The sequence below is a fragment of the Dermacentor silvarum genome, chromosome 1 (genome assembly GCF_013339745.2).
Source record: "Dermacentor silvarum isolate Dsil-2018 chromosome 1, BIME_Dsil_1.4, whole genome shotgun sequence".
Classification (NCBI taxonomy): Eukaryota; Metazoa; Arthropoda; class Arachnida; order Ixodida; family Ixodidae; genus Dermacentor; species Dermacentor silvarum.
The window spans coordinates 252,231,463-252,303,551 of NC_051154.1; the positions used below are offsets into that span (position 1 = coordinate 252,231,463).

The 72,089-nt window shown below is 46.5% G+C and overlaps 2 protein-coding genes across 3 annotated transcripts in view; both read left to right on the forward strand.

Moving 5' to 3' along the window:
• The first annotated feature begins 10,188 nt into the window (after positions 1 to 10,188).
• LOC119437048 (bolA-like protein 1) lies at positions 10,189 to 46,787 on the forward strand. 2 transcript variants are annotated; one of them, XM_037704117.2, is made up of 6 exons: positions 10,191 to 10,574; positions 25,611 to 25,661; positions 29,975 to 30,026; positions 31,336 to 31,400; positions 40,880 to 40,948; positions 46,549 to 46,787. In XM_037704117.2, exons 1-6 carry the CDS (start codon positions 10,497 to 10,499, stop codon positions 46,636 to 46,638), a joined length of 405 nt encoding a protein of 134 aa, XP_037560045.1. In that variant the 5' UTR covers positions 10,191 to 10,496; the 3' UTR covers positions 46,639 to 46,787. The 2 variants fall into 2 exon arrangements, with proteins under 2 accessions (XP_037560046.1, XP_037560045.1); XM_037704118.2 differs by lacking the exon at positions 40,880 to 40,948 and having other exon boundaries at positions 10,189 to 10,574.
• A 21,070-nt stretch (positions 46,788 to 67,857) lies between these two features.
• The window catches only part of LOC119439255 (uncharacterized), a 4,951-nt gene continuing 719 nt past the window's right edge, over positions 67,858 to 72,089 (forward strand). Inside the window, exons 1-2 of the mRNA XM_037704831.1 lie at positions 67,858 to 67,965; positions 71,834 to 72,089. The exon at positions 71,834 to 72,089 is cut by the window's right edge and continues 719 nt beyond it. Of these exons, the coding sequence (XP_037560759.1) occupies positions 67,858 to 67,965; positions 71,834 to 72,089 (364 nt within the window). The remainder of the gene's footprint in view (positions 67,966 to 71,833) is intronic.

Genomic DNA, 72,089 nt, shown 5'->3' on the forward strand with positions numbered 1-72,089 from the left:
CTGAGGTGGCCGTGCTCGGCTGCCACTGGACATAGCAACCGCTGCTGACACACTCGGAAATTTCCTTATTCTGATGCAATACGCTATGTTACCGCAAAATAAGCATCTCAAAAATTTCTCCGCGTGTAAGAATTAACGAGAATCTGAGGAATGTAGCCGTCACCCGGCGAGTATTTCCAGTGCATTTCACAACACGACAGCAAAAGCAGGTTTATCGAAGTGAGAGCACTACATTTCGAATATTACTCTAGGTGTCGTTAGCTTGGTGCACAAGAAAATGCGCATTTATGTAAACGCTGGCGTATGAGTATATTGATACGATGAATTAATATGATACTCTTCTTGAGCATGTAAACGTAGCCTAGTGGTTGAATGCCGATTTATTTGTGAGAAGCGGGGAAAATGGTCACTGAAGTTGCATGTGTAATCTGCAGAAACAACGCACGTTTCTTCAGCGTTTCAAGAGCATGAAATTGTTTGCGTTTACTCAGTTCTCCAGTATTCAACTTCTCCGAAGGAATTCTAATAAAGGGCATGCTTACTCCCCCAAATTGTCTTAAAGATTGCCTTTTTACAAAAGAGTTGGCCCTCAGCGCTCCTCCTGTATTGCAGTACATTTAGGTGCACTACATGGTCATTGAGATCTATTACGTCAGAATATTAGGATCAGAACTTTCTGACGAACGTTTAAGAAGCATTATCGCATTAACGCACCTGCACCAAGAGAAGGTTTGAAATATGTAGGATGAAGGTCGAGCAATAGAACTGTGCTGTTACTTTGGTTTGAATGCTCCTGCTTTTGTCCTGCGCAAAAGCCTAGTTTGCTATTTACGTTAAAGCTGTGTTTCGAAGAATTCAAACCTCTGCCACATTGTAGAAAATACATTATGCAATGAACTCTTCGGAAATGTTTTTTGTTACCTAAGGACTGCAGACACATAAAAAGGGAACCAATGCAACAGAGCTGGCAATCACAATATACAGTTGTGAAACTCAAATTACACGTTTCGCAATAAATACGCGCCCACATACCAATAACATACAAACATATACCAATGTTACACAAATGAACGTAACTGTAAAGAAGATCAAAACCAAAACAAAAAAAGAAATAAGGATAAGTCTCCATATACACTTGAGCTAGTACTAAAGCAACAATATTGTCACGGGGATTCACAAGTACACCGGAGAGACAATATATACAGGCTGCTGCTACCAAGAATGGCTGACAGCATCTCACAAGCTTGTCCCGTCTTCTTCCTGTTCGCCATAGCTTAGCGGTCCTTTAATGGCAGGCTCATACACAATGCCGCGTAACAATATTGTTGTTCCATAATTGTGTGAAATGACAAAAGGCATCAAAACTCCCGTGTTCTCCCTTCGGTGCCCTCTAGCGTGAGCTCCACCAGCCATAGACGCTGTGCTTGAGGAGTCTTTTCATAGAGGTGAGCACACTAGCCCCTTCACTGAGTAAAAGACTTCCGTTGCGCTCTTTTTTTTTTACATTCAACTTTACTTTCCCATGACGGTGAGAGCAGCCGGCACCATTCGCTCCTTCCCTCTCACATACATTAGCTGCAGACAAAGATTTTATCTCGTTTTGCCATGATACTCCAGCAAAACTTTGGACCTGCCCACGCGTTTTAGTCCTTAGTGCTCGACTGCGTTTTCGCTTCTTTTACGGCGCTGCCTTCAAACTCCTAAGAGGCGCTGCTTCCTTTACCTTTCGGCAGAAAAGTTGAGCAAAAATACGATACGCGGATATTGCACTCATATTGAAAGACGCGGCTCGTGCCATGCCGAATAGTTAAGCCCTTCGATCGATCGTTTTGCTAAAGGCACGAAGCATCTCTCTCCAGCGAAAGGCAGGAGCACTCTTGCCTGCCTGTAAGCACTTCATGCTGTTTTTCTTTTCTAGCATATTTGAGAAAACAGTCGCTTTTTAACTCTCGTGCCATGCTTACCGAGAGCGCGGCTTATCCTCCCTCGAAGAGTGGGTATTCATGCACCCCCTCTGCACCAGCCCCCGCCCCCCCCCCCCCCCCAGCCGCATCCCATGCAATATCCATTACTCTGTGTTTGCAGTGTTGGATAGAAAGGAGCAAAGAGGTGAAGTAAAAAAGAGAGAGAGTGAGAATACACAACGAAGAATTTGTGCAATTTGCACACAAGACACTGGGGTAATGAAGCCGTATGAGGAATCGTGGGTCTCTGTGTTCGGATAAAGCGTTGTTCGTGGCATACGTGACAAAATGAGGAAAGTAGTGAGCCAAGGAGTAGTGTGACAGAAAAAAAAAAATGCATGACCGCTAGCGTCGGCGGAGGGGGCACAAAATTTCAAACGGCGTCTTTTTACAGCGTAAGCTGTTACGGGCTCATTTCAATAGCCGTTTCGGGTCGCGATGATGCCACCGCCAGCGGCCGCGTAACCGATATCGCCGGAAATGTAAGAAAAGTACCCGATTCTCGCCGGGATTGAACTCGCGCCCGCTGCGTGGGAGCCAAATACTCTACCACTGAGCCACGCAAGCGCTTGCTATCGGGCCGCGGAAAATACCCTAAGGCAAGCGCAGGGTGAGACGACTCAAGCCTCCGCCAGTATAGTGGTGTCATCTAGTTAAGATGCCTGCAAACGCAGCGTCCGCAGGCGCAGACGACAATATGCGATTCAGACGAGGCGCGCAATCAACGCGCTCCCGAGCTGCCAAGCCTCCGCCAGTATGGTGGCGCCATCTAGTTAAGGTGCCTGTAAACGCGGCGCGCCCGACATGTAAGTTGTAGTTGTAAGGACTTGATCGGGCTCAGCAGACTGCAGTGGAGAGAGCATTACAAGCCGCAGATCGCCGTCGACGCCGGGCGAACAGTTCAGATCGTTCTCAACAAAACGAGGCGAACAGACTGCCGCGATGACCTTGTAGTGCGTGGTGCCCAAATTGGGGCTACTCTTGAGCCGCTCCCCCAGCTTACGCTGTGACTGTGCTGCGTGTGCCGCGCAGGCCTGTGACTTTTTTACGTTTAATACTTGACACAGTGTTAGATGTCAAAAACATGGTGTAAGTGAATATTATAGCAAGAAGCTGCGTTACAGGAGGCGCCGTTCTCGCCAGTCCCCCCCTCCCCCCCAAAAAAAGAGAATGCACCCATCCGCATTGTTCAGGATTTATAGGTGTATACCAACCTTGTAATGAGGCGAATGCAAGTTAATTTGTTAATTAAAGGAACCAGACGGCTTGAGAACACTATTAATTTTAAGTCTTACCGTAAGGTAAGAAGTACGCCTGTGACTTAATGAAGAAAAAGTTGCTGTAGACAGATTGAGATGTACAACACGTTTCCCTATAAGAAAAAAAAAATGTCCTCTAACAACAGTTTCTTTTATGGGATAACTTCAACTGTTCCCTCACAATGATGAAGGCAGGTGGACAGGCGACGCTTTACTGCGGCCACGCGGTTCCGCCGGTATGGAAGGCTCCGGGGGGAGGGGAGGGGGTGCGTCTTGTGCGCTGCGAGCGCCCGCCCGCGCGGCTGTATCTTGAAAGCCATCTGCGGCGGGAGTAGAGTCAACCCTCCTTGTCTTTTCGCGGCTAAGATCGCGTTGATGCGAGCGCCGCCACGAAGCTCAATTCGCTCGCTGTTGCTGCCGCGCTGGCTCAGTCCAGTGTTTCGACAGGTAGTTTCTGCGGTTATCGAATGAGTTGTGTTCACTTTGCCTGCGCGCCTTGTCATGCTTGTTAATTTAGTTAGTGTGCCTAAGTTGACAAACTTATAGGAATGATAAAACTACTATCCTTACTTTGTATAGTTGTCCACTAATATGCCATCGCAATCGATGATTGGCTTTTCCGGCGAAACTGTGACTTGTTTCATCATTATATTTTGTCCCCTGTACTAAGTTTCCTGTGCAGTCTAGCCTGGCCAGAGAATACTAGCTCAGGCTGACCTCTCTTTTTTTATAATAAAATATATCCTCTCTCTATGAAATATCCGAGTGTGTCATAGTACCTGAGCGCCATAACCAAGCTTGTCTCGTGGTAAAAATAAAAAATAAATCTGCTGATAATGTTCACGGTACCATCCAGACACCTTGTGACAGGCATCCAAGTGACACTTCGAGATGGTGCTTTAAATATGATCATCAGCATCATTGTCAATATTTATTTCGCCGTTAGAGCCCTGTTGCGGTATACATAAGGGGGTACCAGCAGTAAAACGCATCTGGTTTCACAACCCCCCCCCTCCCCCCTCGGCCATATAATACTGGAAACCAAGTTGTCCCTTGACATTTAAAGCAGGCCGCTGGTTATTAAAAAGAACAACACAGAAGAAAAAATACGCAAGAAAGTGGAAGAGATATCCTTGAGAAATGTCTTATTTAGAGCCCTCAATGTAGAAAAAGCAAACAGAAAACATAAAGGTAAATACAAAATTGTCCTTCACATTGGAATAATGCAGCTGCCCATTCAAAACAGCAAGAAAGAAAGCATTACGCGAGAAAGGGGAATGAAGTTTGATAAATCTGCTGCTAATCAAGACCACAAAAAATTCCCGCCGAAACTGCTCTTGGAGTTGTCTAAGGATGCATAAGTTTGTGCCACTTACTCATCTCCACGCAGCCGGTGTCATTATCAATCTCGTCAAACTTGATCCGCCCAATATAAACGCTTATCAACCCTTGTCAGTCGTTATCAACATTATCGGAATAGATACAACCTTCATCAACCCTTATCGGTTGTTATCAACTTTATCAGACTCGACCCAAGCCTTATGAACCCTTATTCGTCACTATCTACGTCATCGCAATCGATCCAATCCTTATCAACCCTTAACTTTTTTATCAACATTTACGGACACGATCCGACTCTTATGAACCCTTAGCGGTTCATATAAACCTTGTCGGCGACCCTTATAAACCCTTATCAGTATTTGTTAACATTACCAGAATTGCTCTGACCATTATAAGCTCTTATCGTTATTTAGCACCTTATGCATACGCATTCTAGAATCTGTAAAGGAGTACTTTATCTAGGTCAATTACTGACAGGGGACTCTGATCATGAGAAAGAAATTTACAGAAGAATAAAATTGGGTTGGAATGCATACGGCAGGCACTGTCAAATCCTGACTGGGAGCTTACCACTGTCGTTGAAAAGAAAAGTGTACAATCATTGCATTCTACCGGTGCTAACATATGGGGCAGAAACTTAGAGGTTAAGAAAGAAGGTCGAGAACAAGTTAGGGACCGCACAAAGAGCGATGGAACAAAAAAAGATAGGCCTAACGTTAAGAGACAGGAAGAGACAGACAGGCAAAGAACTTTATTTGTGGTCCTGAGGAACCGCTTTAGGGTACCTCCCTTTTCAGGGAGTCCCCGTAGCCGTCGCGGGCCGCACCCACGTCGGGGTAGGAAGATTGGGGTGTTCCGCCCTGTCGCAGGCCCTCTGGACAGCCCGTAGTTGCTCTGAGAGGTCGCCGCTCTGAAGGGCTGCCTCCCAGTCCGTTAGAGTGGTAAGCGATGAGCTGCGTAACGCAGGGCATTGCCAGAGCATATGAGATAAAGAGCAGTACGCCTCCCCACAGTCTGGACAGTGGGGATCTACATTAGGCGCGAAGTGACTGAATCGGCCCCTGGAGGGGAACGACCCCGTTTGGAGCATGCGAAAGGCCGACGATCGTGGTCTAGTGAGTTTAGGATGTGGTAGCGGAAAGGCCCGCCGAGCAAGTTGATAATGTGCCAAGATTTCATGGAAGGTGAGGAGCGAATCCCTGTACAGTCCTAAGTCGCCGCCCGTGAGTCTACCGGAACCACCGCGGTGTGTTATACCTCGCGCGCAGTCATGGGCTAACTCATTGGCGTTAACAACCTCAGAGTGCACATTGATTCCCATATGGGCCGGGAACCATTTTATGATATGAAAACCAGCAGCCCCCTCGGTGCCGAGGATGGCCGCCGCCTCCTTTGAGATCGAGCCGGAGGCGAACGCTCGGGCTGCAGACCTAGAGTCTGTAAAGATATTGGGACGTAGAGGGTCCTTCAGTGCTATAGCTACAGCAACCTGCTCGGCTACTGTTGCAGAAACCTTCCGCACGGATGCTGAGTTAATGAGAGTGCCATTGGAATCAACCGAAACTAGCGACATAGTGATCAGAACGCCCGTACTGGGCGGCGTCAACGAAACATGCAAGATTCGGATTGGCCGCAGCCACTTTTAATAGGGAACGAGCCCGGGCTACTCGGCGCCCTACATTGTATTGAGGGTGGACGTTACGTGGAAGGGGATCTACCTTGAACGTATCTCGGACCATGGGTGATAGGGTCGCGTTGCGCTCCATGATTTCCTGGTGACCGCATCCAACGGATTCTAGGATACGTCTCCCCGCTCGCGATGATGAGAGTCGTATTATTTGGGCCACTCGTTGGGCCTCGATCACCTCTGACAGGGTGTTGTGCATGCCTAGTTGCATGAGACGCTCGGTGCTGGTAGTGAGTGGTAAACCCAGCACGCGCTTGATGCTTTTGCGCATGAGGGCGTCGATTTTGGCCTCTTCCCGTTTAGACCAGCGCAACGCGGAAGCTACATAGTTAACGTGGCTCATAAGAAACGCGTGGTAGAGCCTGAGGAGATTGCTTTCACTTAAACCCCCCCGGCGGTTCGAGACCCTGAGGATAAGCCTAAGCATGTTCTCCGTCTTGGTGGTGATGCGGGCTATAGTCTGTGAGTTGCCCCCGAGTGATTCCAGCAAGAGTCCGAGGACCCGGATGGTATCCACTCTGGGGATTTGTTCTCCGTCCCTCGTATAGAGGGCTATGGGAACTTGATCTAAGGGTGTGGAGCACCTAACCCCCCGTCTGGTGGGCCTATACAATAGAAGTTCGGACTTGGTTGGTGACAGACTCAGGCCCGTGTCTAGTAGGAAGTGTTCTGTGATGTCGAGCGCCTCTTGGAGCGCACTCTCAACTGCAGCGTCAGACCCTCCCATGCACCACACGGTAATATCATCCGCGTAGAGGGCGTGACCAGTTCCTCTTACTGTGGCCAGTCTTTCCGAGAGGCCCTTCATGGCGATGTTAAACAGTAGGGGAGAGATGACCGCCCCTTGCGGAGTGCCTCTCGCTCCCAATGTAAATTCCTTGGATTTGACCTGCCCTATTTTGACAGTGGCCTTGCGATCCCTGAGGAAGGAGCTAACATACGCATGGAATCGTGACCCCAGGCCCAGGTCCGAGATCGCGTCTAGCACGAACCGGTGCGAGATGTTATCAAAAGCCTTGGACAAGTCTAGAGCCAGGATGCCCCTAGTGTCTCTAGTGTCATCATCAAGGATTTGCCTCTTTATAAGCAGCATGACGTCCTGTGTGGAGAGTGCCGGCCGAAAGCCGACCATGTTGTGAGGGAATAACTCATTAGTTTCTATGTGCTTAGATATACGGTTATGAATGGCATGTTCGGCCACCTTGCCTACGCAGGACGTAAGTGAGATGGGCCGCATGTTCTCCGGCGCAAGAGGTTTGCCTGGCTTCGGGATGAGCACCACTGAGGCTGTCTTCCAGGAGTCGGGGACGAGGCCCGTTTCCCAGATTTTATTGACTTCCTCGGTGAGCAACGCTACTGAATGTCCGTCCAAGTTTCGGAGGAGCTTATTGGAGATTCCATCCGGGCCCGGTGCAGAGCGACCGTTGAGCGTTTGGAGCACCTCCCAGATTTCGGATTCTGTGAAGGAGGCGTCGAGCTCCCCCACTGCGCCCCCCCGGTAACGAGGATAATCCCCGTCACAGGAGGGGCCCAGCGGGAGATACTTTTCGGCCAACTCTTGCAGGAGGACGTGTTCAAATACGCCCGCCGCCTTTTGATTGTGAACTATGCGATCAATGGCTAGTCTTGATTGCTTTTGCTTTGCGAATCGTCGAGTAAGTGCTTGAGGAGGTTCCATTTTCCCCCGGTTCTCATCTGCCCATCAACCGAGGAACACACTTCGTTCCATTGTTGTTTGGACAGTTCGATTGAATGAGCTTCGATTGCACGATTGAGCTCCGCAATTTTCTTGCGCAGTCGGCGATGGAGTCTGTGCGTTCTCCAGCGGGCCAGGATGGAGTTTTTGGCTTCTAGGAGGTGCGCAAGGCGCGCGTCCATCCGATCAACTTTTAGGTCGGTCATAACCACCTTGGTCGCAGCTTGTACGTCCTTCTGTAGTCTTGTGAACAGACTATCGAGATTATCGTAGTCGGTCTGGTCCGCTTCCCGCAATTTCCGGAAGGCATCCCAGTCCGTCACTTTAAATTCCCTGGTAGGGGCTGCGCTAATTGTTAGGGTAATCTCCACAATGAAGTGGTCGCTACCCAGATTCTCTTGCAAATTTCGCCATCCTGCTCCGGGGGCGTTCTTGACGAACGCCAGGTCCGGAGTGGTATCTCGGACTACCGACGTGCCGATTCGCGTCGGATATTGAGGATCCGTAATCAATTCCAGTGAGCAGTCAGAAACTGCCTGGACTAGGAGATTGCCCTTAGTGGAGTTGCGGGGATATCCCCAGGAATCGTGGGGTGCATTGAAGTCACCCGCTATCACTATGGGGGCCCCCTTGGTAAGGGCCACCGCCTTTGTCATGATCGTGGCGAATGCCTGCCGTTGATCCGACGGCGAGCTGTATATGTTTAAAAGGAAAACACTGCTCTTAAGCCAATTGTTTGGGATAATTTCGACCATAATGATCTCCACCCTGGTTTTGCCAAGTGGTAATTTGTGTACTTGGAAGGAGCACTTCCGTGCGACCAAGGTTGCTAAGCCCCGCTTTCCCTCCTCCCGTATCGATACGACCCGGTATCCCGGCAAAGTAGGCGTGTCATCGAGAGTTTCTTGTAAAAGAATTACGTGCGGTTTGACCGCCTGTGCCGAAACGAATTGCTGCAGCGGAGCTTTGCGCCGTTGGAAACTAGCGCAGTTCCACTGCCACACAACCAGCTTATTTGAATTGACCGCCATGGTGATTGCCTTGGATTGTCCATTCCACCGTATTGTTGACGGGGGAGGCGCTTGCGGGTAAAGGTGCCCGACTGGGCTCTCTCGAAGGCTGCCTAGCCGTAGCTAACGCGGCCTGTCCGCTTTCCAGGGACGCCATCCTTTTAAGGAGGGCGGTCACGCTTTCAGTGAGCTGCTGGATTGCGCGCTGCATGCTTTCTAGGCCTTTGTTATTCGACTCGGTTTCCATAGAGTCAGCGTCCCCCTCTGGGGGCGTGGCCCTACGTTTACTCGAGCGCGCCTGTGGCTCCCCTGTTGGGGGCACCTGTTGCTTCTCGGCTTGCGAGGGGTAAGAATTACGGAGCGACTCAAAGTCGGCCCTCATCTGCTTCATTTCTGCTTTGAGTCTAGCGTTCTCTTGCATGAGTTGAGCGACTCTGGGATCTACTTTATGCTCCGGCAATGCTACCTGCGTTACCTTTGGAGCCGGCGTCGTCTGCTTCGGCTTGACACGATCGGCCCAGGTGGGCGTTTCCCGGATCCGCACCCGGGAGGTAGAGCGCCCTCGGGAACGAGAGCGCCCTCTGGAGAGGCTGCGTTGTCTACCAGTTGGCGTGACGGAGCGCTCCCTCCTGGGGGCTCCCGCCGCGAGCGAGGCCTTTCACCTGTTGAACTTCGAGTTTACACTTCTTACCAATCCTACGTATTTCTCGCAAGGTAAAGAAGTCCCCTAGGTGTGTACCGGAACACATTGGTGTGATATTTTTGAGGAAACTGGCGCGAATTCTCGCTGTTTCCCAGCAGCAACAGCTGGCCAAGCAGAACCGGTAAACAGCGAGAATTCGCGCCAGTTTCCTCAAAAATATCACACCAATGTGTTCCGGTACACACCTAGGGGACTTCTTTACCTTGCGAGAAATACGTAGGATTGGTAAGAAGTGTAAACTCGAAGTTCAACAGGTGAAAGGCCTCGCTCATTCAAATTTACATCTGCATTTGTCCTCGGATTGCCGCCTTTTTTTGGCAGCCAGGCAAAAGTGCGAGCAAACCGCTGTAGATACCGAAACCAAAACCACTTCTTACGTGACACTGCAACGCTGAGTATTTATTTTTGCTTTAATTATTAAAACAATAAGCAAAATATTTTTTTGTTTTATTGCACGCGGTCTACTTTTGTTATACAAACCGAGATAATGGTGTATCAAGTGGTTAAGTGCGTTCTTTCATCGGTTCCACTATTGTCACCGTCATCGTAGTATGGCAGCCTGCTGAATCAAAATTTTTGTCGCACGCTGTCTGGTTCAAACTAGTTAGAACTGCCGTTTCTAATGTTTACCGTTGCGAATCGTAGTCAACATCGAAATCTAATAGTACGTTTCAGGCTTGAAGCATCAATTTGTGAAAATGTTAGCGAGCTCTGACACCTGACTACGTTGTCAACAGCTAGTAAGGATATTGTTGTGCACGATTGTTGTGCTGTGTCTGGCACGTATGCGCTGAAGAGACTTCCTTGCGCTGTGCTCACTGCGAGCCTACAGTATAATGCAGCGTTGCCTTGTTTTTGCGAGGAGGAATCTGCTGACCTGCGGCGTAACCTGCAGTACCACAAGAGCAGCGTCCGTGAGTTGTTTTATCGTGGCTACGTCTAATCTCGGATCGCTTTCGCCGTCATTTTCTAGTAAGCGCTACTCAATGAAGGCATAAATCTCGCAGCCTCTTATGTGCGCTGCGGTAAATGAAACTACAGTTAAACCTAAACGCATGTTGGCCAAGTAGAACTAAACATTCCAGGCGATATTCGATCCACCATAACACCGTGTAGTGGAGTTATTTTTTCTTTTTTTTTTCTTTTTCTTTTTTTTTTCTTTTTACGCACGTGAGCAGTAGTTTAGTCAAGCACCTTCTGCCAGTACACAGAAGGGGAATCGAAGTTTCTCATGCTTTCTTTCAGCACCTGCCACGTTTGTTTAGAAAGCAAACGATGTGATTTGCACCCTTACGATATTTGCGAAGGTCTCATCTCTCGGTGTCAGCTTATGTGGCAGTTGGGTAGAACGTCGTACGTGCGTTCTAATAACCGGTACAGATAAGGCAAAGTGTACCACCGATAAAACCAGTTGAACTCTGTGGAAGTTATCAATGTAAGGTATGTTATCGAACACTGAGCACATATTGCCACCAGCAGAGCAGCTCGGGCAGTGGTGGCCGGCGACTGTCTAATGGCAAGACAGAAAACCTGCTTACACAGTACAGTGTACTATAACACAGGTGTGATACGATGCATTTTCGATTGGGTTCGATCGCGATTGAAAGTGCCCCGAATGGCTGGCGGACAGTGTTGAGCATGGCGTTGTTGAGTAAGTACCGCAGTGCTTACCCTCTTTCCTTTCAGGTGCAGTTCCCGCTGTCAATCGTGCACATATACAATAGTTTGAGAACACCATGGTTCCCTGAAGAAAGCCATTCGGTTTTCAAAAAAAGCTGGGAAAGATTTGATTTCGTTTAACACGAGGCTGCATGTGTTTTAACCCCTTCGTTACTGTGCCTATAGAAATCGATCAAATTGATTGACAGTTTTTCTATGCGCTGGTAAACATTTTCGTTTGAATTCTACTAGCAACATCATGCGCCGTCTGAAATGATGACTGAACTTTAACTGCTTGTCAGATTTGACAATTTTTGGCAGATTGGGAAGAGTCTGGAAAGTTAAAACTTCGACTGAAGGTATCATCGTAGCTAGCCTCCAGGGCTCCTAGCACTTCCTCAATAAAATGACGCAAAATTTGCACTTTGGTCGACTCGGCAACAAATTTTTTAAACGACAGTAGCAGTTTAGATGCAGAAGCTTCTCTTGGGCTGTGGATTTTCCGAACCGACGTATAGGCTGTTTCAACAATGTCTCAAACAACGGTAGTGGCTCCTGAGCACATGTTATTTTGGTAATTGTGTTTGACTAATATCAAGTGCAACTTTAGTTTTCGCACCTTGGATTGCTTTAATCTCAAACATCAGTGTATGTACAAATTATTAAGAGCAATCTTTCCTGTCGTGTGGGGTTTTCTCTCGCACAATATTTTTATTCTTTGTATTTATACTAAAAATAGCAAATTATTACTTCCATTCGTGTTCTTGAGGTGCTTCTCTGAAGTTTCACATAAGAATTTTGAGGAACTGTCTGAGCAAATATTGCTGCTTTGCATGCATTCTAAAGCGCCAGTGATCAGGCTATAATTTTATGTATTGCGGTATACGTTGCAACCACGTGGTCTTGAAATAAAACATAAAAGCACCGAAAATAGGCACGTTTCTAGCGATAACGAAACAGTTAAAGGGAGTACTGACAGAAAATGTTTGTCTCTTTTATTTCTTTATTGGATAGCTGTCGTACCAGTAATTACACTATGGGACATCGTTTCCTCGAGAGCACAACAAAAAATTACCTTATTTTTTTATGTGACCAGTCGAAAACGCAAGCCAAGTGCAGCGCATCTTCGGATGTGAAAAAGGAGGCTATTGGATAGAAGGTACTGTAATTATTTATGGCGCATTGGAGAAATTGACGCTTTATACCACAATTATGGAGTCAGCAGATGCCTATAAAAGCAAAAAGAAAGAAAACGACACAAAACATTTCGTGTCAGTTCTCCTTAAAAAATCATTTTTAAAGACAAGGTCTTAGCTGACTTCACACGGGTTAGACTTATCTGAGTATTTTGTATTCGCTTCCAGAAGGAAAAAAATGCGGTCCTCTCGCGCCTGCAGAGTGTCGTAGCGAGTTGCAAATGGTATAAAACTATAGAACTGAACAGAGACAAGAAACGAGGATCAGTCGAAGAGTAGGTAAAATTAACGGTACAGGCATAATTAGCACCCTATAGTCGAAAATTAACCACATTGCACTGCGCTCCTGTATAAGGTGCACCGCCGTATATTGAGACAGGTAGAGGCAAAGTAGCCCTGCTTTTGGGAAGTGGATTGAGTTCGCTTCGACTGAGCAGGGCTCACGGTGTTTGGATGGCGACTTCGCTGGTGCCCACTAGAAGCGATAATTAGTCGCAGAGTAGATGAAATGAATGGCATGGGCACAATAGGTGCAAATGTCGAAAATTAGTCGCATTGCACCGTAGACTGCACTACCTTCGGGATCGGCCCACCTAGCCTATTGATCGAAAGAAAGGGTCAGACAAGTGTGGATGCAAAGGATGACGTGGTCAACGTAATTGTGCCTAAAATATTATGCAAATAAGGTACGAGTGTGAATAATGAACATGAAAGAAAAAAAGTTGCAGACTACATATTTATATTTAAAAAAAAAGAACATTTAATCATAGAACCATTTGAACCACCGCGTAAGTTGACCTTGTCTTCAGCTTTGACACTTCATTGAGCCTTTTTCTTTTGTTGTTTCTTTCTTTTTCTTTTTTTAGTCCGTGCGTTTCTAAGAATTAACATCACTTAAATATGCTTAACTCTATATACTCGAATTTTTCACCAATTGTGTTCTTAGGATAATTTTTTTTTCTTAATATTAGATGCAAAGAGACCATTGAGGTATGCAATTATATTTCGCACAACTACGCGTAAGGAACTGCTTTTCTCCCACCACAGAGGCTTTGTGCATGTAACTATATACTCTTCATGTTCTGCACTGCAATGTGTAGCATTATAGCGAATGCAAACTATTCTTTTTTTGCTTAAGCATTGAAAGTTCACTACAGTCCCATGACACAGGTGCAAATGGCACACACTCCCACAATGCAGGTTTTATATGCTCAGCCTTCTGTGCACGACTGCCGTGTGCATTTATCGAAATGATTTCTTTCTTAGAGCAGGTCCAAGAGCGCGCAGAAGCGAAAAAGCGATATGAGCATTTGGGGACGGGGCCCCGGCTCTCTTTTGTGGCGCTGTGGCGGTTCGTTCACAAGGACCGTCGGCCATGTCGCGGAATTGTTGCAACACAGTCACAGTGTTGTCCCCCGACGTACATCATTAACGAGCATTAGTCTTCACAACCAACACTGATCCTTTCTGATTACAATCTTCGAATTATAGCCGCTGAGTTCGCAAGGCGTATCCACTTGGAACGAATTCTCAGGACTGAACCACAAAAGTAACTGGAACACCAATGCATTTCGTCAGACAATTTGAAAATTAACATCTCGAAACTGGTTCAGTCCTGAGAATTCGTTCCAAGTGGTAGTATCGCCTTGTGAACTCAGCGGCTATGATTCGTAGATTGAAAGATGTGCCGTAAAATAATAAATTAAAAAGGTAATTAGCATAATTATGTTAATTATTCAATTAGGCCTTTTGATTTCTCATGGAAGTAATGGCCGCCTCATCGAGTAGTTTAGATCAAGGATTATAATTGTGCCGTCTGCTACAGAAAATTTTAAAAAATTTGGTGCAGCTACAATGAAACACCTTGTATATATATTGTTACGTCTCAACCTGGACCAGCTTCTGCCTTGGACATTTCCCTCGAGGCAGCCCCTTTCATCAGCGTCGCCCAGACGGCGACAGTGCCCGACACTGACGGGACGGGCAGGCAAGTGTCCCAAATCAGTGGTGCGCATCCTTTGGGTGTTGCCCCGAGGCAGCGCCTTTCTTCAGCATCACCCCGACGGCGCTACTTGACCACGACACTTGACTACGACGGCGACACTGACCACGACAAGTTGACCGGATTGAGGCGCGAGGCCAACTTCGAGGAATTGCTACCGTGGGAACGCCAACGATCTCGGTTTCCTAGATGACCACGCAGTGGCAGCAAATGCGAGGGCGAAGATGCAACAGTAGAGGCGGAGTTCGGTGAACAATACAACCCCTCTGATTGGCCGCGCCAAGGTCAGCAGATTCCCCAGTCGAGTCTCCTAGGGAAGAAGAAGGGATTAAAAGCGGAGACCGGTGGTGCAGTGGGTGGGGTTGACGTGACCCGATACGAACTGAGACGTTGAATATGCTCTTGATGGAGTGCGGGGGGCTTCTGTACCAGGGTCCAGTGTACATAATGTAAATTAAATCAGTTTCCTATTTCCTACTACTGGATGTATTCATCGATGGGCTTGGTGGATTCATGGCCCAAATGCCACACCGGAGCACACCAAACTGGAGGCAGCGGTGGGATGAAGAAGGCAGTCCTCATGATCTGGAATCGGCGCACCTTGGAACCTTCGCAAGCTCGAGAAATGGCGTGGAGTCTTTGACGACTCGAGAAAACCGGAATGAAGAGCAGCAGAGGGTGGCAGGCCTCACGATCTGGGATCGGCGGACCTGGGAACATGGCTCCGGGAGACACGGCCTTCGCAAGCTCGAGGTTGGGTGAGTGCTTGAGCGACTACGTTTTGCCGGACGATAAGGACTGGGTTCCGTTGGGCAATTAGCTGTGATTGAGCGCCACTGGGTGTGCGGTCAATACAGGAGAAGTTGTAGTCAGCTCTCGAAAAGCATGGATATTAGAATGTTAAAGAAAGAGGAGCTGTTGCTGTTAGCAGCAGAGCTCAGTATGGATATTAGCCATAAGTTGAGGAAGCCCGAAATTCGTACTGCGATTGACGAAGTGGGTTTCAAGGAAGACGAGCTCATGTATGCTTGGGAAAAGATATGTCGCGAGAGGGAAGAAATGGCAGAAGCGAACGAGCGCAAGAGGATAGAAACTGCAAAAAAAAAAAACAGGAGCACGAAATTCAGGTGGAAGAAATGTGAAGAGAAATACAGCAGCTTAGAGTTGAACAGGCATGGTTTAATCTGCGAAATTTTAAGGCAGGTGAAAACATTGAATATTTTCTGGCCCTTTTCGAGCAGGTGTGCACAGAGATAGAGCTCGACCGTGAATTTTGGCCTCTTAGTTTATTGGGAGTATTTCCTGGTAACGTGTCATGTTGCATAGCTCGCCTATCTGATGAAGACTTCAGTAATTACGATAAAGCTAAGAGTGTGTTACTCCAGCATTTCGGTATTCCTGATGAGCACGAAAGGGAGAGCCTTAATGACGTTAAACAAAGTGCAAGGAAAGAGGATGAGACAGCCGGTGCCAGAGACGTAGTTAAGCCAGAGGAAGAAATTGTTCTGATTTCTCCGACTGAAATTCAGGAACGTAGTCAGGCACTGAGTTGCGACGATCAAAGCATAAAGCAAGTGGAAGAAACAGGTAGCTCTGAAGACGTAATTAAATGGGAGGAGGAAATGTTTCCGATTTCCACGAAAGAAATGCAGGGGGGGGTGTTTGTACGTATCGCTATCGGAATTAATAAGATAGGCAACTATTGTCTTGCCGAGGGCTGACCACGATAGAAATGGAGAGAGACAGAGAGAGGGGTAAAATTTTGCAAAGCGATGCAGGGATCATAGCGTCCGGTAGGCGTGTCGCTCGGGCACGCCGACCAGAGTGTGTGTGCTTGTGCTTGCCTAGGAAGAAGGCCGCAAGACGCGAGTGCTGGAATCCCAGCTGCAACGGGTCCTCGGCCATCACCGCGAAAGGGCACCTCGACGCTTTGGGCAACCTGACAGCTGGTCACCCTCAGGTCGAATCTCTTGGCGGTGGGGAAGTCTGTTACGTCTCAACCTGGACCAGCTTATACCTTGGACATTTCCCTCGAGGCAGCCCCTTTCATTAGCGTCGCCCAGACGGCGACAGCGGCCGACACGGGACGGGCAGACAAGCGTCCCAAATCAGTGGTGCGCATCCTTTGGGGGTTGCCCTGAGGCAGCGCCTTTCTTCGGCCTCGCCCGACACCGACCATGACGAGTTGACCGGATTGAGGCGAGAGGCCAACTTCGAGGAATTGCTACCGTGGGAACGACAACGATCTCTGTTTCCTAGATGACCACGCAGTGGCAGCAAATTCGAGGGCGAGGATGCAACAGTAGAGGCGGAGTTCGGTGAACAATACAACCCCTCTGATTGGCCGCGCCAAGGTCAGCAGATTCCCCAGTCGAGTCTCCTAGGGAAGACGAAGGGATTAAAAGCGGAGACCGGTGGTGCAGTGGGTGGGGTTGACGTGACCTCATACGAACTGCGACGTTGAATATGCTCCTGATGGAGTGGGGGCTTCCGGACCAGGGGCCAGTGTACATCATGTAAATCAAACCAGTTTCCTATTTCCTACTACTGGATGTATTCATTGATGGGCTTGGTGGATTCATGGCCCAAATGCCACATCGGAGCACAATATATATATATATATATATATATATATATATTCACCGAGTACAAACTTTGCATGATTCATAATTATTAAAAGGCTTTATATAAAATTTGGTACAAATATTTATGCGGTTGTTGCAAGTGAATTATTCCTAAGGCGTATATTATAGTAGCGTATATACTCCGACAATTAACCCATGGCCCTCAGTCCCCAGTGGCTGCGGAGCACCTGACCAAGGCGGCGGTCAGACCTGCTACGTAGCAGAGGGTGCTAAGAATCTCTGGGTCCAGACAGGCCGCCAATGGAAACTGAACCTGGCAACGTTCAACACGGGTACCCTCTCGAGTGAGGCTAGCTTAGCAGGACAATTTAAGGAATTATCAGGCATTGCCTGGGGTATTATTGGCCTTAGTGAGGGGGGGGGGGGGGGGTTAGAAGAACTGGTGAGGCTTACATAGTGCTGACTTACGGCCACGTCCTCTGCTACAGAGGCTCTTCCCGATAAGAGAGAATCCGGGGTAGGATTTCTAGTTCACAACAACATAGCGGGCAACATTGACGAATTCTACAGCATTAGTGAGAGGGTAGCAGTCGTCGTAATAAAGCTGAATAGGAGGTACAAAATGAAGGTAGTACAAGCCCACGCACCAACTTCCAGTCACGATGAAGAAATAGAACAGTTTTATGAAGATGTTGAATTAGCAATGAGAAAGGTGCAAACTCAGTATACTGTAGTCATGGGCGACTTCAATGCAAAAGTGGGGAAAAAGCAGGTTGGCGAGCAAGCAATTGGCAACTACGGCATCGATTCTAGGAATGCAAGAGGAGAGATGTTGGTAGAATTCGCGGAAAGGAATAGGCTCCGAATAATGAATACATTCTTCAGGAAGCGCAGCAACAGGAAGTGGACCTGGAAAAGCCCTAATGGAGAAACAAGGAATGAAATAGATTTCATACTCTCTGCCGATCCGAGCATAGTGCAGGATGTAGAAGTGTTAGGTAAGGTAAAGTGCAGTGACCATAGGTTAGTGAGGTCTAGGATTTCTCTCAGTTTGAAGAGAGAAAGAGTGAAATTAGTCGAGAGGAAACAGGCCAACCTAGAGGCAGTAAGGGTAAAAGCAGACCAATTCAAGCTGGTGCTCGCAAACAAATATGCAGCTTTAGAACAGGAAGATAACGACGACATAGAGGTAATGAATGAAACCGTAACTAGGTTGATCTCAGAAGCAGCAATTGAAGTGGGAGGTAAGGCACCAAGGCAACCAGTAGGTAAGCTCTCCCAAGAAACAAAGGACCTAATAAAGAAACGACAAAACATGAAAATGTCCAACTCAAGAGATCAGATAGAATTTGCTGAACTGTCAAAACTGATCAACAAGAAGAAAGTAAGGGATATTCGAAATTATAACGTGGGAAAGATTGAGGAAGCCGTAAAATATGGGGGCAGCATGAAATCAGTAAGAAGAAAGCTTGGCATAGGACAAGGCAAGATGTATGCACTGAAAGATAAGCATGGTAATATCATCAGCAATTTCGATGACATAGTAAAAGCAGCGGAAGAATTCTATACTGACCTGTACAGTTCCCAAAACAGTCAAGCTACTTTCGTTCGAAATAGTGATGAACCGCATACAGAAGCTCCTTCTATAACTAGCGATGAAGTTAGAAGGGCCTTGAAAGACATGACCAGGGGAAAAGCGGCTGGAGAAGATGGAATAACAGTAGATTTAATCAAAGATGGAGGAGATATCGTGCTTGAAAAGCTTGCAGCCCTTTATACGAAATGCCTCACAACTTCAAGGGTACCAGAGAGCTGGAAGAACGCTAACATTATACTTATCCATAAGAAGGGAGATGTTAAAGAATTGAAGAATTACAGACCCATTAGCTTGCTTTCAGTATTGTATAAAATATTCACAAGATAATTTCCAATAGAGTCAGGGCAACACTTGACTTCAGCCAACCAAGAGAACAGGCTGGCTTCAGGAAGGGATATTCTACAATGGATCATATCCATGTCATCAATCAAGTAATCGAGAAATCTGCGGAGTACAATCAACCTCTCTATTTGGCTTTCATAGATTATGAAAAGGCATTTGATTCAGTAGAGATACCAGCAGTCATAGAGGCATTGCGCAATCAAGGAGTATAGGAGGCGTACGTGAATATCTTAGCAAATATTTACAAGGATTCCACAGCTCCCTTCTTTCTCCACAAGAAAATTAGAAAGTTACCTATCAAGAAAGGGGTCAGGCAAGGAGACACAATCTCTCCAATGCTATTCACTGCATGCTTAGAAGTATTCAAGCTCTTAGACTGGGAAGGCTTAGGAGTAAGGATCGACGGCGAATATCTCAGCAACCTTCGGTTTGCAGATGACATTGTCCTATTCAGCAACAATGGAGACGAATTACAACAAATGATTGAGGACCTTAATCGAGAAAGTGTAAGAATTGGGTTGAAGATGAATATGCAGAAGACAAAGATAATGTTCATTAGCCTGGCAAGGGAACGAGAATTCAGGATCACCAGTCAGCTTCTAGAGTCTGTAAAGGAGTATGTTTATCTAGGTCAATTACTCACAGGGGACCCTGATCACGAGAAAGAAATTTACAGAATAAAATTGGGTTGGAGTGCATACGGCAGGCATTGCCAAATCCTGACTGGGAGCTTACCACTGTCGTTGAAAAGTGTACAATCATTGCATTCTACCGGTGCTAACATATGGGGCAGAAACTTGGAGGTTAACAAAGAAGCTCGAGAACAAGTTAAGGACCGCACAAAGAGCGATGGAACGAAAAATCTTAGGACTAACGTTAAGAGACAGGAAGAGAGCGGTGTGGATCAGAGAACAAACGGGGATAGCCGATATTCTAGTTGACATTAAGCGGAAGAAATGGAGCTGGGCAGGCCATGTAATGCATAGGATGGATAACCGGTGGACCATTAGGGTTACAGAATGGATACCAAGAGAAGGGAAGCGCAGTCGAGGTCGGCAGAAAACCAGATGGGATGATGAAGTTAGGAAATTCGCAGGCGCAAGTTGGAATACGCTAGCGCAAGACAAGGGTAATTGGAGATCACAGGGAGAGGCCTTCGTCCTGCAGTGGACATAAATATAGGCTGATGATGATGGTGATATACGCAGAATCATGTGGCCCAAGCTGGGTTTTGCCAGTTGACGCGATAAGCGCCACCAGCACGGTTTCGCCGAGCAGAGAGTGGCCACGGATGCGTAGATAGACAAGCAGGGGATGCGCTTGGACTCATAGGTGGGCGGTGGTGAAATTCCTTTGTTTTAAAAAATAAAGATTATAAGCTGAGAAGAAAAAGGTAGTGATATCATGTGGATGGTTCAATCTCGCAACTTGGAGTTAGACGACGTTGAATAGTTTAAGGAAATTAGAAATGAATGCACTCGTGACAGTTCAGCTGTCCGCCATGTATACATATAGAACACCCGACAGCGCGCTTGCTTGTGATTGCATCTTATAACATTCCGATTTAGGGAGAACTGGCAAATGGCTCGCCGGTACGTGTGGGAGTGGAACCAGCAGCCGGCACCGTGAGAGGAAAAAAAATGTTTAAATGGTAACCCTGAGAGCGCCGGGTTCCTGTACTCGAAAAGTTCTATAGGTTCGAATCTCCAGTTAAAGCCACTACATTCTGAACGCTTTAAATGAGTGGTGAGAAATAAAATAAAACTAAAGGTGCACCTGTGGAGTTTATATTAGTCAAGGTGCAACCGCTTTACGAAGGTCTTTATACTGAGGGATGAAAACACTCATTCAGCTGCTTCGGTCGCTTAATGGCATTTAAAGTGACTAAGAGGACTCCCCGAGTACCGGGAGGATTTCCCATATTATGCTTATATAGTTGCAAGTTGATTCTCGCGCTGCTTCGTGGATTGCTATCTGTCCTTTGTATATTGCGCTATTTTTTACCCTTGACAACGTTACACCAACTGGCACATATGTACCTCTACACCTTTGAATTTGGGTTGTGTAGTGCTCTTGACCGACAGGCACGTTGAGCACAAATTGCTTAGTGCATGTGTTTGTACAATTCACTCTCAGTATGCCTGTCATTCAAGGCCACCCTGGGCACGAGGTCACAGATTCAGTCTCCACTTGCGGTGGCCACTTTTGACGGAAGGGGGGGGGGAGGGGAGCAAAAATAAATAACCCTTGTGCACTTAGATTTGCATGTACGCTAAAAAGCCGTATGGTGCTTGAAATTAATCCAGAGCCCACTCAGAATGCCTGTGAGTTGCTTTGGGGCATTAAAATCAGTAATGTAATTTCATTTAAAAATACCATCGTTATCATGATGTACATACCTTTAAAAATATATGGAGAACAGGCATCAGATTGTGTGCAAGGTACCGGCCATGTGATATGCAGTGTACATAATTAGCTTTCACAAGAGAGAGAAAAGACTTTATTCGAGGTCAGACTAAGACCTATAGATATTCCTCCGCCAGGAGGACCATGGCCAGCTGGTCGGCGAAGGCCGCCGACGCCAACCACACCCGCCAGTGGGGAGGTGGGGCGTTAGGGTAGTGAGGGGATTGTAGGGCTGCGGGGCAAGAGAAAAGGATGTGCTCTACATTTGCGTACGTAGAGGGGCAGTTGGGACATGAGGGGTCTGAGCGGTAACGATAAAGGTATAGGCGTGCTGGAGTGATCAAGGTGTTGAGCTGGATGGCCCTGAGGGTGCGTACTTGGGCAGTGGAGAGACGAGGGTGTGGTGGCGGAAGCGTCTGCAATGAATGCCGGAGGTGTTTGTAGTGCTGCTTCAGAGTTTTCTTATAAAAGTGTGCCTCGTCCGCTATGGGCGGGCAAGGCCAGGGGATCGTCGGCGCCCGGCTATTAATCTCGCGGGCAAGCTCATGAGCGAGCTTATTGCCGATAATCCCCGCATGACCTGGCACCCACACCACAGTGACCAAAGCAGGGGAGAGAAGGGAGAGAGCGTCAGAAAGGTCGTCATGAAGATTATCGGGAAGTCTGTTGTCGCGAAGAGCCCTGATTGTCGCCATGGAGTCCGAGCAAATGCGATACCGAGGAGAGGGAGGAAGAAGGGTTAGTTCGTGCGTTGCGTGAACGATCGCGGCCAATTCAAGGGATAGAGAAGAAGTAGGAAGTGAGAAGGGGCCAGCGGTGGAAGTGATGGGAATGCCAAGGGGGGTCGGCATTGTCACACAAGCAGTGGAGCCATGAGTTTGGTAATACGCTGCGTCGACGTAGCATGTGACAGTGTCCGGTGGAAAAGGGTCGTGGAAGTGAGCGCGGGCTTGTCGTCGTCCCTCATGAAGATGTGGGGTCATATTAGAGGGAATAGGGGCACAGCGGAGATTGCTGGGAAGAGGTCGTTGAGGAGTGTACAGAGGAAAGTCAATGGGCCGGATGCCAGCCCGCTGCAGTAGCCAATGACCCTGCGCAGAGCTGGATAGGCGGCCAAGTTGTCGATCCCTATGGAGGCACAAGAGCTCTGCAAGGGGAAGAAATAAGCCTGTTGCGTATAGTTTGGCTATGGATGCGTGTGTCGGAAGATGTAGGGCAGCTTTATAGAGAGTGTTTAAAGCCGATTGAATGCGATGCATTTGCGTCTGCGTAAGTGTGCAGTATGGCAGGGAATAAAGGATTTTGTTCAAGGCAAAAGCTGTTACAAGTTGATTGGCTCTGCATTCGTCGAGACCGCCGCGCCGCCTGACCACTCATCGGACTAAGTGAGTTACTTGGTGGCAGGTGGTGATCGTGGACTGTATTGCGCGGCTGAAAGAGTGGTCTTGGAGGGGAAAGCCTAAAACCCGGCAGGATGACGTGCGGGGGATGGGAGTACCGGCGAGAGTGAGATTAAGGAGGGGGTTTACAGACCGTTGGTACTTTGTAGCGGAAAGGAGCAGCAGCTCAGATTTCTCTGGAGCTGCTTGCATACCAGAGCGGGAAAGGAATTCGGAAATGAGGTTGAGGCCGGATTGTAATGTGAATTCCACCTCCCCCGGTGAGCCGTGAGTACACCAAAGGGTTATATCATCAGCATAGAGAATTGACTGTAGGTGCGGAATCTCCGACAAGGATTTTGCGAGAGGGGCTAGCCCGAGATTAAAGAGGGTTGGAGAGAGCACAGCACCTTGAGGTGTTCCGCGGGTGAGCGCGATGGGCGGGGACAACGTGGTCCCGAGTCGGAACTGAGCTTGTCGAGAGCGGAGAAAAGAAGAAACGTAACAGTAGAGTCGGGATCCACAGCCGGTGTCTTCGAGGGGGGAGAGGATAGCGTCATGAAGTAAGGTATCGAAGGCCTTGCGCACGTCCACAGTGACAAGTGCGTGAACTTGACACCTCGAAGGTTGAAAGAAAGTTTCCTGGAGAAGGAGAAAGAGGTCTTGAGTAGACATGTGGGGGCGGAAACCAATCTGATTGTGCGGAAGGAAGTGAGTATCGTCGAGAAGATCCGTAAGACGTGCGAGTACCATGCGTTCCATGGTTTTCCCGACACAGGAAGTAAGTGAAATGGGTCGCAGGTTGGAGAGTGTGGCGGGCTTGCCGGGCTTTGGTATTAGAGTAATGATGGAAGAGGTCCATTCATCGGGAAGAGTGCCGTTGGCCCAGTGTTCATTTATTTTGTTTAAAAGAAATTCTTTATCCGAATCAGGCATGTTCTTCAACAGAGAGTAAGTGATGTGGTCCGCACCCGGAGTGGTACCAGTTTTGTTTTGAGCCAAAGCTCGTTCTAGGTCCGGCAGAATGAAGGGGCTGTCCAAACCGCTATTGGAAGGCCCTGTGTACTCAGGGTACAGGGAAGGAAGTGGAGGAGGGATGTATATATCCGTGACCTGTTGAAGGAGGGAAGTAGCACCATGCTCGGAGAGATGCTTTTGGATTGTGGGGAGAGGAGCAGGTTGAGGGCCAAGGAGGGACCGGAGGATCAACCAGGCTGATTTAGTGTGGAGGGAAGAGTTGATAGAATCGCATATGCGATTCCAATTTGTTGTCTCAAGGATGGAGCAGTGAGTTAGTATGTCAGTGTTGAGTATGTCTAATGTATGTCTAAGCTGGATGTTGTTAGGTTGGGTGCGGATGCGACTAAGGAGGCGTTTACGGCGTCTCCAGAGACGCATGAGGTGTGGGTCAGCGTGGTCCGACGGGGGGTTAGCTTCTGTAGTGGTGGTGGTCTGCGACCGCGTTCGCCGTAGCGAGTCCACCCACACATCATAGTTGGGAGTTGACTCCTGGACTCGCAGGCGACGAAAGAGGTGCCAGTTGGTCTGGGTGATGCGTTTTTTGGGTTTGTGAGTGAGTGTCAGTTTAATTTCAATTATGTGATGGTCGGATAGGAGGGTGTCCGGAAGGACTTGCCAAGTCTCTGGAGGATTGTGGCCATGGTGAAAGGTGAGGTCAGGCGTTGTATGACGTTGTTTTGCGTTTCCGTCTCGTGTGGGTGTGTCTGGTGTATTGATGAGTGTATATGAGTGCTGCATAGTGTGTGCGTGAAGAAGGCGGCCAGGGCGCAGAGTGTTTGGGTAACCCCAGATGGTATTTGGGGCATTGAAGTCTCCGCCAAGAATAATGTCACGGTGTTTTGGAAAGGATCGAAGAAAATGAAAGAGAGGAGAAAGAATTGTGGTAGAATTTGGGGGATTATAGACGTTCACAAGTGTGAGAGGTGGGTTCGGGGGGTCTGGGTAATACGAAATGGCTGTTACATATGGAAGTAACGTGGATGGAACATCTTCCACTTCATAAGCGATATCCCGGCGAATATAAATGGAAGACAGCGGCGCGGCGGGGTCGGCGTGCAGAGCTCGGTAGCCTGGGATGTTTTTGGTATGCCTTGTTTCTTGTAGTAGGATAAAGTGAGGTAGTGTGGTTTGCGTAAGGAGCCATTGCTGTAAGGGGGTGCGGTTTGTGGAGAGGCTACGGCAGTTCCACTGAATTATTGTGATCGCCATGATGCTTGTTATTGGAAGGGTTGGGTGGAGCGAGAAGGGTGGCGGGCTTAATTTTGGGGGCTAGGCCTACTGACGCAGCGGGTATGGGGTGGGTTTTTAGTGGATTCTAGGTCACATTTCCAGCAAAGCCAATGCATGAAAAATGAGAAAAGTTATAGGGAATAATGTAGCACATTACATTTTCGTATTTTGGCATGTTTGATTAGTGTAATACCGTTTTTCTTTTACAAAAATTACTTGACTGTACATGTCTAAAAATGTTCCGTTAATGTCCAGATGATTAGCTTCCAAGTGCAAGTTACTAGTGAAGGTCACTGACGAAATAATGCTAATAAAAAGGAAAAAATAAAAAAAGGGGGTGGGGGGAACCTTATCCATAAATGTGCAGGTTTAGGTTGTTCTGTATAAGTAAAGAAACCCAATTTTATATCTCTGTCATTCACAAAATAAAGAAATAAACCAAATAGTGTGTTCCCTGAACGGTGAAGTAAGGGATTATTGTACTTTGACTCGCAAAACTTGAAACAGTAACAAACCTTTTCTTTTTCTTCAAAGACTGGGCCGACAGAATCCAAGATACTGAAGAAACTGAAGGAAGCCCTCAATGTGAGTTTTCATGCTGCTGCTACTACTACTACTACTACTACTACTACTACTACTACTACTACTACTACTACTACTACTAAACTACTACTATTCTAACTATGAAACTATAACTATTACTACTACTCGTTGCTGGCTGTACGTGCAGGCACAAATAAGAGATCCGGGAAAGGGGGGGGGGTGTTATTAATGCCCCCTTCCTCCATGTCTTGACATAAATGAACCGTGTTCTCCTACTTCTAGTGATCGAATATTCAGAGCCTGAATATCCGTCAGTATCCAGACTGTCCAACCAAGAGTCTGAGTGCCCATCGAGTCTCAGTGTCCACTATTGGACATTCCATCTCAGACATTCTGGCCGCAAGCGATGGTTGAGATTTCTCAGGTGACTTGCACACGAGTATGTGGTGTTAGAGTGAGGTTAATAGACCTAGTGAGGCTTATGCAGTGCTGACTTATGGCCACATCCTCTGTTACAGAGGTCTTCCAGATAAGAGAAAATACGGGGTAGGATTTCTAATCCACGAGGACATAGCGGGCAACAATGATGCATTCTACAGCATTGAAAAGAATGTAGCAGTCACAATAAAGCTGAATAGGAGGCATAGAATAAGGGTGTACAAGCCTACGCCCCAACCGCCAGTCACGATGATGAAGAAATAGAACAGTTTTATGAAGATATTGAATTAGCGATGAGAAAGGTGCAAACTCAGTATCAGTGGCGCACCGACGTGGGGGGTGGGGGGGGTCTACCCCTCCCCCGAGGCCCAGTTACCCCCCCCCCCCCATGCGTCCAGCCCCACCAGTCCAACGTGTACCTTCAGTGCTGTGTTCACATTCTCATTACAATTGAGGAGGTGGCTTGAGGTCGCATTTTCTGGATTATCAAAAACACTCTATCACTGTCTTCTATTTATTCATTCACTCTTCAATTACTTTGAGTAAAACGCTGAAGAAATAAACATCGTCATCATCCTTGGTGACTTTATTATTATAATTGTTAGGCATTTTATTGGCTGTTGGATTCCTCTGGCTAAAGCAAGGAAATTGAATATTATGCAAAGTGCTTGCTTACCCCCCCCCCCCCCCCCCCCCACTAACACAAAAATTTAACCCCCCTCTGGCAGAGATCCTGGGTGCGCTACTGCCCATGACTACAGTATACTGAGTTTGCACCTTTCTCATTCCTAATTCAGCATCTTCATAAAACTTCTATTTCTTTATCATTGTGACTAGAGGTTGTGGAGCGTAGGCTTGTACTACCTTCATTCTATACCTCCTATTCAGCTTTATTACGACTGCTACCCTCTCATTAATGCTGTAGAATTCATCAATGTTGGCCGCTATGTCTTTATGGATGAGAAATCCTACCCCGTATTCTCTCTTATCTGGAAGACCTCTGTAGCAGAGGACGTGGCCGTAGTCAGCACTGTATAAGCCTCACCAGTTCTTATAACCTCACTAAGGTCAATAATATCCCAGGCAACGCCTGATAATTCCTCAAATAGCACTGTTAAGCTAGCCTCGCTCAAGAGGGTTCGCGTGTTGAACATTGCCAGGTTCAGACTCCAGTGGCAGCCTGTCCGGACCCAGAGATTCTTAGCACCCTCTGCCGCGTCGCAGGTCTGACCGCTGTTTTGGTCAGGTGCTCTGCAGCCGCTGGGTACTGAGGGCCATGGGTTAGTTGTAGGAGTCATGAGTGACGTAGTGGCCGAATACTGCACCAGGGAGGCCAATTCCTGTTCTGGTGATGGAGTGACATTATTGAAGCTTAGTGGGCCTTCCTAATTTGGTTGTACCTGGACTAGTAAAGCCCCACTAGCTCTTGGCAATTTGTTTTGCTGGTGTCAGGCGCCGCTCCATGCCTGAAAATGTAGTGGACTGGAGGAGAATTAGAACTTATGACCTTCAAATTACTGCTTAAGAATATCCGATAACAATTCCCTGTCTACACTGTCATAGGCTCCTTTAATATCTAGAAATGCTATCAATAAAGGTCTATTCTGAGCTACTGAAATCTCTGTGCACTGAGTTAGTACAAACATTAGAGATGGGCAAAACGGCTCACTTCAGTGAGCGGCTCGGAACGGCTCAGCTCACTGAAATGAACCAGTTCGTTTGAACGGCTCACCGATTCACTTAAAGTGTAATCTGTGTTATGCATATTCTATAGTTATCTGGCTTTGAAAAAAACTATATATGCATAATTGAATAACTGTGTTATTGGTATTTTCGCTATGTTTAGAGAATATTTTTACATATATTAAAAGTATGAATTTTTAGTTGTAATGAAACTTTCGTTTCTGATATTGGGGATAAAATGCTTATGATACTGAACAGGCAGAATGTGATGTACTTCAGTGCATAAGTTGGGAAAAAGCAGGCTGGTGAGCAAGCAATTGGCAACTACGGCATCGATCCTAGGAACACTAGAGGAGAGATGTTGGCAGAATTTGCAGAGAGGAATAGGCTCTGAATAATGAATACCTTCTTCAGGAAGCGTAGCAACAGGAAGTGGAACTGCAAAAGCCCTAAAGGAGAAACAAGAAATCAAAAAGATTTCATAGTCCCTGCTGATCCCAGCATAGTGCAGGATGTAGCAGTGTTAGGTAGGGTGAAGGGCAGTGACCATAGGTTAGTGAAGTCTAGGATTTGTCTCAATTTAAAGAGAAAGACTAAAATTAGTCAATAAGAAACAGGCCAACCTAGACGCAGTAATTCTGCACTAGGAGGCCAATTCAAGCTGGTGCTCGCAATAAATATGCAGCTTTAGCACAGGAGGATGAAGGTAACAGAGGTAATAAATTAGACCGTAACTAGGCTGATCTTAGAAGCCGCAATTTAAGTGGCAGGTAAGGCACCAAGGCAACCAGTAGGTAAGCTCTCCCAAGACTCAAAGAACCTAATAAAGAAACGGCAAAACATGAAAGTGTCAAACTCGAGAGATCAGATAGAATTCGCTGAACTGTCGAAACTGATCAAAAAGAAGAAAGTAAGGGTTATCTGAAATTATAATGTAGAAAAGATTGAGGAAGCAGTAAAATATGGATGCAGCCTGAAATCAGAAGAAAACTTGGCATAGGACAAGGCAAGATGTATGCACTGAAAGATAAGCAGGTTAATATCATCAGCAATTTCAATGACATAGTAAAAGCAGCGGAAGAATTCTATACTGACCTACAAATAAACCTCTCTATATGGCTTTCATAGATTATGAAAAGGCAATTGATTCAGTAGTGATACCAGCAGTCACAGAGGCATTGCATAATCAAGGAGTACAGGAGGCATACGTGAATATCTTGGGAAATATCTACAAAGATTCCACAGCTACATTGTTTCTCCACAAGAAAAGTAGAAAGTTACCTATCGAGAAAGGGGTCAGGCAAGGAGACACAATCTCTCCAATGCTATTCACTGCATACTTAGAAGTATTGAAACACATACACTGGGAAGTGAGGATCAACTTCGAATACCTCAGCAACCTTCGATTTGCAGATGACATTGTTCTATCAGCAACAATGGGGATGAATGACAACAAATGATTTGAGGACCTTAACCGAGAAAGTGTAAGAGTGGGGTTGAAGATTAATATGCAGAAGACAAAGATAATGTTTAATAGCCTGGCAAGGGAACAAGAATTCAGGATCGCCAGTCAGCCTCTAGAGTCTAAATGGGTACATTTATCTTGGTCAATTACTCACATGGGACCGTGATCATGAGAAGGAAACTTACAGAAGAATAAAATTGGGCTGAAGTGCATACGGCAGGCACTGCCAAATCCTGACTGGGAGCTTACCACCGTCGTTGAAAAGTGTACAATCATTGCATTTTACCGGTGCTAACATATGAGGCAGAAACTTCCGAGGTTAACAAGGAAGCTCATGAACAAGTTAAGCGATGGTACTTAAAATGTTAGGCCTAACGTTAAGAGACGGGACGAGAGCGGTGTGGGTCAGAGAGCAAACAAGGATAGCTGATATTCTAAGTGACATTAAGAGAAAAAAAAATGGAGCTGGGCAGGTCATGTAATGCATAGGAGGGATAACCGGTGGACCATTAGGGTTACAGAATGGGTACCAAGAGAAGGGAAGCGCCGTCGAGGACGGCAGAAAACTAGGTGGAGTGATGAAGTTAGGAAATTTGCAGGCTCAAGTTGGAATCAGCTAGCGCAAGACGGAGGTAATTGGAGATCGCAGGGAGAGGCCTTCGTCCTGCAGTGGACATAAATATAGGCTGATGATGTGGTGTTACAGGGACCTCACATATAGATCATAGTTTTGTGTAAAAAATTTTATCCCATTTTGCTCTTCCCGCAGCCGCAAGAGCTCCTGGTTGAGAATGAGAGCTGCATGCACAATGTTCCCAAAGGTATGTGCTGCCTGCCATATGCTCTTCGATAGGCACCCACCTTGACCCAAAATTTCAGGCAATAGCTGTGAAGTGCTACCCGAAGCAGGTAATTTCGCAACATTTGACACATATGGCTTGTTTTATTGTGATAGCAATTATATGGACACTCCTAAGCGAATTCTTACCGCCGCTGTGATGTTCGTATAACATCCAAGTGCGATAACATTGCAGCCATATTCTGTAGCTGCGAGCGAAATCTTGTGAGGGTGAGCTGAGAAGGATGGTGGCTTGACTCGGTTGTGTCTTCTCACGTTAGCAGCGGAGACCTGGACTAGGGGCCCCAACCATTAGCGATGCCCCATTGGGGCAAGACAAAACTATTTTTCTCATGCTAGCAAGGGAAGGAGGCTGGGAAAGTGCGCGCCGTCTTCTCAGGCACGCAAGGGTGGGGGGGAGCGGGGAGATGTGCGCGATCTAGAAGAGGAGGGGAGAAGGGTGGCAGGTTATTGCACATCTCGTCTACTCCAGCTGCAGCGGCTGAGCACATTCTGGAGAGCTATGAATTGGGCTAGTTGGTGTGCATTCATTTTTTCTTGCGCTAGGTACAGTAGGACGCCACAGGGACGAAGCGGACACTGGATATGAAGGGCACAAAGTGACACACGCAGACACAAAGTGACACACGGGAGCTCTCCCGTGTGTGTCCAGTGTCCGCTTCATCCCTGTGGCGTCCTACTGTACTTAGCACAAGAAAAAAATGAGCGCATTCTATCTTGGAGGCAATCTGAACTGGGTTCGAAGGCTAGCTGACCTGAGATAGCTAATGGCTTCCGTGTGCGCTGTATTCTCACATGCCTAGTTCGCAGGAAAGCGAGGCAGCACAATTGGAATTTGTTCGCCGCTGCTACCGCTCTTCATAATGCCAGTGTTCTGACAGCGAGCGTCCGCGGTCATCGAGTAAGATCTGTTCGTGTTTGCCTGTGCAAGTGTGACAAGGTGCTTGTTAATTTAGTTAGCGAATTTTTACAGCAGTTTCTGCAGCTGATAAAACAACTAAGCTTACTTCACATAGCTGTATAATAATTTGATATCGCAATCAATGCTTTGCCTGTCGGGCGAAACTGTGACCTTTTTTTTTTTCAGTGTTGTCAGATGCATTAAAAGCATGCACGCACGCTTCTCTGTCTGTGCGTACGTGCGTGCGCTCGGGCACGCAGCACCTGCGTTCTATAGTTGGCTTTGGCCAGCGTGTAGAAATGCACATGACCAATCAAGAGTGTGACGGTATGGTGCGTTCTCATCAGCGCTTTCCATTTCCCCCTTACAGGATCTGAAACACACTTCCGGGTGACTGTCGTGTCCTCTGCGTTCGAGGGTAAAAGTTTAGTGCAGGTTAGTGCAAGGTTGCTTCTGCAGTCGCTTGTCCATATCTTTACACAACTGTTTCTTTTAACCTCGGTACACTTCTTTTAGAAAAAAAAAACACAAAATTTACTTGAATCACGTCACTGCAAGTGAATTATCTGCGCAGGCAGACATTGCTAGCAAGAAAAACAGAAGGCAGACGCTAAATAAACTAATTACAGTATAGACCACTTATAACGTAACCGTTTATAGTGCAGGATCGGATATAGTGTGGTCTTTTCAGACTCCCGTTAATTTTCCCATAGCACTCCATGCATACACGTATCGCTTATAGTGCAGTTGCGGGAAACGAAATACCGGTTACAGTGCGGCTGCCTGGGAGTACGGAATTCAGCGGAGACGGCGAACGCTCCCCTCAAACGGGTGCCCCAAGGAGTGCTCGAGGAAGAAAGAGAGACAAAGTGGAGGAGAAGGGCACGTGGTGCGAACGAACAGCCAGTAAGGCTGAAACCAGAATATTGAGTGCGAGTCGTGAAATATAACGGCGCGCATAACGAGCGAGGGCCACGAAACTGCCAACACCGGCCAACATTCGCTTCACGATAACGGCAGTAAACGAAACTTCAGGGAGCGGGTGGCGCCGGCACAGCACGGCGAAGGGCGCACGTGGAGACTGTGGAATGTGAGGGAGGAGGGCGGCAGGGAAGCGGATTTCGCCTCGGCAACTCCGCCGCTTCGATGGCTCCCCTTGCCCTCCCTCGTAGCTCCCTTACTTTCGACTGTCACCGTGCACGCCCGCCGCCCTGCAGGCGGCGCCGCTCCAGCTGGCCCGGCGCCAGCTCCCCGAAGTTTAGTTTTCTGCCGTTATCGAGAAGCGGGCGTTTGCCGGCGTGGGCAGTTTCGTTGGCCGGCCTGGGACAGCGCCGCTGCTTCCCTCTACGCCGTAGCCGCAGCGTGCAAGGTGAACACGTGACTAGAAAGTAGAGGAAGCATAAAGAAGAAAGAAGGGTTCACTGCCATTTTCTACGCGTGGCTACGGTAGCGTGGCTGAGACGCTGGCACGTACACGCATGTTCCGGTGCAACGCAGAATCGACAACCTTGCCATTTGGGAGAGAGTGAAATTTCCGCCGCATTTTTTTGTTGTTGTTGTTATTCGCGCGCGACATTGAGGGGTCTCTCCTAAGCTTTTACTCTATGGCGGTGCCGGAGCAATGCCGGTCGGAGGCGCCGCCACGTGATTTGGTTTGAATTAACGAGATTCGACTGTAAATTGAATGCAAACGTTCTAGCCGCATTCCTCGCATGTCGCATACGCGTGGCGGCTCGGTGCACTTATTTTGCATATGTGTGGGCCTTGAAAATTGTTGCTTTGGTTATAGTGCGGTACCGCTTATAGTGTGGATATTCGCGACTCCGGCGACTTACGTTATAAGCGGTCTACACTGCACATCAGTTACCTGCGAGCCTCGTAATCACATGGTCGTTTTGGCACGTAAAACCCCAGAATGTATTTTTAACATTAATAAAGTTATTAGGTACAAACTTTACAGTGCATGTTCATATTGGAATATTGAGGGGGAGCGTCATGAAAAAATTGGCTGAGGTTTAACTCTTCTAAACCTAGTTATCAGGAGCGAAAGGTCTGTTTGGCTTGGTTTTGTGAAGACTGCACACAGTGTTTCATTATTTTTTTTTTATTTAAACGTACTGCCAATCTCAAGAAGGGATTATTGCAGAGAGGGTAACAACGTACAATACAAAAATAAAAAATGAAGAGTGAAATATTCAAGCAGACTAATTTTTTGTGAAGTATTGAAGTATTACAATGTTGTCGTTCATGGAAAACGTGCAACATTAGTCATCAAGGGTACATCATCAATATGCACAAAACGCAAGGGTTAGTACAAGGTGGAATAGGTTACATAGTTTATTTTTATGCATTTTATACATTTTTTTTTTTCAAAGAGAATGATTTAAGGAAACTAAGAACAACAATTAACAAGGTTTTATTCGTGTTCGCAGCACAGTGGAATAAGGTCGACGAGTCATATCTGTGAGGCATGTAAATGAATCTCTAAAGATTGCAAAAATGTTTCTAATCATGGACTGAGGATAATATGTGAAGCTAAGTTGTTGCATTCTATGGTTGCGAGTGGAAAGAATGAAGATCTGAAACAGTCGGTGCTAAAACGGTAATTTTATAGTAATTGGCTATGTTTATGACATGTCAGTCTTGTTTCAGATTTAGTCAAGTAGCAGGAGCTATCTTTAAACAGTATCTTATGTAATAGTTGGTAAATTACTTTCAGACGTGCAAGTTTTGCACGATTTTGTAATGGGAGTAATCCGGCTCTGTTCATTACTTGGAATGGAGAGGCACTTAGGTTGTACTCATTGTAAATAAATCTGATTGCCTTTCTCTGCACTCTCTTTAGCATTGTTATTAGTTTATTAGTATGGGGAAACCAGGAGACATTTGCATATTCTGGGATAGGTCTAACGAATGTAGTAAGGCAAGTAGTGTAATTTATGGTGTAGTTTGATGGAGGCACCTTTGAAGGAAGAAACGTCTTTTCAAAGCTTTAGATGTCACGGCTTTAACATGAGAGTCCCACCTGAGATTGTCTGATATTACCAGGCCAAGATATTTATATTCTTTAACTGTTGCCAATGGAGTGTTGCCAACTGTATATGGGTGTATAGAGGCGTTCTGCTTTACAGTAATTAATGCACGCTTCCGCGCTTGGTAAGCTACTCTATAACGTGCTAATGGCCTCCCTTTGCTCTGGTGTTTCAGCAGCCAACTTTGCCTTTCCTTGAGATTTCGCAGCTTGCCGTCTAGCTATATCTACTGGATGATTTGATTCAGCCTGTCGCTTGCGCTGAAGTGCATGCACAGATGGCCCAGCGGGCGTGCATTCCTTGGCAAGACTGAGCAACCAAGCGCTGGCGAAGCAGCTGTTAAACCCTTGCCTAGTCACATGGTACCGCAGCGCCGAGGCTCCAAGTGAGCGTAGCTGCGACGCCTCTCCACAGCGAATCATGTGGCGTGATGTCACACCTGCCACACTTGCGCTCCGGCAGCTCAAGGTCATTGCGACATGATGAATGACCTTTTGAGACAGGGCCTAGTAGAGCTTTCGCTCTAAAACCTAGTTACATGTTCTTTACGTTTGAAAATGACCATGTAGACAGAAATTAGGGCCGTATTCTGAAACATTCCACTTTGGCGATAGTTTGCCTTGGCCACACCTCTGCCAATGGTGCACGCTGATTGGCTGTTTTAGCAAAATTGGATGAGCTGATTGGCTGGTTGAGCCCGACGTCATTCAATTTTGGTCAATCAGTGCGCGCCTGGAGGCAATTTTGTCGCCTAGGCATTACTATCGCCGAAGTAGATAGTATCAGAATACAGCCCTAAATGAAGTGAAATTATTTGTTCAGTTACATGATTACACACGTGGCACCGCAAAGTGCAGCTTCACGTGCAGTAACCCCTCTGGCTCGTGAAAGTCTGGCGTAAAATGAAGCTGCCGCCGCACTTGCTTCTTCCCACAAACAGAACCTGTATATGGGCGGGGGGGGGGGGGGGGGGCTTGGGGGTGTAACCCCCCCCCCCCCTGAGGCCGACCTAACCCCCCCGTTTTGTTTAACCCCTTTTCTTTCCTTGTGCATTTGAGTACTGCAACTAAGATGTAAGACGCGCAATCGTCTGCACACTCGCAAAAAGCGCATTGTTTGACAATTTCCCGTGAAGAAATTGAAATTAGTGCTGTTTAGATAGTATTGGCAAACTGTCAACCCCCCCCCCCTGGCAGAGATCCTGGGTGCGCTACTGCTGTAGCTGGTACATGACTTGGAAAAATGCACAGCGCTAAGAATGGCGACAAACAAAAACAAAACAGCGCATATCGTTTGTCTTCTTATTTGCATTTTGCAGCCCAGGTAAAAGAAGAGATAACCATTGTTTTCCAGCCAGATCTATCAGTCGCTCTTTCGGCATTGTGGTAATACTATATTATTCTAGATTTAAAAACACAGGAACGAAGCTTTGCGCTTGAACTTCAATAGTGTCATATGATGCACCCACTTTCGGTGACCTACTGTCCGACTTATTTGAAGAAATGTTTGGAAGTAACTTGTGATCATGACATTGTAGGCATCACACGATGCATATTGTGATTTTATCACTCGGTAATTGATGAGGCAGACAGTCCAAAGCAGGGCTGCTTCCTCTTTAGAAGCCTTTGTGAAATTATGGCATCCGTAGTTCGCAGTAAAATAAGGGCCGGTACCTCCAAGAGATTTCGAAATCTATTCCGAAAATTGCCGAGATGTTTAGTTAGGATGGGCTCTCCACAGCACATGTTACGATGAGGTAGTGACTGGCCACGGCCGTCTGGTGTTGAGCGATCGGGCAGTGAAGAGACGGTCTCTTTATGTCCATAATTATCCGCCAACTTCGTTCTTGACGCCTTTTATGCACATCCCCCCCCCCCCCCTCGCCTCGTGTCCATCACCCCACTCCCCTTCTTAAAATTATTTTCTGTTAGTCACTGTCGCACTCTTCAACATTCACCGGATTGTCGAACGGCGCGGCAGCCCCTAGCATTCCTATATTTGTTTCTGCGTGGACTTCGAGGCCATTCACCTACCTACCCTCCCACCCGTTTGTTGTGGCTATTTCTTAGCTTCCCTGGCCCAGTATCCTTGATATATTTTGCTGTGCGCAAATCGGCATTCTGTAGGTCTTTCTTGTCCCGTTTATTGCCCTGTTTTCATTCTTAACAGCGTGTACAAACTACTCTAAGAGCAAGCTCTTCTCAAGTTTATTAACATAATGAAAGTCAGAGACAAGGGAAAGACAAGGAAGAAATAAAAAAATGGGGAGAGGGGGGGTTCTTGTTATGCGTCTCTTGGACAAGCAGGTCGCACTATTTTCGGAATGCTTTTCTTCCGCTTGGCATGGTTGACGATTCAGTCGAGAGAACCTCTTTGACGACACGAAGGCCTGGTGGGGAGCAACAATATCTCCCAAGTTTTATACACGTACTCGTTCCATCTTTACCAGTGTGTGGAATTTTTAGCGCTGGTCCCCCCCCCCCCCTCAGCAGTTATGGTTCACACGATCCATAATGAGGTAGAGACGCGCCATGAGTGGGGCCGCAATGTTCTGTGCCTGGGAAATAAGATCGCCCCCATGACAACCCCCCACCCCTCCCTTCAGACTGCCACTAGCTCTCGCCTTGCTTTCACACATTCAAGCTTGCCCTTTCATCCATGTCACTCTTTCTGAGCACATCTCCTGAAACTTTCTGTTCCGAGGGAAAGGCGAGGGAGGGGGTATTCGTCAAAAAATTTCGGGGGGTTTCGACCCCCCCAAACCCCCTTTCTGGCTATGCGAATGAACACTGAACAAGACTTTTATGACGATTCCGCTTAGCTTTCAATATAAACACGCCCCTTAAGTTTGTAATGAAAATAATGTCTGCCTTGGCAGATAATTCATGTATAGTGACGAGATCCGAGTACACTTCGTTGGCATTTTTTTTAATGTTGTAAGTAAATAAACACTCTATATTGTGACTATCGGTCTCGTCCAATCATGTACACACTCCATGTTCGGCTTTGATAAATGTAAGCAAATGTGAATTGCCTTTGCACATGGCCTGCCTGGGCGCAGAGTTGAAAGCTTTTAATCTAGATAAGATTAACGGCTGGAGGGTGATCTAGTGTGGAAGAATACACCTAGTCGCCTTCCAGACAAATATCTGTTCAAATGCATTAAAGGCGTTAAAAGGCCCTTCACCAGGTCTGGCCATTTTGAGCTGACAAGCGCAGTGCATACTATGTGCTCTTACGGTCATGTCTGCTAAGTATTACATCCCTACGCGCCGAGTAAAAAGCTTACATTTCGAACCAAACGCCATTTGCTCTTCTCGTGAGCACCGCATTTTCAGCCATATAGTCTACGTATATCGCGCAAGTGCATCTACGTACAGGGTAGTGCTGTGACGTCGCTCATAGTGACACATGACTTCGAGAAATATTTAAGGCAACATCAGTTATTTGTTTAATCTGTTGCTTCAGTAGACGAATTAAGGTTTAGAAAAATAATAAAACATACAAATTGAATGTCTGCGTGTCTGTTTTACTTCGTACTGTAGCAAGAGAGATGTGCTTTCGTTTCGTCTGCTTGTTCCCACGTCGTGCAGTCGCGCGCCCGTGGACCGAAACTGTCATTTTCTACCGTGTTCCAGCGCCACGATCATGCTCTTTCATCTTCTTGCGCCTGCCTCAGTGCTCGTGATTGTGGCACCAACTTGTACCGCTAATCAGGTGTTCTCGTGCAGCCCGCGCAAAATCGTCCGCTGCGCGAAACGAGACAAACGTAACGTATCGCGTGCGAGACTGTCACCTGAAGTGCGCCACTTAGCAAAAACGTGAGAGAGAAAAAAGGAACGAAAAAAAAGAATGCGATCCTCCTCCGGCTCCGGTATGGGAGAACACAGGGAAGGAATTTCGCTTGCGCAGGCTATGTTGACAACATTGACAATCTCTCCAATAGTGGAGAGATTGTCAATGTTGGCTCGCCTGCTGAAATCATGGGTTTGCGGCACCTCATGTATTTCTGTCTCTGGTAATTATGAACTAATTGAAAAAAATTTGCGCTAGAACACTCCTTAGAGGGCACGTAACAACTACCAGCATGTAACCAAAATTTTCTATGTGGCCTGGTGAGGGGCCCTTTCAAGGAGTGCTGACATGATGCATTTTCTAGTCTTCATTAATTGCGTTAAATGAAATGTCCAGGACCTTGAAACAATAGAAAAAAAAATACTGTCAAGCCTCAGAGCGCCCTAAGTAATTGCTTCTCTGCAGCCAGTTTCGACTTCATGACCCAGAGGTGACGCAGAAGGTGGTGCTCACATGGGACATCGCGACCTTCTGGCACTGACCTTCTGGCTCCGGCCCGCTCGGTTGTCTGCTGTGCTGCTACATCGAGCCTACACCGAGTAGCCGCATAACAGGTGACTGAGCGGGCCGGAGCGAGTGCACTATATTAAATTCCATGTTGGTATCAAAAATTTTCGAGACTGGGTCTGTTTTGAAAGAAGTAATTTATCTGTGTGCGTTCAGACACTCTCACCTAACTTGAAGCCACACGAAGCTCCCTACAATACTATAATGCCAGAGTATTGGCATGTGCCAAAATTGCACATCAACTATGGATTGCGAATGTTGCGCTCTAGGCTACCTCAGTTACTAAATTATCTTTAATATTAGAGTTTTAGATTAGGGGCACGCAAGCGTTGGGGCCCCCTATCGATTGGGGCCGTGGTACTGCACATGTGCAGAAGGGTCTGCGCATGCACAGTCCTGCGGCCTCAAGCCCTAGGGGGCCCCAACGCTTGCATCCCCCTAATCTAAAACTCTCTATTAATGAAATTTATATTGCGCCTTGTTCTCCTTCTGACATTCTTGCTTTTTTTTTTTCCGTGTGCAAGTTGCATGCTTTTATGTAAGGTTAGAAAATGCATTTAGGTGTTTCTTTTTTTAATGCATTTTTTTTATTCATCTGTGATGTTTATATATATGATATATGTTATAGTTTTTGAGTTGTAAGCAATTAGAAAAATTGTGTTTATGCTCTACTACTCCTTTTGTTTTACGGGTATTTGGGGCTGGTCAAGCTGCCACGAGCAGTTTTTTTCCTCCACTTTCCCTCCTTAATACTGCATTTTGTTTTCTAGAAATAAAGCGTACTACTACCTTCAATGTGGTCCCCTTGCGCAGCAATACAGCACTCCCAATGTTCTTGCCACTTTGCGAATGTGTCGTGGATGTCTTCTTTTTTGGAAGGAATCTAGCATCCTTCTGCGATGTGAGCTTGATTAAGGCAATCGCGCCGAAATGGCAACATTTGAGCTGAGTTTTTAATTTTTGGAAGAGTGAAATGAGCGGGAGCCAAATCTGTAGGCAGAAACCATGTTGTTTCCGGCGAGAAACTCGCGTGTGCGGAGTGATATGTGTGACAGGGTGCATTGTCGTCGTGCAGCATCCGGCCCCTCGTGCAGTTTTCGGGCCGTTTTCTCCAAACGACCTCCCCCTCAGACGCCCTAAAACTTGGCAGTAAAACTCGGTGTGCATAGTCTGGCCATTCGGGACAAATTCCCGAGGCACAATACTGTGAGCACTGAAAAACTCGATGAGCCGTGACCTAGTTGTAGAGTGCCCGCCTCGGCTGCTGGAGGTTGTGGGTTGGATTCCCGCCGCCGCCGGGCACCCACTGGTTCGAATGGGCACTAGTGTACCCCTGCCTGGCGTTCGGCTTCCTTCAGGGTTGATACGCTTGGAAAGGAGCCTGCGCCCTAAATTACCGTCGAGCCTAATGCATGCACGAGGAGCATGCATTACATCGAGCTGCAGAGATGCCTAGCCTTTTTTCTTCTTTTTCTGCGGTTGTGTATATGTTGGGCTTTTCCACTGCAACAAGAGGAAACCCAATAGGCTAGGTAATTGCCTGTAGGTAAACCATTAACCCCCAGTACGGAGAAATGGGAGGTACAGCTTGCCAGCTCAGACCCAGAGGTGCAGATGGCGCTTCTGGACCAAGTCCGGCAGGCAGGCGGCGCCAGTAGAGTCCACTACCTGAGCCCCCACCCATAGGATCTCCAAGACCATCTTATTCCCTCAATAAACGTTTTCATCATCATCACTGGATCTCCAAGTCAGCTCGAGCGAGGACCAGTGATGATGATGAAAATGTTTATAGAGGGAATAAGATGGTCATGGAGATCCTATGGGTCTCTTAGACCACGCTGAGCATACGGCACCGGCCACTGCAGTCCTGGACTATGGATCCATCCTTCCCGCTCCCTTGTCTTTTCTATTTATTCAATAAAGATTTTTTCATCAATCAGTCAATCGTCATCACTACAATGACTGTCGCTTCGTCTCAGGGTCGTACCCGTACACCTAAGTTTGGTCCCTATAGTAAGACCTTCGACGTGAAAGCCAGGTCATTTGTAAGGATTTGCTTCTTACTATATCGCTGTCTTCTCAAAATTAATGAAAACTGCTCAAAGGTAGCTATTTTTGACACGACTGCTTGAATCAAACTCGAATCACAGAAGGGTGTTCGACTCATTCAAAAAAAGAGACTTTAGGACGTACGTATTCGCAAATTAGCAGGAAGGCTGGGAGCACTGTATTGCTGTGCAAGGGGACTATTTTCGAAGGTGAGAGTGTTTGAATACACATAAATGAATTACTTTCTTCAAAACTCGGGCAGTCTCGGAACTTTTTGATACACACCGCTATTTAGGGCGCACTGAGGTTTGTCGGTATTTTTTTCTAGGATTCCGACGTTCCGGTAGCGGGATCGGAAGCTTGCTCCTCGTTCATCTATTTGTGTTTAATTATGTCAGGCTGAGACCAAGTCCTAGTCATCCACTTAGTCATAGCTAACCTGTTTGTTTTCTTCTTCTTCATACATCACAGCAACATGCCATGGTATACGCTGCATTGAAAGAGGAGCTGAAGAATCCGGTTCATGCTCTCGCAGTTGAGGTTGGTATAGCATTGATTCGTTTGTCAACGCTTAGACATATTAGTTTTTTTTTTTTTTTTTTTTTTTTTTTTTTTTTTTTCATATGGTGCTGTACAGGAGTACTGTGCGGGAATACCGGGAGGCTCGCCCAGGAACGGTAGCATTGGTGGCGACATCTTGTGTCACTGGTGGACCATAATGCGCAAGAAGCATTCTTGAACAAGTCTGAGAATCAGTGGAACCCTGGGTATCAATATTTAGTATAATAAGCATACAAAATTGACAGGCAACCACAGGCTTCGTTGTCTGCTGGCTTCTATATGCCGTACGGAAGAGCAGCACACTGACAAAAATCCCCACGCGAATACAGGAAATTATGCACGTCTCACCGATTCCCAGGAACATGCACCTTAACTTCCACATCGGACGGCGACCAACCGGAGCGCAGGCGCTCGCGAGGAAGTGCGAGAACTACCCCAGTGTCTTGTACGAAGACGCGGCCAGCACCGCAAGAAGCACCGCCTTCGTCACCAGCGCAGTGGACTATCAAGGCACCGAAATAAATGTGTCGTCGGTTTCCGTGGCAAGTACTGTGGAGGCAGAGAAACTAGCGATAGCGTTAGCTATGACGACGAGACCACAGTGGAAGTGTGTCATAGTTCTGACGGACTCTCAGGCGGCATGCGCGAAATTTTTCCAGGGCCGTACATCGCATTCTGAATGTGGCGCGCCAGCTCCCACCATACATACAAATTGTGTGGACACCGGGGCACGAGTCCTTACCCGGCAATCAGCAGGCACACGCTTACGCCCTGAGCTAGGGATGGTCGATTAACTTTTTTATTCGATTAACGATTAATTGTTCATCATTTTAGTCTTTAATCGAATTATCGCTTGCGATGAAGGGTTTTACATCGATTAATTGAAATTTTTGTCGGCCACTTTAAAAAGGTTGAAACAAAGTTATCTACTATTCTAGAACTCTATTGTTTAATGCTTGAGAGGTGGAACCAAGTTGGAAATACAAGTGTATAAAGTTTAATCATTAATTTGATAAAGCTAAATAGAGTTGGCACTAGTGGCCTTTGAACATATAAACATTATATGTTATTAAATGGCACTTAGAGCAGCATTAAACAGGATAAATAGCACTAGTGAATTCCTGTACAATACAGTTAAACAAGAAATAAGAAAATGGCAGAAGTGAAAGGTGAAATCCAACTATAATATGCAAGGAATTGCAGTAAGCACAGGGAAAAAGAATTACTGGAGTGAGGCGGAAGTGAACACGTCTGACGCTAGATATCGGAGGCCATCCAATTCGTCGTGCAACTAGTGTTCGTTCCCTGGGCAGTATCTTGCATAGACAGCAAGATACTGTGGTGACGCGTGGTTGAAAATGTTGTGGCTGGAGCAGTGCAAATGGACAACGCAATTTGCCACTTGGCAGGTGTACGTTGGGGAAAGAATCTAGTGTCCGTGCTTACACTGAACGCTGCACTAACAAGCCGCATTCTCTATGAGTTGCCACTCATATATAACCATCACCGAGTCAATTCGAGCGCTTGGAAGCAGTATGTAGAAAGTGACTTCGCTTGGCGATGGGAGTTCCTCGGGCAGTTTCAAACAGGAAGGTCTCTGCCACCACCACCTAAATGAAGCAGTCTCTCCCACTGCGCCTTTTGGTATCTCACGCTTCGCTCATGCAGCTATTAAGGCTCGGCGAGTCCCGCGCAGGCAAGGCGGTTCTCCGGTGGCTAAGAGCAAGAACTCGCTCCCATTTTCATGTGGTGCGGAACACCTTCCGATTTTCAGGATTGGAATGGCATAAACGGAGTCATCTCGACCCGCCATGATCTTTTTCGGACGTTACCTGCAGCCTCAATGTACCCTGGCTACTGGCAAAAAGCACCATTCCAACTGCTGAAGCTAAGATCCTTGTACTAGACCACTTGAGCACAGTGTATCAAAGCCACCTACAAGCGTACACAGACGGGTCAGTGTGTGCACAAACAGATAGCTGCGCAGCGGCATTCTGCACACCCTTCCTTGATGTATCATGGTCTGGCCGCCTGGATCGAGTAATTTCGTCTAAAACAATACAAAGCGCCGCAATTACCGTGGCCTTGCGGAAACTACGGGCCTATTCTGCACAGACTCAAAGTCAGCATTACAACGATTACACCTTAGCCTACCTCGAGATAAGTTTACAAGGTAATATCTAGTACTGATCAAAGATCTAATGAGCAAGGAATTTAACGTAAAATTCCATCCCATCCCACGTAGGAATTGAAGGAAACGAAAAAGCTGACACTCTTGCCCGCCTAGCGCTGACATGTGTCCCAAAAGTGAGAGCGCCAAGCATTTTCAGAACTCTAAGGGTGCAATCCGTAATCACTTTAGGGCGATCCACAAGACTCCGCACCAAGCCTGTGTGATCCATGGTCCGGACTTATTCGCGAGGAAGCGATGCTGTTTTACCGCATCAGAACCGACTCCGCTTCGTTTAATTCAGACTGGACGTTGCGCTTCCCCGCTCTATGCCTTCAGTGGTGATATCAGCGACATTGGACATTTCATTTGGCTATGCGCACAGTGCGATGCAGAAAGAAACGCGATGGTCGACAGTTTGCAAAAGAGTGGTCTTTCGCACAGGACCTTTGAAGACGTCGTTTTCCCAGGGCCCGCGGCAGTCAGGAAAGAGTGCAACGAGTGCTGATTGCCTTCCTGTGAGACATGGGGCTCATCGACACCTGGTGACACACCCCTGATCTCAACTCATAGGAGGCTCGGGCGGGACAATTGCCGGCTATGTATCCCAGACTAACCCCGCCTCCTGCAACACCACCACCACCACACCAAAAACCATGGTTTAAGATTTTAAGCCACGTGCTCTTTTCTACAGAGCGAAGGAATGTCAATTGGCTGGCACCAACACCTTCTTTGAATGGCCACACAACCAGCATGCGAGAATAGACGCTCGGGAGCTACAGATTTGCTGCAATCGACATGAAATTTATTGTTATGTCAAATACGTGCTCCAAACCGGCGCACATGCTGTTTTACGTCTTTAGTGGACTGGGAATGGCACGACAATCAACGACTGGGTTGCTGTAGTATGCCTTGAATTGCGAGGGCCTTTCAGCCTCCGGCTTCGGGTGGCGTGTACGGTGGAGGTAAAGAAAGGGGAAGCATTCGGCTCGGCATCACTCGGGACTCGGATAAACAGTCGACAGTTGCTCTACCACAGCCGCGCAGTCACTGCTCGTGCTCCGCTATTCTAGTACGATTTCAATATTTTCACGCAACACCTGTCAAACTCTCGAAAACGATTAATCGGACATTTTTAATCAATTAAGTCGATTAAATGAAAGGTGGACATTGATGAAGATTAATCGTTTTGCGGGATACTTTTAATCGATTAATCGTTTATTGATATTACCAACCCTGCCGTGAGCGCATGCACACCGGGAGCCGCGAGAGGGGCGTGTCGAGCAGTTCCACCCTGAGCCCATACCATTAACCTACACACACATCCTACTACAACACTATCGCTTTTCACGAAGAACACTACCGCCGCCTCACAATGCTCTGACGTGAGAGGAAGCCGTAATATGTTGAAAACTCCAAACAAACACATATCCACACTCGAGTATCTACCACGCCATACACCCTGCGTGGTAGATTCCTAGGAATAAATTGACAGCAATCAATGCGCAACGCTTTACCACAGGGCATGGGCTTGCGCAAGCACACCAGAGCTCACACACGGCAATGGGAGGCAGCACTGTCCAGCTCCGACTCGACGGATCAGAGAAACTTGGTCAACCAAGCAAGAAGGGCAGCTAAGGCCGCTGTAGTGAGGGGACCACCCACTGCAGAGCCGAGGTGGTGGTGGTGAAAAACATTTATTTGCTGTATTTAAAAGTGAGAGATAGGGACGGCCTTAAGGGCCAACCCGAGGAGCTACCTACGCTCGTGTGCTCTTTTGATTAAAGTTTATTCTTTCTCTCTTTCTATCTCTCTCTCTGTTGGCTTCGAAAAGCATTCTTGTATTTCACGACACTTTTGTCGGAGCAGGGAAAATGTACAAAAGCACTGATTTTGTTCATATGTGCCACTGCAAACAAGTCTGTATACCAGCATCGTAAGTAAATACGGTCGCTCGTTGCAATAAATTATTTGCGCACTTTGGTTGAATATACGGCGTCGCAAGATGTCACTACCAGTGATGCTGCATTACAAAACAAGGGGCTTTTTGCTGAATTAGAATTAGGGTGCCTCGATGCGCCCCCTCTCCTCCGTTAGGAGGAACGCATCAATTCTCTCTCCACTGCATACGTCTATTATTCCAACATTCCTGTGGACTTATGGACCAGTATGTGTCTGCTTTGCGTCTGTTGCCCCGTGCAGCTACATACTCTTTTTGCGGACCTCCCGTGCTGTAACCACATGCAGACATCAACCACGTGCATGCCGTCAATGCAACCAATGTCTGCATGAGCTTTCGCCCTTCAATATTTGAGAATCATATCATTAGCTTGTCGGCTGTCGTGGTAATCTTCAGGTTGGGTTTTTTTTTTTCGTGTCGCTCTGTCGCTCGTGTACCTGTGTATCTCGTGAATTCCTTTTGAAAAACTGTGCATCGTTGTTTTTAGCAGTCACGGTTCATGACAGACGTCTATGGATACCCTTATTTTTTCCGTCAAGGATAACAAGAGGGGGGGGGGGGGGGGGTAGGCACAGCTATGTATTCACTATGAAGGTGATGAGCAAGTAAATCTCCCGGACGACGAGAAATAAGGAATGAACTTCAATTCTCCACTTCGGTGGTCGAATGCCAAATATGCGTTTGCATAAGGTTGATAAATATCTTTATTAAAATGTATGAAAATGTGTGCGAACATTTACTATATACAAAGTGAAGGAATTAAAGTGTGCTCTTTTCGAACTCGTTTAGTTGCATAGCACTTCATGTTGTAATGATAGACTTGTTAACATGTTTTTTGTTTTTGTTTTTTTGCGATAGCAATTATATGGTCATGCCAGGCGAATTTCCTCTGCTGCCGTGAGGTTCCGTGTAAAGTCCGTGTGCGATACGATCATATCAGGTCCCATGTGCTGTGGATGAGAAGGAAAGGATGGTGGCTTGATGCACGCCCAATGTTGGAGGACACATGATGAAGCGTGCATGTGAGGGGCATGTGAGAGCGCGTATCCTCCACTAGCCTGGCCGTGGCTGTGATATATGGCAGGAGCAAAGACGGCGAGCTGAAATGGCTGCGTGTGCACTGTCGTGCGCTTAGTGCTGGAGGTTGCGTTCAAGTGAAAGGCCACAGAAGTGTTCGCTCCCCTCCGTTGTGACAGTGAGTAATCGCGGTCATCGAGTGAGATCGGTTCATGTTCGTATGTGCGCGCGTGACATCGTGCATGCTAATTTAGTAGGCAAATTTTTACGGCAATTTATACGGCCGGTAAAACTACGAACGTTGCTTCGTGCAATTGTCGAATACTTTTCAACGCTATCAATGCTTCGTCTTTCGCGCAAAACTGCGACTTCTTTATATATATATGTATAATATGCGTGTATATAAATGTCCTCACCTTTCTTTGCTTTCAGACATCGACGCCGCACAAGTGGCAGTCGAAGACAGGAAAATCGCCACCTTGCCTTGGAGGGATGAAGAGGGAAGGCCGAGAAAAAGACTAAAGCGTAGTTGTAGCGACCGTGGTTGTTTACATAGCTCTAGAGAAAGCTGGTCGTGTGTTACACAGGGAAAAAAAGCATGCGATAATTATATAGTTACGCTTGTTTCCTTCAACGGTTATATTGTTTTATAGCGCCATCATTTTGTTGATTACAGTAATACAAAAGTTGATCGAAAATGGCTTGAACAAACTTCTCACTTTAACGAACAGTTGCAGAATTCCGGCGTCAATAGCGAACCATTGTATTTACGTGAATGAATTATTGCTTTAGCAAACGCTCTCTTGATATCCCTTGAAAATCGGGTCCATTCGCAAAAAATAGAAAGTGAGGAAAACGCACCAAGTGCCGAGCTTTAACACTCCGAATACTTTCAGAAAATATGTCACGTACGTAAAGAGTGCACTGCCAAAGTATTGTTTATGAAGCTAAAAACCTTGGCGACATTTTAACTTCACGGTTGAAGGCAGACAGAGGTGTCAAAACGAAAGCAAAAAAAGGAGGGGGTGCAAAATGGCTTCACCCGCAAAATGTTTGCTGGTTAATTAAGAATAAGGATTAACCTTTGATATTGGTCTCTGTAGGGGACGTTTGTCGAAGTTCGATTTGCTTTCTGTATTAGGCGCGAGAACGGATGGATGGATGGATGGATGAGGCTGAACCCTTTAAATCGGGCGGTGGCATACGCCACCTAGCCGTGACTATTAACATATTTTGTACTTTGTGGTGGGTGAAATTTCACCCCTGCCTTGATTTTAGCCACCAATCAGATAACCTCCGTTTGGTTATTTCTACCCGCTTAAAATCTATTTTGCCTTCACTGTCCTTAAACCCCAATGCTTTGAAAAAATCAGCCCCATTGCTTTGCACTGTAGGGTTAAGCCCTTTACAGAAAAGTATGAGGTGTTCAGCCGTTTCCTCTTCTTCTCCACACGCACAGCACAACGTGTCTATACCTTGGTACTTGACTCGGTACATCTTAGTCCGCAATACTCCCGTCCCGGCTTCAAACAACAAAGAACTTCCCCTAGAATTATCATAGATATTTTCTTTCGCAATTTCTTGCTTGAAAGTTCTGTATGTTCCCAGTGCTGATTTCATCTGCATCCCTGTTTTCCACAGACCCCTCTGTTTCTTTAACCTTTTTCTTAACCGCTGTTTCCTGGTTGGCACCCCTCCCGCAGTCCAAACCGCAGCCCCGAGCCCCCCCCCCCCCCCCCCCCCCCCCGGCTCCTAAAATGTCATTAGCGGAGTTCTGTTACCCACATAATTTGAGGATTCTCTTGCGTTGCCTCCACATTTTCACTTTTGTTTTGGCTAAAAGCTTACGGCACCATTGTCGGCGCGGGCGTGCACGGCTTTTAATTTATACTTTCGTTTAGTTTTATTTCGGTAAATCCTGACAATAAGAGGACAGGTGCATTAGAAGCACCAGTGGCGGCTACCTCATCCGTGTTTCCTCCCTATAACATTTTTTTTTAATTTCTGCTGCGAACACCACGCACAGACACAATATATTTAAATCCCCCCCCGCCCCTAAAATGTCATTACCGGAGTTCTGTTACCCACATAATTTGAGGATTCTCTTGCGTTGCCTCCACATTTTCACTTTTGTTTTGGCTAAAAGCTTACGGCACCATTGTCGGCGCGAACGTGCACGGCTTTTAATTTATACTTTCGTTTAGTTTTATTTCGGCAAATCCTGACAATAAGAGGACAGGTGCATTAGAAGCACCAGCGGCGGCTACCTCATCCGTGTTTCCTCCCTATAACATTTTTTTAAAATTTCTGCTGAGGACACCACGCACAGACACAATATATTTAAATATATACAAAGGACAAAGTTTATTATATTTTTTAAGAGAAGGAGGTAGCCAACTAAATGGATAGCCTATACCCAGAGAATGAATATGTTGATGTATGTTCACTTCAAATTACTTTGCATGCTTTTTTGACCCTGAAAAAAACAAAACAAAAAAAAAACATGCAGACTTCAGTGACCCCTTCGGCAGAGTCTTCTATCAACGGCGTGTGAAAAGCACCTGAGTGATATGTGTCTCAATATTGATTCTCTTTCCAGTAGGCAATGCTAACTACTGGCAACAAAATAAAAGAAAAAAAAAGCTCTTCTAATTATTTACAACATTTGCGCATTACGGATGTAAACATCGCCTATTGCATGCAGAGGCCATAAATACGGGGTGTTTCAGCAAACACTTTCAAAAACTTTTTAAAGGTTGCCTGTGGCAGATACCACAATTCTAGTTAATGAGCTGCATGGTCTACTCGAAGAGGTAGACATTACTTGCACAAAAATTTGAAATGCATAATCGACTAATTAGGAAAATCACCAATTAGGTTTTTAACATATGAACTTATGGCCCGTGTTGCAATTTACAAATTTTAGCCGTGGAATTCGCAAGGCGTATGCACTAGGGACTAATTCTCAGGGTGGCACCAGTTTCGAGATATTAATTCCCGAACATTGCGGAGAAATGCATTGGCGTTCCAGTTACTTTTGCGCTTACCCGCCGTGGTTGTTTAGTGGCTATGGTGTTGGACTGTTAAGCATGAGGTCGCGGGATCAAATCACGGCGACGGCGCCTGCATTTCGATGGGGCGAAATGCTAGAAGACCCGTATACTTAGATTTAGGTGCACGTTACAGAACCCCAGGTAGTCTAAATTATTCCAAAGTCCTCCACTACGGCGTGCCTCATGATCAGATCGTGGTTTTGGCACGTAAAATACCATAATTTGTTCTTTTCATACTTTTGTGCTTTGATGCATAAAACGACGTTTTGTTGAGAAAGTGACTGGCACGCCAATGTATTTCTCCGCAAAGTTAGATAATTAATATCTCGACACTGGTGTCAGCCTGAGATTTAGTTCAAAGTGAATCCTCACTCCACGGCTAGAATTTGTAAATTGCAACATGGACCATAAGGTAATTAGCTAAAAACTTAATTGGTTAATTTTGTTAATTAGTCAATTATGCATTTCAATTTTTGTGCAAGTAATTCCCGCCTCTTCGAGTAGACGAGCTCATGAACTAGAATTGTACTATCTGCCACACGCCACCTTTAATAATTTTGGAAACTGTTCGCTGAAACACCTTGTATATATAATTCACTCAGTAACCGAAATGATGCCAAGCCGGATTCACTCAAAATCAGAATAAATAGAAGTTTAGAAGTCATGCGCAGCAGCGCTTATACTCGGACCCAAATTACTGAAAAAATAAAAAAGAGTGCAGGGTTTGGGGCCGGGAAGGCGAAGCAGTATTAGTTATAGCGAAGTAGAACACAAAATTACACGAAGGAAGATTCTTACCGTGTAAATCTGTAAGGATCGCACCCGTGTAAGGGCCGCACCCATAACTTGACAGCCAATATTAAAAAAAAAAAAAGACATCCAACCGTAAAGCAATCGCGTTCCGTGCGCTGATTCTGATCGGGCTCAACAGCGAATTGTCGAGCGCAGCGTACTTTCGCGCGTCGCTACTGGATGTCGAGAGGAGGCGATCGCGGAGGTTTACGGCGGATTTCATACTCGTAGTTGGAAAATGAGGTCAAATAGCCCTGTCCCATGAAAGGCTCGTCAAAATCGCGACAGAAAAGTGTGGCCCTTACACGAGTCTATACGTTAGTTATAGTGGTCATATAAATTGTAGTAAACGTTCACCTAAACTTAAAATAGTAAGCATAGTGGACATAGTAAGCACGGACCCGGTAAACCTCCCTGGATGACCTCGAGCACTCGCTTTCACAACGCAAGCATTGTGAAGAACGCCGGCAGCGGAGGCGAACGGTTCGTACAGCCGCGCGATTCAACGCAACTCTGAAAATTAGATTCATCATCACAATCTGCCTATTTTTATGTCCACTACTGACGGCCTCTGTGAGTGATCTGCGATGACCTGTGTCTCTTAACTCTGCAACACTAGGGGCGCAGAAAGACAGCCCGGCAAGGAAGACAGCGCGCATGAAGTTAGCAGCCATCCTTGCTCGCCCTTAACATTGCACCCACCAATGATTACCAACAATTAGATATGGCACGCGGGCCGCATAAGCGTCAGCCGCGCACAGTCATTCACAGCTACGGCAGGGCTAGAGGAGAAAACGCGTGCTCTCCTTTCCATTCGCGTTTGATTACGTGACCTACAACTAACCCGAATATTGAGCGCATGGGAAATAATGCCCATCAAGCCGCCATGATTTTCGGCTCACTGTTACGTGCTTTTTCCCGCACCCATAGGGCATGGGTCGCTCATGTGTATGGCTTTTGGATTTAATGCGGCGGAACAACACGGCGACGACAACCGCGACACTTTGTCTGAAGTGTCGGTATAATTGCTGTCGCCATAGAGCTAGAAATAGAAAATGGTTAGCAGAGGGTATATATATATATGGGTAAGTTTCGGAAAGCTTGTCGGGCCCCAGCGCCCCCCCCCCCCCCCGGAAAAATGAAAACTTTCCGCCTATGCGTTGAAGGCACAGATGTCAAAATTGGTGCTAGTCGTCAATTACTACTTTCGCTGAGCAGGCAGTACTAAAGAACTGGTCAAATTCACAACTTAATCTAAAGTGAACAGTTAAATTGTAGTTATCAGGGCATTGCGATTTCCCCTGCAAGTATATTGTCCGCCTCTTTAGGGTAACCCATCTGAACAAGCCGAGTTGCGCCGGTCTCCCCCCCCCCCCCCCCCCCCGAAATTTTGATTGTGTGTGTGTGCGGGGGGGGGGGGGGGAAGGATGTGTTCTCCAGCAAAGAAACTTGTCAGCAGCTTTTGGCGCTGAGCCGTGCTCCCTCAAGGGCTGCAGAAGATAGCGCCAACCTTTCCTTTCTCAAATGAACCACTTAGTAGCCAACAGCTGTTCACCGTGTGCAAGACTGAGCAGATCTTTCCGTACTCATGTCCTACTTCCGGCCGGCCGAAAGACGTCCGGCCGAGTACATCGGCCGGACGTCTTTTTATTTTTGGCTCTGAGTAACGCTGATGTATTTTTATTAAATGAAATCGATTGAGACGAATCGTCCGTATAAAAGTATTATACTATTAGGAAGATTCATCTCAAAACTAACAATATAAAAGTATAAATAAAATAGTATTTAAAAAGTCGCATAATTTACATGCTGCGATTTTTACCGACACTAATTACTGAAAAATAAGTGCTTTCCTCAAATGGTCAAGGCCTTCAGCAAGTGCCCCCCTCCCGAAAAGAATTCCTGGCTACGGGCCTGCTCCAAACTTTTCGTACGTTGAGAAACAAACAATAAAATGATCACGTGGATTGAGAAGCATTTTCTGGAACAACCTTTCATGAAGTTTCTTTTCTTTTTAAGTTAATTTAATGTTGAGTTCTAAAGAATCTACAAAGTGAAAGTGGCATGAGGGCTCCTTTTTCGTTGCCCGAAATTAACACGACCCATCCTTCCCCGGTTTACTTACGGGACAGGTCGACAGGTCAGCTGCACAGCGTCTTAGAAAGTGAGTCATGGGTTTGAAAGGCAACACCCATCAGCTTCGTGGATCAGATTGTATCATATGCTCACTTACGCATGATTTTCTGGAAGATAAAACAAGAGAGAAAAGGAAAAGGATACCCCGTCGTTTGCTTATGAGTACAAATAAAGTGTACTGCAATGTTAAAATACCAAACCACAGGCCTATCTACGGGGGGGGGGGGGGGCAAAGTAGGCCATTTGCCCCCCCACTTGTGAAAGCGGGCACTTTCGGATGCACGCCGGAAAGTTCAACAAAACTACAGCTGAGGCTAAATTTGTTTTCTTAATACAGTGGCCACGTAAGGAATGCTTTTCTTTAGTCCCTTGCTTGGGCAGGGAGGATTCTCTCTTATGCCTCCTCATGAAGCTCTAGCGGACGACGCGCAGGATTCTCCATACACGCTTGCATTGCGGAGAGGCCTGACGCTGGACAGTTCCCGCCCTAAAAAATGTACACTTGCGCTACTTGCATCATGCCTACTATTTTGGGACCGTCTAACCGTATTTGAAAACAAATTAGGCTTGTTATATTTAGGGCTCCGTGTTTTCGGTGTTTATTTTTCTTGAAAATCGGCGGGTGTTTATCGGAGTTTATATTTCTGGCGGAAATTCGGCGTTTGTCGGAGTTAATTTCCCGTAAATCCCCAATTGTCCTAAATTCGGAGTTTTGCATTATTCTCAAAACCTGAAAATCTTAGATCAATTCATATCTGAATACTAAAATATCAAAACACACGAAGCACATTTTATTTTTCCTTGAACGTTTGAATGGACAAAAACGTATACGCACAAACGAAATACTTGAACACAGAACACCCTTAATTTTGCGTATAACAACCTTAGCTTAAAGCTTATTGTAAAACACGCAAGAATACTTTGCGAGATTGCTCTCAGTGATCGAAGCACGCTCCTTTCTATTGACGACTCTCAGCTTTGAAAATACCCTTTCAACGTTAGCGTTAGAAACAGGAAGCGCCAGAAGACGCAGCGCGCAGCGAGAAAGCACTGGCCATTCGACATTGTGAAGTCTCCAAAACGACAGGGGTTTAACAATGTTACGTATTTCATAGCACTGATAGTTCGCAAAATCACTCAGGAGCTGGCTCAAGTCGTCAGCTTCAAGAAGCACTAATTGAAAAATAGGCGCATAGGTTTCGAACGCGCAGGGAAGCTCATGCTTGACATTTGGGTTCACAATTTGAACACAGTACCAAAACGATTCTTTGGTGTACTGGAGTTGATCGCACAGGTTCCTCTCAGATGTCTGTCTCCACTTTTCGACGACAGCAGCGTAATATCCATTAAAGTCTGCGACAGTCGTTAAGCGTTGATTCTCGTCAAGGAGGTTCAACATACTTGTGACATCTGATGCGAAGACCTCGGTTGGATCCCGCCATTGACTGATGAGTGCGTGCCAACGAACCCCCAGTATGGGATAAACTTGGTGTATCAGGGTACTATCTGCCTCAAGTTCTTTAATGATTGAGATCATGACACACGCATTGGTATTCAGAAACCTCATCTTAACGAGCAAGTCCTGCACAGCTTCAGGCGACGAAACAAGACTCCTGAGCTTCTCACACTTCGTCCCCTTGGCTTCGTCGCTTCTCAAGAAAGACAAAATGGCGCGCCAGTAGTCCAAAATATCTTCTAGAACTTCATAAAAAGAGAACCACCTCGACGGACATACGGTTTTCAGCGACTTGATGGTCATACCCATGGCCAAGCAAATCGGAGTTTATCGGATATATACGAATTGTCAAAAATTTTACCGGCGAATGTGTATCGGGTTTTTTCGGATAAAACCGAAAACACGGAGCCCTAGTTATATTTAAGCTGCGGGCGAAGGGAGAGGTCCGGATAAAGTATTACAGTCAGCCGCGCCCAACAATTGGTGTGCAACGGCATGAAATCGCTGGATTATCAAATGCTGGAACTATTGCATCTCCGTCCAGAGATAGTCTACATAGCGTTGCAGTCTCAGTATTTTATCACCATCAAAATCTAATCAAACCAATTAAAGGTATAACTATCGAATTTCATTGTGTAATCACGACTTATATATATATATATATACACGTGAAAATGACTTTTGTCGAACGCGCAGAGCCATTTCAATACCAATAAAACACTGAACTGATTTTTTTCTAAAGGCCTGTGTGACTTCTGATTTTATCGGTTTCATTTTCAGGACGTTTTTAAATAAGATCTACACTATTACTTGTTTTTGTACAGGAGCAAGAACAGCAGGTATTTCATATTTTGAAAAAATGGAACCCACTTTTTGGTGACGTGTACCCAAAAAAGGTTGCTTACGCGCTCTAAAAATAGTCGCTTTCTCCCAATTTTTCTGCGGTATACACAGTATTTAGTTGTCTTCCCTCAGTATCCTCGGTAAACTATGCGGGGCACGGTGCTTATATGTATTCGAAGTAGGAAGCAATGTTCTGGGTGGCGAGTGATTTATCTTTATTCTGTTTAGGTTCATTGCTGCCTTTGCAGAAAGTTGCTTATTGAAGTGTTCCAGAGTGCCATACTGCCGCTCGTCGAAATGTTTCCCAGACTCCCAAGACAACTGCACAAGATATGGACTTGAAATTCCGTGAAAACAGGGATAACTTCAAGTGCAATGCGTGGCGAAACTTTCACTCTCCTGTTTTAAATGCAAGAGTTGCAGATAATTGCTAAATCATCGTTCTTTCCATGTGTTTTCGTGCGTCATACTAGATGCGTAGTTTGTTTCTCCGGTGTCCCCGGTGAGCTAAACAAAGCATCTTGTTTATATCTGGGGAAAACTAGGGGCATGGCATGGGCGAAATAGAATGGCGAAATGCGAAAACACCCGCGTACTTAGATTTAGGTGCGCGTTAAAAAACCCGAGGTAGTCCACATTATTCCGGAGTCCCCCACTACGGCGTTTCTCATAATCAGATCGTGGTTTTGGCACGTAAAGCGCCACAAGAGGTGACCCGTAAAATAGCGTGGGATTGTGGGATGCGCCGTCTGCTAGCCGTTTCCGGTTCGAGTCAGCGCAGCCGCCGCCACCGCTTCGCCGTTGAATTCAATTGATGCGCTTGCAGTCCGTTCTTCTTTCTGGGGTTTTACGTGCCAAAACCAGTTCTGATTATGAGGCACGCCGTAGTGGAGGGCTCCGGATTAATATAAGATCACCTGGGGTTCTTTAACATGCACTACAACGCAAGCACACGGGCGTTTTCGCATTTCGCCTCCATCGAAAGGCGGCCCCCGCGGCCGGGATTTGATCCCGCGAGCTCGTGCTCAGCAGCGCAACGTCTTAGCTGACTGAGCCACTTGCGCTTGCAGTCCGGCTTTGTCCCACTCGAAGATTACCCGCTTGCAGGTGCCTAGCAAAACCATCGTCGGCTGTTCAGCCGTACGCTGCTCATATTCAAGCGTTAAAGGTGAACGCATGTAACTACTGCCTTGCAGCAACCCTTGCTAAGTCAGCTGTGCACAAGCATCAGAGGAATGGCTGCCACTTCTAAAACTATAACAAGGCAGAGGCCATCCGTGAAAAAAAAGAAAATGAACTCACACCGCCATTTATCAGGCGGCATTTAGCTGTGTAAGGGCCGACACGGAATGATTCCCCAAGATATTTTTTTCTCTAACATTGACTCAGGCAACCAGAACTATTTCAGTACTCGCATGCACATATAGAGGTAATATGAAACGAGGTTTTACGGCGCGAATTTAAGCGGGACTCAGCGAGATGCATAATACTCTTAACCAACTAGCCCTCCTTAGCTCCTTCAACACACAGAGATAATGCGCAGCCTTAATATGACGGTGATACGGCCATTCTTGACAAAAAAGCGAGAACGTCTAACTACGTACCACTTCAAATGAACGTAGAGTTTCGACGGAGAAATGCCGTTGACAGCGCACAACGTTATCATTTTCAGCACTAGCTGCGCCGTTATACCGACGATATTGGTTTTTAGCTAGATCACAGATCGGGTGCTGAGACCATCGTCTCAGCACCCGATTTTCTAATGCTTCTATACGCTTGATAAATTATCGGATAATGATAACTTTTTCACCTGTCTGACTGACCCGCAGGCAGAGCAGTCAGTGACGGTGCGTACAAGCAACGGCAAATGTCGTAGAGCTAAACCTGGCAGAAACAAAAAAAAGGCCGCCGAAACGAAAGCCAGAGTTCCTTTACGAATAAAAGCGTATCCTCGCCTTTCTTGGCTCGTCATCGTCGCGCCCAGAGTGAACTGAAACCTATAAATCAGCTGCATGAATGGTACGACATTGATGGTCGACAAAGCGGACGGAGAGCTTCGCACGACAGTTGAAACCGCGTAGAAAAACACGTGCGCCGGGCATGCCACCGATGCCGCCGCGTCGTCCGTCGAACCGGAAGCTGCAAGCAGACGACGCGCCCCACAATTCCCTGCGATTGCTCGTTTTACGGGTCACCTATTAATTACGTGCGCTGCACTGCTGCTCCAGGGCAGGATCAGGCACCTCTGGGCACCCACTGCCTTTGTCCCTGTATCATAAATTTTATAGTGTGTCAAGAAGTAAATGCAAATTGAAATAAGTTTTCGGGCCTCCATGGTTATCCATGTGTGATTGATAAAGAAGTATATGTTAGTTGAACATAAAAATAACTGACAAGCATTTCCAGGCATTTTCGCTTAGTACAATAGTAATTCGATGTATGTATATATATATATATATATATATATATATATATATATATATATATATAATAGAGGGAGAGAGTCAGAACGATTGCGGCCCCTCTCGAGAAATAGTTGGTACGCCACTGCCAAGAACAGAGGTCCTAACCACTGAAATGTATCGACAAGACTGATTTAACTCGGCGTGTGTGTACATGCGGGCAGACGAGTGTGTGCGCGCAGGAAATCAGCTCGAAAAAAAGAAGAAAAAAAAAAAGAGAGGAAGCATCGACGGCGGCGTAAGAAACCACGGTGCGGCACCTACCCCGCGAGCTCTTGGCACCACCTCCCGTGACTCCCGTTTAGAAAACGACCGGCGGATCCATTTTTTCCTTCCGGGGTAAGGCAACTTGCAGAACGCAGAATAGGACCGAGTCGCAAGGCGTCATGGAGCTCAACTACGTATTGTATAAGGCACACGTATCACGCACACATCTACGAGACACCCAAAACTATATAAAAGAGCCAGGACCGAAGATGTATGGGAGGACTGGCGGGAAAGCGAAGCCTCGTGCTAAACACCCCACCCGCCTTGGCGGGGTCCTTGAGCCGCGGGTCGGGCACCCCGGCCGCTGCCGCGGGGACCGCGTAAACACGGACCCGGGGGGAAGGACACTCCAAGACGCGCTTTTGTGTACACGCGAGACGGGACCTGTTGTTGGCTCCCGATCGACGCGGGGTCTGGTTAGTAGTACACTGTAGTCAGGTGGCGGCGGGGCGGATCGCTCCGGGGTGTGGGCTCGGTGTTTGCCCACCGCGCATCGCGGGCGTATGCGGGTGGGTGCTTGCGCAACAACAATCGGCGACGCCCGTGTCGCTTCCCTTTCTTTAACGCGTCCACGCGAGAGCGAACGGGGGCAGCTACAGGAAACCCCGGCTACCCCCCTTCTTTTCTTCCGGGGTTGCGTCGATATCCCGGCCCGAGCGGGGAGCGAAAGGCGTCGGCTGGGCCCTCTGTGCGCGACCTCGCTTTCTCGAAGGCGCCCGGGACGACCCAGAAAGCGCGCGCACCGTTCGGGCCGCGTCCTCGAACGGTCCGGGAGCCCCGCTTTCGCGGTGCCTGCGCGACCCTGGCCTGGCGTCGGCTGACGTGCTGTGGCCCACATTAAAAAAGCTCCGACTGCACATCACTCCCCCTTTCCAATTTTGCTCTATGGACGAGTTCTCGCGAGCGCTTACAATGTGCGGTCGCTCTGTTACACACTGCGTAAAATATGTAACTGGGAGGGGGGGGGGGGGGGGGCGAAAATTAAAACGACAAACACACACACACACACACACACACACACACACACACACACACACACACACACACACACACACATAAAGTTGCTATTTTTACTACAGAAATATTTTTTTGAACGGTAACTACACATTTTTGAAATTTTATATTATGTAATTTTTGTGCCGAAAGAAACGCCTTTCTTGATGTTAACGTGGTTGTCAATAATACTGCGTGCGGATTGGATTGGGTCGTTTTTTTTTTGTATTTTTTTTTTTTTTTTTTTTTTGCTATTGTCAATTCATCTCTGTATGCAGCTTCACCATCCACGTAAGTGTAGACAGACAGATCTCGTGTGCGTGAGAAAATTAGTGTACATTTTCGAGAAGGATGTAGAGCTGCAACTCAAAGCATACTGGCTTTTTCAGCGAGCTTTCCAAAAACGTTTAGAGGTTGCTTGTGGCAAATAGCACAATTCTAGTTAATGGGCTGGTCTTCTTCAAGAGGCGGACATTGCTTGTACAAAAAAAAATGAAATGCACAATTGACTACTTAACGAAAATTCACTAATTAAGTAATTAAGTTTTCAACTAATTACCTTATGGCCCATATTACAGTTTACAAATTTTAGCCGTGGAGTTCGCAAGGCGGATCCACTTAGAACGAACTCTCAGAAGGACACCAGTTCCGCGATATTAATTCCGAAACTTTGCCGAGAAATGCATTGGCGTTCCAGTTACTTTCTTAAGAAAGCGTCGTTTTATGCATTGAAGCACAGTTACCAAACCAGTCGTTCTTAGTAAGCGCTCACGCGAAATTTCAGCTTTCATGGCATTATTTTTACTCCGTGCGTCCCCTCAATGCGATAAATAGAGACGACAGTAGGCTAAGCCGCGAAACCAGCGGCGCGGGCAAGAACCGCAATGCAGGAATCGCAAAAAAAAAAAAAAAGAAAAAAAAAAAAAGCTTTGACTCGTGTTGATAAAAAGCGGAGCGCTGTTTCGTCATACTTTCCCGTGTATGCTGGAAAATCGGACGTTTTCTAATATCCATTCGCATATAGCGCCTCCATTTTTTTATTATCGCCTTACCACATATAAAATGTCTGTCAAAGCAAGCTCTTTATGGCTAATAGCCAACGTATTGCCAAAAAAAAGTTCGCAAATACAAGCCGCACATTTCTTTTTACTAAAAATGCCACTATACCACCACACCACGCTACCACTTTTTTTTTTTTTTTAACGTATTCCCAATTTAGAATGGGATTTGAATGCAGAATATACTTGCAAAAAAGAAAAGTTGTGCAGTATATCGCCGATTTTTAGTTAACAAGAGGCGAGCTTGCTCGTTTAGAAACTCGCCTCTTCCCTGTGAACGCCCCAATATGCTGAAAGTTCACCCAGCAGGCAGCTTATTAGCTTCAAAACTGCCAGTGCTATTGGTTCGGTCGTAGGCCATGACAGCACAGTTGAATGTTTCCCGGCAGCATGGATGGTAAAGAAATGCCGCGCACTCACTCGGCCTGGCACTGCGGTTCCAGACGGAAGCTTCACTAAGCAAGCTGAAACACTAAGAGAATAGATCCGGCTGCACGGTGACCGAAAAACTTCACATAAGGAGCAGGGCCAGTCTCAGCACGAAGAAGCGTATCACATTCACCGTTCACTGTCCAAAACTTCGTGTTACATACACCGGTGGATGGATGGATGTAAAAATTTAATTAAAGTCCTGAGGTACGCGACTCGGCGTACGACGGCACAGAACTCTTCACTTCTGTGGCCTTTCCTGTTTCCAGAGAATTTGCATCAGCTAGCGCGTCGCTATCTATCCTTGCTCTCTCGGAGGCTTAAGACTCGCGACGAGCAGGCGTTGTGGTTACGGTAAGCCGGACAGTTGGGGAAAAAAAAAACTGTGGGCACAGCATTTTCCCTCATGCGAACTCTATCGCTGTTAACTTCAACTTTTCTTCTGCAGGTGGCCTTATCGCAGTGCGGTAACTTTGTGATGCAGTCACTTGTTTGGAAGTGAAGTTCGCATTCCTCTTTCGCACAGACAAAAAAAAAATCTAAAAGTTCTATTCTGAATATGACCTCAGATCGACTCACTGTGGCTTTATAACTATAGTGAAATGAAGATGGTAACTCGGCAGCTTCTCCGTCCAGTAAATCATATTCATTGACGTTTCTGCTCAATTTCACTTTGCTTAATTTTACGTTGATCACGACTTGACCTGAGGGAGCCTTCGGCTCCCCCGGGCCACAGTTTCGCGGGGCCGAATAAAGTTCTTGTCAACGTCAGCCAACTGTTCCAGAGTACTGTTACTAAATCTACAATCATGTCGATTAAAAGCATGAGGCCCACGTAATTAACTACGTGAGACAAAACCTGAACATTCGCATTCGCTACTTATAATTAGTACATCAGTTTGCCTACTCACCTTCGAATATGCGCTTGGCGTGAAATCCTTCCTTGGAATGGCTCGCAGCCACTGATCCTTGCGATTAACGTCCCTCGGGAATGAAAACACGTGAACCTTTGGTCCACGGTCGCAATTTCTCCCTACAACCGAGAACGCAAAAGCGGCCCACGTTGCAGGAAGCACACAATTCACTCCAGGGAGGTCACACAGCACTTCATCACACACGATGGCATCGGTATCACAAACCTACAATTCGTATTGTTACTTTCAAATAAATCCACAAACGTACATGGAAATTGAAAAAGCACACGAGAAATCGAGAAAGGAGCGAGCCACGTGCCACCTTGACCCCTCCGAGACGACGACCGGATGTTCAGCCACAATGATTGACGGACGAGGCGACGAGGTCAACGGTCACCACACGACAGGTGCGGCAGGGCAACTAGTGTGACGTAGCGCGCCTGTGGAGAGAGGGGTGACGAGGCGTGCGCCGACACGCTTCCTCTCGCATTGGCGCTGAGCCGCGCTCCCTCAAGGGCTGCAGAAGATAGCGGCAACCGTTCCTTTCTCAAACGATCCACTCTCGCTCTTTCTTCAGGGGGTATTCTTCGGAGGGAAGAAAGAGGAAGGGGGAGAGAGCGGAAGGTGAGATACACTTGACAGGGCACCTGTTCTTGACAGACGAAAAAGGCGAAAGGGTTGGGGGGGCTGCAGCGACGCTGGGGGTGCTTTATCTGCGGGAATGCAGCGAAACGCAGAAGAAACTCTCTTCCTTAATCTACCAAACTGAAAAATCAGGATTGTTAGACAGGCAGACAGTATCCAATTTATCATCGAGGAAGCTCACAACAGAAGAGACTTCAATCCTGGCAAAAGGTCATAAATTCAATGTCACCACCAGTGGCGTAGCCGGAAATTTTATTCGGGGAGGGGGGCTCACGTTGCAGCGCTGCCTCCTCCTTATAGAATGTGTCGAGGGATCACATACATGAATAATAACTACATTGCCATTGTATATTAGATGCTGCAAACGAATTATTGAACGCTACGCACTGTCAAGTAAAATATGTATTTTTCCATCACAGAATATATTCCTATGTGTTGCGTCCCGAATCGGCCGGACGCATTCTTTGATTGTTTCCCACCGAGACAGGCCCTTTCATGAGCGTCGTCCAGACGGCGACAGTGCCAGACACCGACGAGACGGGCAAACAAGCGCCCCAACTCGGCAGTGCCCATTCTTTGGGTGCTTCCCCCGATGCCACCCCTTTCATCAGCGTCGTCCAGACGCTCACTTAGAAGCGACCGACCACAACCGCCACCCTTCGTCAGACGCGGGGATTAGTGCAAAGGCCATTCTCCCGACCCTGGCAAGATGACCGTCGGAGGGCAAGAAACAGGTCACCGACTTTCGTGGAAGGAGTGTCAACCCCCTGTTTCCGCATTGCCTCGTCCTTGCTTCGAAGGTGCAATATTAGAGGCGGAGTTCAGCGAACAAGACGGCCTTTCTGATTGGCCGCATCAAGGTCATCTGATTCCCTAGTCGGGTCAACTAGGGAAGACCGATGTTTTATAAGGAGACACCTTGCGTGCAGTGGTGTGTCCTGACGTGTTCTGATATGAACTCAGACATGTAGTGAGCTGAGACTTTCAAAGTGCTCTCCCATGGAGTGGGCTTCCATATTTGGAGCCACTGTAGATATGTAGAATAAACCCTTTTTTCTCTCGCTCTTACTCGCGGGCGTACTCATCCCTCTGGCTGAAGGATCACCGGTCTAAACGCTACCTGAGTCTCAACAAACTGGTAACAGCGGCGGGATAAATCCTAACCTCGTTCCCAACATATGTCCCAAACATTGCGGCAGAAATAACTGATGTCAATGCTTCCGCGTTTTTTTTTTCTTTATCTATTTAATAAGTAAAGAAAATATCACACGAACTTTAGAACTATATCAGTTGAAAACCAGCAAAGCGGTGCATGCGGCTGATATGAAAAAAGTAAAGGTCATGAAATGAACAAGTTGAAGACAAATATTTTGATGAATCTTTGTCATTCAAGAACCTTGTTTGCATTTTGTACACGTGCAACGGCCAGGGAAAAACCTCAATGACGCTGTCCTTCGTCGCAATAGATTGCGCAGAAGCAGCTGTTACCGGTCGTGTATTGTAATTATACCGATATTATAGTCGCAACAGTGAGCACATATAAAAAGCAGGAGTTCTGCAAAATATTCATTAGAAATGCGAAGATAGAATGGAATATACAAATGCGAAGATACAACTTGACAAAGGGCAAAAAAAGTGTCACTGGAAACAAAGTTCACTGCTTGGATGCACAAAACCTCGCAACAAGATATTTAAATTATACGTATAAGTCTCCAATAAATCTTCGTATTTAAGTAAACGTCACTGTATATACGGCGGTATAAGACCAAACGAAATTCACAGTTGAAAGCCACAGAAGTTGAACTACCGAATATCCGAGTGTGTTTGTTGGGAAACGCCGTGTGGGCCGGGCTTTCAATGAGCAAGGTCGGTCACAATTGGTTATTGATGTCCTCGTAATTTTCGTATTCGCATGATAATTTTGATCATTATGCTAACTGTTAGAATAAACAGCGAAAATTTCTGTGGTTTTAAAAGCTAATGAACAGTCGTACGTTTTCATAATTACGCGTTTATGGACCTGAAGGAACAGAGCTTTTTTACTTGCATTAATTTTTGCTGCTTCGATATCTAAAGGACAAACTTCACTCGGCGGGGAAGTTTAGCGAAGCGGTCAATGACTTCGGACACGTTGATGCCGACGACTCTGTGGGCGTATAGAAGCGCCAGCCTAACCATGCGTTCCTGAGACATTGTAGAGCGCAAGTAGTTTTTTAGTAATCTCATGTTATAAATATTATCTCTGCGCTGGCAATGAACAGTCGTACGTTTTCATAATTACGCGTTTATGGATCTGAAGGAACAGAGCTTTTTTTACTTGCATTAATTTTTGCTGCTTCGATATTTAAAGGACAAACTTCACTCGGCGGGGAAGTTTAGCGAAGCGGTCAATGACTTCGGACACGTTGATGCCGACGACTCTGTGGGCGTATAGAAGCGCCAGCCTAACCATGCGTTCCTCAGACATTGTAGAGCGCAAGTAGTTTTTTAGTAATCTCATGTTATAAATATTATCTCTGCGCTGGCAATGAACAGTCGTACGTTTTCATAATTACGCGTTTATGGATCTGAAGGAACAGAGCTTTTTTTACTTGCATTAATTTTTGCTGCTTCGATATTTAAAGGACAAACACTCGGCGGGGAAGTTTAGCGAAGCGGTCAATGACTTCGGACACGTTGATGCCGACGACTCTGTGGGCGTATAGAAGCGCCAGCCTAACCATGCGTTCCTCAGACATTGTAGAGCGCAAGTAGTTTTTTAGTAATCTCATGTTATAAATATCTCTGCGCTGGCAATGAACAGTCGTACGTTTTCATAATTACGCGTTTATGGATCTGAAGGAACAGAGCTTTTTTAGAGGCATTAATTTTTGCTGCTTCGATATCTAAAGGACAAACTTCACTCGGCGGGGAAGTTTAGCGAAGCGGTCAATGACTTCGGACACGTTGATGCCGACGACTCTGTGGGCGTATAGAAGCGCCAGCCTAACCATGCGTTCCTCAGACATTGTAGAGCGCAAGTAGTTTTTTAGTAATCTCATGTTAAAAATATTATCTCTGCGCTGGCAGTGGTCACTGGAAGGGTGCCTAGAATCTGCAGCAGTTTGTTGTACACATTTACATAGAACCTGCAGTAGCAATGAGAGAGGGCATCCATTCCGGTGCTAAAACCTAAAAACACTCCTTCGATATCGTTGGCATCCTTGTTTAGGTACCTTGCACAAACAGTAAGCTGTTCGATTCCAGCAATATCCGTCGTTTCATAAGCAGCCTGCAGCATTTACTTTTGCATCTAGGCTTTGTTTGCAAACAAAGCCTAGATGCAAAAGTAAATGCTGCAGGCTTTTACTTTTGCATCTAGGCAAATTTCACCACAAATTTCTATAATTTGGTTTTGTACATCTGGGCTTAAACACGAGGCATTACTGGGGCAACTTTCCAAATTGTTCTTCACATATGTATCTCCACAATCAGCTCACATGCGAAGAAGCGCTCTGAAAATACCACTATTTTCAGCGAGTGCTTTGCTTAAATACACAGGACCACTGTCCGTATGGCCACGGAAAGCCAAACCTTGTCGCCCGCAAAAAAGAACTGCCTCAAAATAGGCCGTTAACTTCCTTCTGTTTTATCTTATTTTACTTTGCCTGCCCTGGTCCAGCTGATCGATTACATTGGGCGCGCTTCCTGAAAAGCTTGGAGAAAATTATCAGCTGCCGGCTGACAGTCACGGTGATATTTAGTATTTTCGTGTGTGTGGAAGATTTTGAGCGCGTGCTTCCATTTCTGCAACGGCTTGGACACGAGGGCTCCAGTGCGCGCGGCTCCAGTGCGCGTTGGCCCAAGTTATAAGAACATTAAAACCATAAAATTCCAAAATTGAAAATCTAAAGCATGCCTTTGGAAATGTCAGTGCACCTTTCTCGTCAAAAGTTTATGAGAACTTTGTACCTATAAAGTCTTAGAATTGATATCGATGCGCTCCGTAGATTCCGCGGCCGCTGCGAGATGCCGCAACGCGCCCGCTCTCCATCGAAAAGCCCTTGAAAGTTTGTTCCCGGGTGAGGCTTCTTGCGTTATGTGACTCCAGGTGCATGGACGTTGCCACGAAATCCAGTCCGAGTTCGCAATTTCCGTGCCGAAATTTTTGAGCGTGAAAAAGACATTGTACACAAAATTCAGAATGATTCCCGGCGCCGGTGGTTGTTATGGCCGGAATGTCCGTGCCCAAAATTTCGAGCGTGAAAAAGACATTGTACACAAAATTCAGAATGATTCCCGGCGCCGGTGGTTGTTATGGCCGGAGGTGTTGCCAGCACGAAAATATTTGCGAAGTGGGGGGAGGGGGGGGGGGGGTTAAGCCCCATCAGCACCCCCCTCCCGCGGCTACGCCCGTGGTCACCACAGATAACGTCACCCTGCCCAAGATTGTCGCCGCCCTCAAGGGCGGCATCCAGCAGCTGGACCATAAAAGTGCGGACACAGGTCAGACTGAAAGCAATAGGCATAATAAGGTCCTATAACAACCGCAGAAGAGAAAGAAGCTTGTCTTCCGACGAAATAAGAAAAATGAGATTACTGAAAGAATATACAGACATTGTAACCCTACCGGCAGACAATGGCAACTCAATTAACCGTTGTGTTGAACATATACACAGGACTATACGAGGAAAAGGCGTCCACCCTACTTAACAGTCAAGACTACGAAAAAATAAAAAAAAAGGACCCCACCTCAAGGACCCAATCAGTACTGACTAAGACGCTTGTCGAAATATTCCGAAACCACCCAAATTCTCGAAATCTTTATCTAAAATTAATGTGCAGGAACGGGACCGCACCAGCCTTTTACGGCTTGCCTAAACTCCATAAACCCGTAATCCCCTTTCGGCCAACCGTAGACTTTTCGTGCTCCCCACTGCGTTCACTATCCACATACTTGCACCAGATTATGTCTCCCCTCACCGGAAGGACAGCATGCCACGTGCGCAACCCCGAGAACTTTATCAAGCTCATATGAAATGTACGTCTCGAACACGATGAATGTCTGGTCTCTTTTGATGTGATCTCCTTGTTCACCAGAGTACCCATTCAGTTAGCTATATACGCAACAGGGGGATGCCCTGGAACGCGATGATACACTCGACGAGAGAACCCCCTTGAGTGTAGACGAGATCTATCGCCTTCTCGAGCTGTGCCTGTCAAATACCTACTTCACCTTCCGAGGCAGCTGCTGCAAGCAGGTGAAAGGAACTCCCATGGGGGCCTCAATTTCCGTCACCGTGGCTAACCTAACTATGGAGAAAATCGAGGAGAGAGCTCTCAGTACTTTTTCCCCGAAGCCAAAAGTTTTCCTCAGGTACGTGGATAATTGCTTCTGTATCGTGAAGGAGTCGCAAGTAGAAAACCTGCAGAGCCATTTAAATTCCATAGACCCTGATATACAGTTCACGTATGAGCGCGAACAAAACGGATCGCTATCATTCCTAGATGTACAAGTTACACGAGCCGACGGCAATATAAAATTGTCAGTCTACCGAAAACCAACCCACACGGGCCGCTACCTTCACTTCGCATCCAATAATCCGGCAAACCACAAGGCATCTGTTGTAATTTCTTTATTGAGAAGAGCCGAAACGCATTGCTCATTGGAATCGGATCTAAAGGAAAGAAAGGAGAGCGGTTCTCAACGAACTTGGAAAGAATGGCTATTCAACGGAATTCATTCGAAAAACCACCTGACAACAAAAAAGAAGAAACAAACTACTAGACCTCCAACCGTTGACTTTCCCCCAACCACAGAAACGAGTGTCCATATCCCAGGCCCGTAGCCAGCAATTTTTTTCGGGGGGGTCTCTTGCTGAAGGCCTTGACTATTTGGGGAAAGCACCTATTTTTCAGTAATTATTTTCGGTAAAGCGCGGAAAGATCAAAATTCCGGGGGAGGGAGGGGGGGGGGGGGGCTGGTCCATCGCATACGTCAAGGGTACCAGCGAAGCTCTCAGCGGAATAGAAAAAAAAAGCCTCAATGTCGCGCACACCGATGAACACTTTAGTATCCTCTTTCCTAAACCAAAAGACCGTCCACGCAATGAAAAAGCTCAAGGCGTCAGCTGTGCTGACTGTCCGGCGTCGTACATCGGGGAAACCAAAAATCTAAAACAAAGAATCAGACAACATGAAATTGACGTCAGAACATTGAACCGATTACGCAGTGCCGTCGCCGAACATTCCGAAGACGCCGACCAGAAGATTTCCTTCCAAGAAACCCAAATCCTTCAAACAGAGACAAACTGGCGAAAAGGGCTGCTACTGGAGTCATGGCACATTCAGAATACGGCGGGTAATATAAACCGCGTGAAGGACATCCTACTTTTTGTGTATGTCCGTGGTGTTATGATCGGCGAGGAATTCGACAGGTCAAGTGGGGAAAACATCGCCGCGCGCGTTCCCATGACGAGAGGCAGTTATCGTCTTCCTGGAAACTCGGCTCCCGCAAGTGTGGGAAACATGCCCGCGTGCTATCCCGTGACGAGATAATCGCTTTCATCCCCGAGAAAGCGTCGCCCATTTTACGCTCTGAGCAGACGCAAAGGCGAGCAACCAAAGGAGAGGACCCGAGGGGGAAGAGGTCGTCAACTTGACCACCCGACAGAGGACTGACACTTCCACAAGTTCCCCGAAGGAGACATCGGCATGGGGCGGCTGTGCTGCCTGTACGAGGAGGTGATCGGGAACCCCCCACCCAACACAGTGCAGTTGCCCCCACCCCAGAGACCTCCTATCGCCATCACCACCAGGCGCGTAGCCAGGGGGGGGGGGGGGGGGGGGGGCTGATGGGGCTTCAGCCCCCCCCCCCCCCGAAATTTTTTCGTGCCGGCATGCACCGCCGACCAAAACTACCACCGACGCCGGGAATAATAATAATAATAATAATAATAATAATAATAATAATAATAATAATAATAATAATAATAATAATAATTTATTTCCCATGAAAAGAATTACATGGTGGGGTTCTGGATAAAAAGTTGCACGCTGGCAACTTGACCAGCCCAAAAACCCATCAAAGGCAACAGAGGGCGTCGGGCGCTCACATGTGAGTAAACAGATGGGAGGTGTCAATTTACAAAAAAAAAAAAAAAAATGTGTATACGAGACAGGTAGTAATACACTTTAACAATTAGAAAAACAAGTAGTCTGCATTAACAAGGGAATATTCAATTTATACATGAGCATTATAGATTACATAAAGAAAGTCTTATTATACACAAACAGGAAGAAATATAGGGAGAAAAAAACCTAACATAGCACTATATTCAGGGCAGTATAAACTAAAGCAACTAAAGGGGGGAAAAGTCATACAGTATTGCATATGAACAAACTCATTAAACAACAAGGATTAGTTTGACTGAAAGTAGTTGTGCAGGCTGCATAAAGACAGAAGGTCTATTTCTCGCAAGGCGAGGTTATTGAGTAAAGTCGGAAGTGTATGTCGAAGCATTTGTTGACCATAATTCGTTCTTGAGTGCGGAATGTTCCATTGTTCAGGTGTCCTAGTGTCATAGGCTGCGACATGTTCGTGTAGGCGAGTTATGTTCAATCATTCTGCATTCTGTCTACAATGTCTTTTTCACGCTCGAAAGACATTTCGGCACGAACATTGCGAACTCGGGCTGGATTCATGGCACCTGGGGTGGATTTCGTGGCACCTGGGGTCACGTAACGCAAGGAGCCCCATCCGAGCACGAACTTTCAAGGGCTTTTCGATAGCGTGCGGGCGCGTTGCGGCTTCTCGCAGCGGCCGCGGTATCTACGGACTGCATGGATTTCAATTCCGAAACTGTATGGGTGTAACGTTCTCATAAACTTTTCACGCGAAAGGTGCACTGACATTTCCAAAGGCGTGCTTAAAAAGATTTTCACTTCTGGAAGTTTATGGGGTTAATGCTGTTATAAACTTGGACCAACATGCGTGCACAGGAGCCCTCGTGTCCAAGCCGTTCCAGAAATGAAAGCACGCGCTCGCAATCTTCCACACGCACGAAAATACTAAATATTACCGTGACTGTGAGCTAGCAGCTGATAATTTTCTCCAAACATTTGCAGGACGCGTGCCCAATGTGATCGATCAGCTGGACCAGGGCCGGCAAAATAAAATTTGAGAAAACAGGTGAAAGGAAATGGCCTATTATTGAGGAAATTATTTTTGCGGGCTACAAGGTCTGGCTCTCGTTGGCCACAGGGACAGGGTCCTGTGGATTTAAGCAAAGGCCCCGCTGAAAATACAGGTATTTTCAGAGCGCTTCTTCGCATACGAGCTAATTGTGGAGATACATGTCTGAAGAACCATTTGGAAAGTTTCCCCAGTAATGCCTGGTATTTAAGCACAGATGCACAAAACCAAATTATCGAAGTTTGTGGCGAAATTATCAAAGAAAGCCTAGTTGCAAAAGTAGGCTGCTTCTCCATACGTCCTGACGAAACGACGGACATCGCCGGAATCGAACAGCCTACTGTTTGTGCAAGGTACCTAAACAAGGATGAAAACAACATAGAAGGAGTGTGTTTAGGTTTTAGCACCGGAATAGATGCCCTCTCCCTTTGCGACTGCAGGTTCTATGTAAATGTGTACAAACTGTTCCAGATTCTAGTCACCCTTCCAGTGACCACTGCCAGCGCAGAGAGAATATTTTTTAACAAGAGTTTAATAAAAAACTACTTGCGCTCTACAATGTCTGTCGAACGCATGGTTAGACTGGTGCTTCTATACACCCACAGAGACGTCGGCATCAACGTGTCCGAAGTCATTGACCGCTTCGCTCAACTTCCCCGCCGAGAGAAGTTTGTCCTTTAGATAGCGAAGCAGCAAAAATCAATGCAAGTAAAGAGCTCTGTTCCTTCAGGTCCATAATCTCGTAATTATGAAAACGTATGAGTGTTCGTTAGCTTTTAAAACCGCAGACATTTTAGCCGTTTATTCTAGCAGTTAGCATCATGATCAAAATTATCATGCGAATACGATAATTACGAGGACATCAATAACCAATTTTGACTGACCTTGCTCATTGAAAGCCCGGCCCACGCGGCGTTTGCCGAAAACACACTCGGATATTGGGTAGTATAACTTGCCGCATCATCTGTGGCTTTAGTTTGGCTTTTTCTTTCCTTTTTTAGCTACCTGCTTTTACTTCTTTTTTGAACCGAAGCAATACCCAGTTTAATTTTGGGTGCAGAATATTTGTTGCTGCTGTGCATTCAGTTAAATTACACATTTTCGTACTGATTTCTGCATTATTCCTCTATTATTCTACCCACATGGCGCTGTCGCGACCGCCGCATGGCCCGAATACATAACACGGTTTCTGCGATCATAGTTTTGTTCTAGCATAGATCATCTGTCTTTCTGTACGCAAAGTTTACTATCTCTGACTCCGCCACGTGTTTATTTGTCTTGTTTGACGCATAATATACAGTGACGTTTGCTTAAATACGTAATTAATTGGAGACTTAGACGTATATTTAAATATCTCGTTGCGAGGTGTTGTGTATACAAGCAGTGAACTTTGTTTCCAGCGACTCGTTTTTGCCATTTAGCGAGTTGTATCTTCGCATTTGTATATTCCATTCTATCTTCGCATTTCTAATGTATATTTTGCAGAACTCCTACTTTTATGTGACTTCCACAGATAGGAAGATGAGAGGATTGCCCTTCGGACGGCTTTGGGGCACTTAGACGACAGGCCTTTTATGGAGGAAACGATCTTGGGCGCGTGGCCTCGTGCGTCTGCTGTGTCGAGGGCTACAAAGGCGCGGCTGTGTTTTTTGAAGTGCGCAAGCCTGTATGACCGCCTGTGACGAAACTCAGCGATGAACGCTTAACTTTAAATGTGCAACGTGTGAACTGTGAACTTCTCTCTTCCTTCTCTTTCAATCCCTTCTCCCCCTTCCGGCGTGCAGGGTAGCCTACCGGGCTCAGCATAGTTAACCTCCCTGCCTTTCCCTTATGTCTTCTCTCTCTCTCTCTCTCTCTCTCTCTCTCCTACTTTTTATTTGTACTCACTGTTGCGAGTATAATCTCGGTGTAATTACAATACACTACCGGTAACACCTGCTCCTGCGCAATCTATTGTAACGACGGACAGCGTCATTGAGGTTTTTTTCCTGGCTGTTGCATATGTTCAAAAATGTAAACAAGGTTCTTGAATGACGAAGATTCATCAAAATATTTGTCCTCAACTTATTCATTTCATGGCCTTTACGTTCTTCATATCAGCTGTATACACTGATTTGCTGGTTTCGAACTGATATAGTTATAATGTCTGTGTGATATTTTCTTTCCTTATTAAATAGACAAAAAAATAAACGCGGCCGCATTGATATCAGTTATTTCTGCCAGAATTTTTAGGACATCCGAATATATTCTTTTATGAAAAAATACATATTTTACTTGACAGTGCGTAGCGTTCAATAATTCGTTTGCAGCATCTAATATACAATGGCATTAGCAATGCAGTTATTATTCATGTATTTGATCCCTCGACAACTTCTATAAGGAGGAGGCCGCGCTGCAACCTGAGCCCCCCCCCGAACAAAATTTCTGGCTACGCCACTGATCACCACGGAGCTACCAGGCATCTCCAAGCGGCGATCACCGACCTGCGCATTGCAGCAGACGGCGGCCTCACTCCTCCACGAGGACCTTGAGGGCCACCTGCAGGTGTTCGTCGATGGCTCCGTGGTCCCCGACACAGGCTCGTCGACGGCGGCGTGCATCATACCTGCCCTGCAGAAGAGTAGGCAGTGTCGCCTTCCAGCCCATGCGAGCTCCACAGCAGCGGAGGTAGCAGGCCTCCACCTTGCTGTCGACCTGCTCACAGAGGAACCCCCAGAGACTCCAGCAGCAATCTTCTGCGACTCCAAGGCAG

Bases quoted from the DNA above. Each gene is read 5' to 3' on its own strand.
- LOC119437048 (XM_037704117.2), top strand. From the start codon at position 10,497: ATGCAGCGTTGCCTTGTTTTTGCGAGGAGGAATCTGCTGACCTGCGGC. The intron at 25,662-29,974 runs GTGAGTTTTCAT...CTCTTCCCGCAG, and splicing joins AACTGAAGGAAGCCCTCAAT to CCGCAAGAGCTCCTGGTTGA. The intron at 31,401-40,879 runs GTTAGTGCAAGG...CATACATCACAG, and splicing joins AGGGTAAAAGTTTAGTGCAG to CAACATGCCATGGTATACGC.